At 39.5% G+C, this 72,089-nt stretch overlaps 1 protein-coding gene and 1 long non-coding RNA gene across 2 annotated transcripts; both read right to left on the reverse strand.

Moving 5' to 3' along the window:
* Positions 1–14,867: 14,867 nt before the first annotated feature.
* On the reverse strand, positions 14,868–19,198 carry LOC144457833 (uncharacterized). The gene is made up of 2 exons (XR_013487369.1): positions 19,110–19,198; positions 14,868–15,282 (listed from the first exon to the last, which is right to left on the reverse strand). It is a non-coding gene; the product is annotated as an uncharacterized LOC144457833 (long non-coding RNA).
* Positions 19,199–27,392: 8,194 nt separating this feature from the next.
* GORAB (golgin, RAB6 interacting) lies at positions 27,393–48,005 on the reverse strand. The gene is given in 6 exon segments (XM_020970482.2): positions 27,393–29,709; positions 37,258–37,398; positions 40,115–40,216; positions 43,903–44,177; positions 44,179–44,255; positions 47,855–48,005. Coding segments are annotated over 6 exon segments (1,107 nt in total). The 5' UTR covers positions 47,916–48,005; the 3' UTR covers positions 27,393–29,258.
* Positions 48,006–72,089: the final 24,084 nt, after the last annotated feature.

Genomic DNA, 72,089 nt, shown 5'->3' on the forward strand with positions numbered 1-72,089 from the left:
GGGAAGAGGAGCAGTTGAATCCGGCTGGGAGCCAGAGAGAAAAGGGAAGTTACAGACTGGGCACTGATCTGTCTGTGGGGACATAGGGGGTGGGGGAAGAAGGGAGAGAGGGAGGGAGAAAGAGAGAGAGAGAGAGAGAGAGAGAGAGAGAGAGAGAGAGAGAGAGAGAGAGAGAGAGAGAGAGAGAGAGAGAGAGAGAGAGAATAAAAAAGTTGTGGACAAAGCTGGGATAGGAGACAGATCCAAATGGAGGAATGTATGACCTCTAATCTGGCCACCAGAAAACATATGGAAAGAGAAAAGAGGAGATGAAATAAGGGTAGAGTGCCAGAGAAACAGAGTGGTGTACACTGCGGCAGAGAGCCAGAAGGAAAGCACAGAGAGAATTTACACACACACCGTCTTTTTTTCTTACCTGTCATGCCAAAGCTACCACTGGCACCCAACTCTGAAACATAAACAATTTCCTCCAGTCCTCAGGCAAGAAGTCCCTAAATCCCACTGTCACTGTTAAATTCAACCTAAATATCGTCATATCAGTATTAAGCTAAGATTGTAGGTGACCTCTGCCCTTATACACAGTAATTTCTTCAGTAATCAGAATACTCAACATGCTTTGAGATTGGCTCCTCTGAGCTAACGAGAGAAATAGTCTAGGGTGGGCCAGATAGATTGAACATCCATTGCAAATTTGGCTATCATTCTATAGTAAGGTGGTCTCTACTACTATATCAATGAGACCTATTCAAGACTGAACTTGACCCTGATAACATTGCCTAAGAGATCAGATGGAAATTTTCCACAAACCATCAAGGAACATGTGCTAAGGTCTGAGATAAGAGACTACAACTGATTTCCATCTTAGGTGAAGGAATCATTCCCATCAGCCTGCATGCCTGCCTGCTTGCCTGAGTTTACAGCTGAGCCATATTTAGCCTCTAAAGTTCAATGTTTTAGTGCCTGGCTCTTTTTAACTGGCATATGTTAAGAGCTTTGAATTAACAGGTGCATAAAAACTGTCAAAAAACACTTAAATCTCAAGACAGACTGTCAGTTGTATTAAAAAATATGGTGTTACATAACCACTCTCTCTCAACACTTCCAGCATGTTACAGCATGAGAAAATCCTCACTCCCTCCGTGCAATCCAGCAATTTTTAATCTATCCCATGAAACAAAAGGCCACGGTTCCTTTAACCTCTCTGATGGCTGGGGTGGGGGCTGGGGGAAGGGGACAAGAATGAGAGCCTGAGTCATGGCCGGGGAAGTTTGGTTTCCCACTGCCCCCCTTCTTTGGCTGAATTCCCTCACAGTTTCCAAGACCTTCATTTACGAACTTGGATGTTTGAGGTGAAAGCAGCTCTCCGAATCCTCACATGGACATACTTGAAATTGTTCCTTTTGTGGAACACAAACAAACTAACTATTCTGAAGCAGTTAGGTTGAAACCAAAATAATCAGTGCGAGGAGGAAGGAAATAAGGAAGGAAGAAAAGGAAGGGAGGGAGGAAGAGAGGAAATAAGGAAGAAAGGAAAGAGAGAGGGAGGGAGGGAGGGAGGGAAGGAAGAAGAAAAGGCAAGGAGGAAGGAAATAAGGAAGAAAAGGAAGGGAGGGAGGAAGAGAGGAAATAAGCAAAGAAGAAAGGAAGAAAAGGAAGGATAGGAGGAAGGAAAAAAGGAAGGAAGAAAAGGAAAGAAGAATCAGGGAATCTGGGACTGGAATCTGGGACTGAGCAGAGCAAAGTTGGGGAAGGCAAGAACCAAAGAGGAAAGCCAGCAGTGTCCTTATCCAGAGATAAGTTCCTGTGTTTAGCATTTAGAAGAAAAGGCAAGAAATGGAAGCAGGAAAAGGAAGGGAGGGAGGACAGGACAAACTGGTCCCTTCCTACATTCCTTTTCTTCCTTCCTTATTTCCTTCCTCCTTGCCTTTTCTTCTTCCTTCCCTTCCTCCCTCCCTCCCTTTCTCCTTCTTTTCTCCCTTATCTGAAGGATCCTGGGTAATAGAGTCACTAGAGCTTGATGAATACCTAACCCTAACTTGATCCACCCCTCACCCACCTGCTAGTGCCTTTCCTCTGAGATTACCTTCTATTTGCATTGTCTATATCTTATATGTACAGGATTTGCATGATGTTTTTCCCATCAGAATGTGAGGTTCCTGAGGGAAAGTATGTATTTATGCCTTTCTTTGTATCCCTGGAGCTTTGCACTGAATGAAAGCTTAATACATTCTTGTTAATTAAGTTACTGACTGCAGAAAATTTGATTTGAGCTGAGAAGTCTGCAAGCTAGAAGGCATAAGTAAGAATAGAGAGGTCTTCATTTAGTATGATGATATTGGTGGAAGATTTCCACAAATTCTGGGGCATGCAGGTTGTGGGCAGCTTCTCATCCATGTTGTTTTTTTGGGCCCAGGTATTGGATGCAAGGCTAATTACTCTAGGAGTTCAGAGGGCCAGTCACCATAAAATCTCTTGTGCTCAATGGACACAATTCTGGGGCCAAGGTAGACTCATTGCAATGGATACTAATGGATAATGGGATGGAGAAAGTTTGGCATTTTCAGTTGCTGTGCCATAGGACTCACTACCTGTGTATTTTGGAGTGCTTCTATTGTTCCATTGGCCAACTCCTTGGAAAATCTACATGCACAGGTTCTAGGAGGACAGCCAGGCCTGGTTCCTAACCTGAAGGGCCTTTCCACCCAGGCTGATGTTGATCAACATCTGGACAAGTCTTTAGTTGGCCACAGGATCTTTCCTGTCATCCTAGGCTGCCTCCAGATCCCCTAAGGTAGTCATAGAACTGGGACCAGGAGAGGGGAGGGGAGCCAGGGTGCAAATCTAAAATCTAAAATGAAATTTAAGAAGCTTAAATATAAAGCCCTGCACTTAGGATAATAACATCAACTATACAAGTTCAGGGAAACACGGCTTAATGATCACATGAAAAAAAACTCAGGGGCTTTAGTTGACCGCAGACTCAATATAAGCCAACAAAGTGATACGATATGACTGTCAAAAAAAGGAGATGATGCAATTGCAGGTTTTGTTAACAGAAGCAAAGCTGCCTTAACTACAGCCATTTCTTAATAACATCATTACTATTTACTCTACCCCTAGATATATCATTTCTACTTACTTTACTCATCCATCCCTTTTTTTCCCACTTTAACTCACAAAATTCCCTCAAGCTTTCACTGTTAGTCATATCATCAAAGACCAGACTAATTATTCTCAGTCTCTGCTCCACTCATCTGAGTCGTGGTATAGGTGGCCTTCTTTTCCTTTCCAGTGCCTACTACAGCTGTCTTCAAGAGGGACACTCATGGTTCTTTTTTGTTTTTTCACTCCCTGACTTAGCTCTGAGCTGTTCAGCCCTTTACCCATTCCAAAATCCCCAATTCTCTCTCTGTTTCTGTCTCTGTCTCTCTGTCTCTCCCCCTATTCCTCTACCTCTCCTCTCTTCTCTCTTTGCTTTTCTCTTCCTTCCTTCCTTTCTCTCTCTCTCTCTCTCTCTCTCTCTCTCTCTCTCTCTCTCTCTCTTTATTTATAATCTGTCCCTCCCATTACTCCCTCCATTGAACAAAAAATGAAACAAAAGAAGAAACAAAATTTTCATTGTAACATTAACAGCTCAGTAAAACAAATTCCCACATTGGTCATGCCCACATACGTGTTTCTCTCTTGACATTTTAGGCCCATCTCCTCTCTGGCAGGAGACAGATGGTATCTTTCATCTTCAGCCTTCTGGATTCATGGTTTATGACTTACATTGATCTGAATTCTAAAGTTTCTTAAAGTTGTTTTTCTCTACAATGTTGTTGTCATATAAATTGTTCCATTTCTGCTCACTTTGCTCAACATCAGGTCATAATGGTCCTCCCAATTGCCTTTGACACTGTTCACTCCATCATTTCTAATGTCACAATAATATTCCATTACATTCATATACCATAAATTTTTTAGCCAGTAAAACATAAAAGGACTAAAAAGGTAAGAAAGAGCCATGTTATAAGAGTTCTAAATGCCCAACAGAAAGTTTTATATTTGATCCTGAGGTAACAGGAAGCCACTGGAGTCTGCTGAAGAACAGGGTGACATGAGTGAACTTTTGCTTTGTTTTGGATTCATATCTATGGAAGCATGGCCAGGATGGTGAATGGGCTTTAAACCATGTCCTCTGGAGATTTTTGAAGAAACCAAGGGTGTTTAACTTAGAGAAGACTCAGTAGAGACAGGATTACTGTTCAGTATAAGCCCTAAAATATACACAATAGGCAATGTGTTGATTGAATCGTGGAGGTAAGGATGTAGTGCCAGTGTCAAAATTAAATGAAGTAAAATTGAAATGGTTTTGTTTGGGCAGGACTTCAGATCCTGGGTTTAGTAAGTACCCAATCTGTGTACATTGCTCCTCTCTGTATTGGGAGAGAGAAAACTTCCCTGCCTTCATGAGGCTCACAGTCTAGGAAGGAGCTAAGGTACAGACACATAAAGCAGCACATGATAATTCATGAGAAGCACATCAATTCCAAGGGGTTAGCTTGAGCACAAATGTTGTTAAACTGAAGAAAGGTTTTTCTTCAGATAATGAAGGCCTGAGCATGTTTATAGACAGAAGGTAAGAAGCCCAGGGAGAGGGAAAAGATGACTGATGGAGCAAAGAGAGGAATGCATCATTTTTTTAAAAGGAGGATGGGTGAAGAAACCAAAAGGTTTAATAGTGAGAACAAGGTGAGCCAAGGGAGCTCCCATGAGAAAACTTCCAGAAAATCATTTGCCTAAGCCCAAAGATCTAGAGGTGGAAGGGTCCCCACAGGCCATCAAATCAAACTGTGTCAATTTACAGATGAGGAAAATGAGGCTCATAAAGGTTAAGTGACTTGTCCAGGGTCACAGAACTGGTAAGGGCCAGAGGCAGGTTTCAAACTCAGATCCTTTCCCTATACCACACTGGTATGGCTACAGAGAATACATTCAAAAAATACCTGGGTAATACAGTGGATAGAAAACTCAGAGAAAGTCATAGACAACACGCAATACCAGATGCAAAATAAAGAACTTAGAAAGACAATATCTAAATGAGTAAATCAATATACAAAAAGTTAAGATAAGATGATAAAATAAGACGAGATAATTAGATCTTCTGCTTAAGTGAAACAGTGTCCAAAATAAGGAGCCAAATACAGAGCACTGTCTTTCGTTTTGGATGTCATGTTTTAGGAAAGTTATTGACAAGCTGACACATATATAAAGGAAGGCAATGAAGATGGTGAGAGAAGGGATGCAGATTTTAGCTCAGTATAATGGCATGCTTCCTCACAGTTAGAATTATCTCCAAATGGAATGGGCTACTTTGGGAGATAATGATCTGCATTTAATAATGCTTGCTGAATTGTGGATTATGGGCCGAACAGCGGGTTGAACAGTGAATAAAGGGACAGCACAGTATAGTAGATAAACAGTTAGCGTTGGCCTTAGCCTTGCCCAGAGCTGGGTTCAGGTCTTGCCTTGACATATACTAGCTGTGTGATACTCTAGAATTAACTTAACCTTTGGGTTCCCTGGACATCTCTCTAAAACTATAAGCTGTACAACAGGTGCTAACAATCAAATCACAGGGATGGTTCCCTAAACATTTTATTTCTTATCCTTGAAGATCTTTAAGCAGACATTGGATGATGACTTCTGGGGGATGCTGAGGGGATTTCTGCTCAAAATCAGGTTGGACTAGAAGATGTTTGAGGTCTCTTCCAACTGAGATTTGATGAAGCCAAATGTGTGAATGTCTGACACAGAAAACAGAGATTCAATGTATTCTGTGTAGCTCCAGAGGGAAGAATTAGGACCAATGAATGGAAATAATAGGACGATTTCAGCTCAGTACACAGTATCTAACAGTTCCCCAAACTATTTGGGAACATTCTTCCATATGAGGCAGTATTCCCATCACAGGAAGTGTTCACTGAGAAACTTGCTGACTCCATCATCAGGGATGCTTTAGAGGGGATACCTGCCTGGAGTTCAAGGTTGGATTAAACAATTATCTTCCACCAGGAAGATTCTATGATTCTCTAGCCATTAGTCCTTATTTCTTTCAATGTGAACATCACACCGGTCTCTGTACAGATCTTAGAGTAGACTGGCTCCTGCCACAGGGGAAAACATTCTAAATCAGCTCAGAGTGTCAGTGTTTCATCTGATACACATTTCCTCTCTGTTTGGTTATTTGGCCTTGTGGCCTGTTTTGAAATTCTGATGTGCACGTCAAATAACCACGACAGGTTTCCTTGCTTCGCCCTCTGTCTCCCTCCCTCTCAGCCACCCTCTTTGAACAGACAGGCTTTCTCTTGGCTGCTTCTCTGCTCAATGTCAGCCAGGCTGATGTAAATATCCCAGCAGGCCTGAGGACAAGATGGGATGTTGTAAAACCAAACCCTGTTGGTAAATATTTTGATTTAAGAAAAGCAGAAAAACAACTGTTAGTTCGGAAGTTGAAGGCCAAGTTCAGAGAGGAAATTCCTGAAAGGGAACCTGGGCTGGCATTCACAATCACTTCAGCTGGGAGGTATTTTTATCTTTGAATATGAAACAGGAAGATCATTTTCTCCAAACATTAAAATTAAACCAGGATCCTTGCCAGACCACGGTAAAGCTAGAATGGAAAAGGAGAAAATGTCTTACTTCTAACCACTGAGGATTTCAAACCAAAACAAATATGACAAACAGAAAAAACACAAACAAACAAAAACCCACCTTCATTCTTCCACTGGAGTGAAATGATCCCATCCCTTGGGGTCTACTGGCTTGGGGTGGGTGGGTGGGAGGGAGAATGTTATTTGCCTAAAAACATTTCTTCTGCCTCTATTTTGAAGATGTTTAAAAATGAGTTGATTTAACATACACACACACACACACACACATGCATGTTGTTGGTGTTATTTGTTCTTTGTTCTTGAAGAGGACATGACATCAGGGAGGTGATGCCATGACATGCAAGTGAATTGGATTTAAGTGAGGCAGGTCTGTGCAAAGTCACCAAGCCTCACTTTCTCCTCCAGAGCCATTTTGGTCCACTGGTGAGATATATGACCACTGGAGATGACCCATATATGTAGATAAGCCATCATAAAATCATAGATGTAGAGCTGAAAGGGACCTCAGGGGTCATCTCCTTCATTTTTTTAGATAAAGGAAACTGAATCCCATTGAAGCTAAGTGATTTGCCCAAGGTCACACTGGTAGCCACCTTAGTATTCAAATTCAGGTCCCCTGACTCCAAATATAGCATCATGAGCTCCATGCTCACCATTCTGGATCCTATCCAAGAGACCAAGAAGTGATTTCTACTCCTTGGCTCAAGTCCTCCTCCAATGCCTCCCCATTGTAGAGAGGTGCCATAGATTCTCCAAGGGTGTACCAACAGGTCAAAGCCTATGCCAGGTTCCCACTAAGAGGGTGGGAGAGGAGGGGCTTTGCATGCAGATCTAACAATGAACTTGTCTACCAGATGATGACCACTCTAGTAAAGTCCTAAGAGGTTCATCAAAAAAGGTTTGACCTTCAGGAGATTACATTTTTCTGCATGGCATTTCCCAAGGATCATCTACAAGGGACTGGGGAGTTGGGGATAGGAAGGAAGGGGGTGGCTTTCTGCTTAGAAAATGTACTTACCTTGATAGAACCACTGCTTCCTGAAATAGCCAACTATCTTTGTATTGCTTAGCATCTTCTAGAAGATGTTTAGAAGCTTTGCTTTTATCTTGTGCAAAGTCCTGTTACATGTTATTTAGTCAAAATTTTATTTAAAGTAATTGGGACCATAGAACTGGAAAGGATCGAGGAGATTGGCAGTCTGACCCCTTCCTTCTAAAGAGAAGGAAACAAAGGTTCAGAAAGAGGAAAAGAGCCTTCCAAAATCACACAGTATATACTTTCTTCCTCTCTGAGCCTCAATTTCTTTCTATCTTTCTTTCTTCTCTCTGTCTCTGTCTCTCTGTCTGCCTCTCTCTGTGTCTCTCTGTGTCTCTCTCTCTCTTTCTCCCTGTCTCTCTCTCCACACATGTGTAAAAGAAGCTCTTGGATTTGAAGCCAAGCACTCTGACCACAAATCTAAATGTGGGCTAGATAACAACTGTTGCCCCTAAGCCCATTTCCCTCCTCTAATCTCTTCTCCATTCCCCATCCTTGTCTCCTGGGGAGCAACTTCTTGGCTTTCCTTTAGTCACTATAGAAATAGACCTGAAAGGGAATTGGTCTTGAACCTGTTATTCATACATATTGCATCTCATTTTAGAATACTAATAAGTGGGTGAGAGGGTATAGGAAGGTGAGGGGGAGGAATGATGCCATCATGGGCTAAACTGTACATAGTAATTGGATTTTATGGGATATGGTTTGATTTGTTATATCCAAGACTATAATAATGGAACTCTACTGCAACTGGTTTTTTTTAGACTCCCAGTCTTCCAAGGCCTTAGATACTTATTTATAGAACAAATGAGTAGATATTACAAAAAAAAAAATCTCAATGTCAACCAGGTTCCAAAATTCTTAGCTAGTCTTATTATAGTCCACGTCCCCTTTTTTCTTGCCATGTCTCTTCCACTGTAGTTTCCATCCTTTCCTCCCAAGTACTAGCCCCAAATGGATCATGCCCATGTTCTAGATTGAGAAGAGTAGAGAGCTGATCAGTGGGCATATTATCTTCTGTTCTAGACTAGCAAATTCTTCACCTGAGGTCACCTGGCTAAGTTGAGAATATGTTAGCCAAGATTCACAGGAAGCTCAACTGTTCTCTATAAGGCTTAAGAATCTAGAGGAGGAAAGGTCTGTAGGAAATTAGGTGGGAAGGCACGATATACTTGGATCCATTAATTCAAGGAAGAATATGTGCACAGTGCCATAAGAGATCTTGAAGTTGCCCATTTGAACCAACAGTTCTTCAGTTTTCAAGAATTACTTGTGTGGGGCAGTTGGGTGGCACAGTGGATAGAGCGCCGGTACTGGAGTCAGGAGGACTTGAGTTCAAATCTGGCCTCAGACACTTGACACTTACTTGCTGTGTGACCCTGGGCAAGTCACTTAACCTCAATTGCCCTCACCAAAAAAAAAAAAGAGTTACATGTGTGTGCATGTGTGTGTGTGTGTGTGTTTGTGTGTGTGTGAAGATGGGGGAAAAAGGCAAAAGAGAAAGCATGTAGAATCAAAGTAAAGAAGATGATCCCTTTAAAGTATCTCTTTCTTCCCTCTCTCCAGAAGTAGAAACATGACTGAAATAAACCATATTTTAAATCATTAGGAGCCGTGAGGAAAAAGGGAAAGAATAGAAGGTGAGGTCTTTATTTTGTTCATTTTCTTGTTCATAAGGGTCAATTGACCCTTTCAAAGTTTGCACTTCTAGTGAAACTAAATTCTCCTGTAAGTTGGTCAGGCAGGGTCATTACCGTATAAAGCTAGATTCTTGGTTGTGAAGAGGAGAGATAAGTCCCAAGGTGTTGCTAGACCCTATAAGGATTCCCTATACCCAGCTCATTGCCCACTAGGGCAGCTCACCTTAGGATACTCTTGATGTGTGCCTCTTGTAATAAGGCAGAGGGAGAAACATAAAGAAGAGAAAGAAAGGGAGAAGGAGAGGGAGAGAGGAATAAGACAGTATAGGCGAAGGAAAAATGATACAATAGTTATAGAGATACTGAAAGCAGAACAGTTGACTCTTCTCTCCTTGATTATCAAAGATGGTGAGAATTATTTTCAATAAAACCCTTGAACCTCACAATCTCAAAGAAATTTGTGATAAATCTCTGTGTCCCCAGCTCATCATACAGTGCCTGGCACATAATAGGTGCTTAATAACTGTTTATTGGCTGATTCTTTAAAATGAATACATAGGGGCAGCTAGGTGGTAGAGTACCTGGAGTCAGGAGGACCTGAGTTCAAATCCAGTCTCAGACACTTAGTAGCTGTATGACCCTGGGCAAGTCACTTAATCCTGATTGTCCTGATTGTGTATGCATGTATACACACACACACACACACACATAAATGAATACACAAGATAGATAAGAAGATGACAAGATAGAAATGCCAACCAAGATAAAAGCACACTAAATCATATCAGAGAACCTAAGTCCTTAATGTTCCCATTCACCTTCTTTAACCAAAAACCATCCCACACATTGGGAAAAGCCAGCACAAGCCACCTCATAGGCTTATGTTTCAGTCTCTCTTGGGTGGTCTCTGCTTGATTCCCCTACCTCTGTGACTCAATCTGAACCCTGTCTGCCACCCCTAATCCCATAAGTAAAAGAAAAAATGGATTCTATACAATCATGTGAAGAAAAGAAACACAACTATGGGGCAGGGTAGAAGTTTTGACAGTGAACAGCTGGTTAGAAGAGGCTTCTATGCCCAACGGAAAGGGGACTGCTACCAAGCTGAGTTCAGTTCTTTCGTCACAGATGTACTCTGAATACGGACTGAGGCCCAGAGAATTCTCAGCTTGAAGCTGAGGACTCCCAACCTCATGAATCTGTGTTATGCTATAGCAGTGGAACAAAGACGGAGCCAAAGAATAAAGTGGAAAGTCAAAGACAAGATACCAGGAATATGAAAAAAAGGCTGAAAATCCAAAAAAAGAAAGGCTGAGTACCAGCTCATCTCACCAGCAGATAAACTAACACTGAGACTCATACAGAAGAAAAATGAGTGAAAGTTTAAAAAAACAATCATAATGCAATAGAGTATTATACCATGAAGAAAAATGAACCAAAACCAAGAATTCTGTTAAATTTCTAAGGCATTATGGAATAAGAGTAGGAAATTCCAGAATGGTTCCAAAGAGAAATAATCCATTTAAAGGAAGATATCAGAATGGCAATTGCATTGGAATTCAGAATTCTCAAAGCAGAAATAATGAAGATAAAAAAAAAAGAGTAAGCAACTTAGGATATACAATGGAGAATCTTTCTAACATAGTTGGGACTCATATTTGAAATCAAAAAATACATCAGGCCGGGGGGGGGGTAGCAGAAGATAAATAAGAGATAAAACAGGAAGATGGCAGAGTACTGGCTGGGACTCAGCTGAACTCTCCCAAAATTCCCCTCCAAATAACTTAAAAATAATGCCTCAAATGACATGTTAAAGCATCAGAGCCAGCAAAAAGTCAGTGAGACATTTTTCCAGCCTAAGATAACTCAGGAGATCAGCAGCAGAAGTTTGTGACACCAGGCTGTGTGAAGGCCTGCAGTGTATGAAGAAAAAAGAAAAAAAAAGAAAGTGATAAAATTACACTTCTATTTGCACATAGAGTTCATCAGTTTTTTCTCCAGAGGTGGGGAGCATTTTTTCATCATGAGTCCTTTGGAGTTGTCTTGGATCATGGTATTGATCAGAGTAGCCAGATCTTTCACAGTTTATCATCATAACAACATCACTATTACTATGCACAGTGATCCTCTAACTTCATTTTGTATCAGTTCATCTAGGTCTTGCCATGTTTTTTTCTGAAACAACTGCCCTCATCATTTCTTATACCATAACAGTATTCCATCACAATCATGCCACAACTTGTTCAGTCATTCCCCAACTGATGAGCATCCCCTTGATTTCCAATTCTTTGCCATCACAAAAAAAAAAGCTGCTATATTTTTGCATAAATAGTACAAAAGGTACAAAAAGTACTGTATTTTCCCCTTTTCTTTAATCTCTTTGGGATAAAGACTTAATAGTGGTATTGTTGGGTCAAAGGGTATGCACAGTTTTAGAGCCCTTTGGGGTATAGTTCCAAATTATTCTCCAGAATGTTTGGACTAGTTCCCAACTCCACCACTATTAGTGTCCCATTTTTTCCACATTCCCTCCAGCATTTGTCATTTTCCTTTTCCTTCATCTTAGCCAATTTGATGGGTATGAAGTGGTACATCAGAGTTAATTTGCATTTCTCTAATCAGTAGTGACTCAGAGTATTTTTTCATGTGACTGTTGACAACTTTGATTTTTGCTTCCGAACTGCCTGTTCATATCCTTTGACGATTTAGCTCTTATTTTTATAAAACTGGCTCAGTTCACTTTATATTTGAGAAATGAGGCCTTTATCATAGAAACCCACTGTAATTTTCCCCTCAGTTTCCTGTCTTCCTTCTAATTATGGTGCATTAGTTTTGGGGGGGGTTTGTGTGTGTGTGTGTGTGTGTGTGTGTGTGTGTGTGTGCTCAAAAGTTTTTTACTTTTATGTAATCAAAATTATTTATTTTACTTCCTGTGATATTCTCTATTTTCTGTTTGGCCATAAATTTTCCTTTATCCACAGATTGGACAGGTAAATTTTTCTATGCTTCCCTAATTTTCACTCCTTATGTCTAAATCATTTATCCATTTTGACCATCTTGGTATACAGTGTGAGATGTTGGTCTATGCCTAGTTTTTGCCAAATTCCTTTCCAATTTTTCCAGCAATTTTTGTCAAATGTTGCATTCTTACCCCAAAAGCTTGGATCTTTAGGTTTATCAAACACTAGATTACTATCATCACTACTGTGTATTGTGAATCTAATCTATTCTACTGATCTACCACTCTTTTTCTTAGCCAGTACCAGATTGTTTTGATGATTATTGCTTTGAAATATAGTTCGAAATCTGGAACTGCTAGGCCCCCTTCATTCACTTTTTTTTTTCATTGATTCCCTTCTTGACCTTTTGTTCTTTCAGATGAATTTTGTTACTATCTTTTTTTCTAGCTCCATAAAACAATTCTTTGGTAGCTTGATGGGTATGGCACTGAATAAGTAAACCAATATAGGTAGGACTATCATTTTTATTGCACTGGCTCAGTCTATTCATAAGCAATGAATATTTCACCAATTGTTTAAACCTGTCTTTATTTATGAATAAAGTACCTTGTAACTGTGTTCATATAATCCTTGGGTTTGTCTTCATAGGTAGTCTCCTGAGTATTTTATATTGTTTGTAGTCTTTTAAATGGAATCTATCTTTTTATCTCTTTCTGCTGAACTTTGTAGGTAATATATAGAAATGCCAATGATTTACGTGGGTTTATTTTATAAACCTGCAACTTTGCAGAAGCTGATAATTGTTTCATCTTGTTTTTGATTCTCTAGGGTTCTCTAAGTAGATCATCCTATCATTTGCAAAGAGTGATAGTTTTGTTTCCTCATTTCCTTTTTTATTCCTTCAATTACTATTTCTTGTCTTCTTATAGCTAGCATTTCTAGTACAATATTGAATAACAGTGGTGATAATGGACATCCTTCCTTCACTCTTAATCTTACTGAGAAGGATTCAAGTTTATCCCTTTTAGAGATGATGTTTGCTTTTGGTTTTAGATAGACTCATTATTTTGAGAAAGGCTCCATTGATCCCTATGCTTTCTAATAGGAATGGGTATTGTATTTTGTCTTTTTAATAGGAATGGGTATGTATTTTATCAAAGGCTTTTTCTGCACTTATTGATACAAAAAAAAGAAGAAAATGTGAAATATCTCATAGGAAAAAACAAATAACCTGGAAAATAGATCAAGGAGAGATAATTTAATAATTGTTGGATTATCTGAAAGCCACGATCAAATAAGGAGCCTAGGCATCATATTTTAAGAAATTGTCAAGGAAAACTGCCCAAATATCCTAGAACCAGAGAGTTAAATAGAAATGGGCTGGTTCAATATTAGGAATACTATCACCATAATTGACCATAGCAATAACAACAACAAAAATCCACCCATCACCTACTGAAAGAAATCCCAAAATGAAAACTCCCAGGAATGTTACAGCCAAATTCCAGAGCTCCCAGGTCAAAAAAAAAAAAAAACTTCAACCAGCCAGAAAGAAATCATTCAAATACTGTGAAACCACAGTCAAGATCAGACAAAATCTAGCAGCTTAAAGGGTGGAGAGCTTAGGATATGAATCTTGGGAGAGCTCAGCTGAGTGCTTTCTTTACACTCCACCATCTTGGCTCTACCCCCCAGAAGTCCTCTTATTAAACTTGGATGTCTCCCTGTATACTGGCTGCTTCCCAGATACCTACAAAAATGCCATTTCTCTTTCATCCTTAAAAAGACCCTCACTTGATCAAATCATCCCCACCAACTAGCATTCCATATTTCTTCACTCCGTGTTGACTAAGTTCCTTGAAGAAGACATGTATACTTGGTACCTCTACTTTCTGTCACTTCTTCTAAACCCTTTGCAATTTGGCTTTTGAGCTCATCATTCAACTTAAACTGTCCTTTGAAGAGCCACCAATGATCTCTTAGCTAATCTAGTGGCTTTTTTATTCTCCGTCCTTCTTGACCCTCTGCATCATTGGATACATTTGGTCATCTTCTCTTGGATACTTCCTCCTCTGAGTTTTTGTAATACTACTCTCTTCTTGTTCTCTTTCTGGATGTCTGACTGATCCTCTTCAGCCTTCTCTGCTATTTTTCTATCCATGTCACATTCACTAAATATTGGTGTCTACCATGGTCCTGAGCATTCTTCTCTTCTGCCTATCCAATTACCATCTCAAGCATATGATGATCTATCTATCTATCGATCGATCGATCTCAAGATCTATATATTCAGTCTTAGTCTCATTCCTGAGCTATAGTTGCATATTACCAATTTCCTTCTATATTACTGTATGTCCAATAGGCTCACAACCTTGGGGTCATATTCAGCTTCTCATTCTCACTCACCTCACATATTCACTCTGTTGCCAAATCTTATCTTTTTTTTTTTTACATTCAGAACATCTTTCACATATGTGTGTGTGTGTGCGCGTGTGTATGCTTTTTCATTGGTCAATAACCTTTGATCCCCAGTGTTTAGCATAACACCTGACACATAGTAAGTACTTAACAAATGTTTGTTGACTTGGGTTTCCTTTTCAACTTTTAATAAGATTATCTGGAATTTATTTAGCATTTCAGGTTTTACAAGGCACTCTGCATACGTGATCTCATTTAAGCCTGACAACAGTCCTGTGTGACAGATACTATAGGCATTATCATGCCCATTTTACAGATGAGAAAACTGAAGCTCAGAGAAGCTAAATTGACTTTGCCACAGTCATATGGCTGGTGAGTGTCAGAGGCGAAATTTGAACTCAGGTCTTCCTGTCTTCTGTTTCCGTATTCTTTGTACTACTTGATGCCTCTCAATGAATATTACACAAATTAGTTGAGATTTGATATAAACAGTGAGCATATTATATACTCATTGCCCATTTAGTCCTCTCTTCTCCCAGCAGCCAGTTGGAGATCTTAGAATTTGATGTACACTGGGAAAAAAAGAAAAACATGGAAAAACTAAATAATTGATGGTTTCACATAGTAATAGGTGGGAATGGGGTGTGCGCGCACGCGTGCATGTGTGTGCGTGTGTGTGTGTGTGTGTGTGTGTGTGTGTGTGTGTGTGTGTGTGTTGGAGTGTACTCTAAAACTAATGGGAATGGAATGAGGGTGGGAAGGTCATGAGGGACCCATTAAGCCTGCCTAATGCTCACAGGTGCCTCATTACCACTGATTTATATTTTGCTAACTTAGAAAATGTCTTTACCTATGCAACCCAATCCCTAATTCATAAGACTACAGAGCCTTTCACTCTCTATCTGATTTAAACTTGTAACATGATTTAAGCCCTGTTATGGATAGACTGCCCACGGCAAGGATTTGAAGCAAAAGTCTGGTTTGCCGACTTTTACAAAGCGTTCTTCCCTCTTCCCAAACTCCTTTACCCCTTGTCACTTCTCTGGTTACTAAATCTTTTCCAACCTGTCTGGAGAAGGGCAGGGCCAAGGCATAAATCAGGATATGCCTCCCTCATCTTCAAAAGAACACGTGCCCAGATAATTGGGCATGCTGGAAGCATAAAATGGGCTTGAGAGTGGGCAAATTGGGGAAGACGCTCAACCAAGCATGTGTTTTCTATTATGCCAAAAGAAAGTCAACCTTGCAAGAAATGATTTTGTGGGCACATGATATTATAGCTTTGGAAAAGCTGCTCAAAGAATCTGGAGACACTCCAGGTTTTGATGAGAAGGGATCAATCAGGATCCCTCAGATCTGATTTCTGATGCTGGTGTGTGCAGTGAAAAGTTGCTGGTGCAATGAGACACGAGTCCGAGCTTGGAAGATGCGCCAGTGAAGACCTGGTTAGATTTCTGGTACTCTGCACATCTTCTTCAATTTCTGAACTCCACTGCCTCCTCTTAGTCTTGAAGAGTGAACATGATCAGAGACAACACTGGAACAAACAAATAGAGCCTCAGCCTCAGAACAGAAGCAACAAAGCTGTCTTAGCGGTTGTGGGTTTTGTTTTATCTCCTAAGCTGATGTTAGTTTAAAATTTCTGCATGTTTGGCCACAGGATTGAAGTAGGAAATGGCTTGTGAATGATCACCAAGAGCAAAATGAGTACATTTACTTTCAAATTGATGTGATCATAAGGGCAATCAATTTAGAGCTGGAAAAAAAAAAAAGCCAAGCTCATTTAGTTTATCCCCTTCATTTCTGCAAATGAGGAAACTGTGTCCCAGAGAAGTAAAATGACTTGCCCCAAGATCAGAGAGGTGATAGGAGGGAGAGAGGGGATTTGAACACACGTACTCTTCCTCCAACTCTGGCACTCTTTTATGAACCAGGCTTCCTCGCTGATATTCAGAGGGCAGTTGAACATTTTGCAAAGGACTCTGTATGTATTGTCTCCTACTCTATATGGCAGGTGCTACAGGTACCATTCTATTTCTTTTTTCCCTTTTGCAGATGAAGAAGCCAAGGCTCAGAGAAGGTACATGTCCTGGTACACCCAGCTAATAGTGTAGAAGAGGTGATTGGAACCCAGGTCACCTGTCTCCAAAGCTCTTTCCATAATGCCTTGGGGCCTCTAGAATAAAAATCTGGATTTGGAATCAGAGGCCTTAGGTTCAGTACTGCCTCTGCTATGAATATGGTAGAATCTAAAGTCTTTGACTGTCTCCCTTTTGTATCTTTAGGACCAATACTTAGCACAGTACATGGTACATGCTGTTGTTCAATCATTCAGTCACTTTCGACTCTTCATCACCGCATGGACCATACTATCCATGGGGTTTTCTTGGCAAAGATACAGGAGTGGTTTGCCATTTCCTTCTCCAGTGGGTCAAGGCAAACTGGGGTTAAGTGACTTGCCGAGGGTCACATAGTTAGTAAGTATCTGAGGCTGGATTTAAACTCAGGTCTTCCTGACTTCAGGCCCTACGCCCTACCCACTGAGCCATCTTGCTCATAGTACATAGCAGCCCTTTAACAAATGTTAGCTGATTGATGGATTGGTTGTGTGACTTTGAGTGAGTCACTTTCCTGCTGTGTACCTCAGTTATCTTCTCCATAAAAGGAGAGGGTTTGGATGACATCTGGGCAATGAGTTCCTTCCCGATGCCACATTTTCTGGAGGACACTAATAAGCTGGACAGCATCCAGGATGATAAAGGCTAGAACAGGGGTGGGGAACCTGGGGCCTTGAGGCACATGTGGCCTTCTAGATCCTTGGGGGCAGCCTGTTGACTGAGTCCAAGTTTTATAGAACAAGTCCTTTTATTAAGGGGATTTGTTCTGGGAAGTTTGGATTCAGTCAAAGGGCCAAGCTTGAGGACCTAGAGGGCCACATGTGGCCTTGAAGCCAAAGATTTCCCCCCATCCCCAACCTGGGCTAGAGAATTAAGTGCTTAATCAGTCAAGGAAGGACAAGTACAGATCTCCACCATCTCTGATTTAATAGATAATCTTGGAGAGCTGTCTGAAGCTTAGGGGAAAGAAATAACTCATACATGGCCCCAGAGGTTGTATCAGAGACTTGACTCCAAGCTCAGCATCCTATTCACTGTGCCACACCACTTCTCAGAGATGGGATCATAGGTTTAACACTGAAAGGGACCTTCGCGGTCATCTAATCTATCCCTCTCATTTGACAAAAAAAGGAAACTGAGGCCTGAGTAAGTGAAGTGACTTGCCCAAGATTGCTCGGTGCTAAGTCCAGGACTCAAAATCCAGTTCTCCAACTCCAAATCCAGCACTCTACGCTCAGTGCATCACACTGCCTCCTATGGTGGAAGTCATATTTTGGAAGGCTTTGAATGCCACACTCAGCTTTGTGGAATTTATCTTGTTGTCAGTGGGCAGTCACTTGAACCGGTTGGGGCAATGTAGGCAAAGCAATGTAAAATACAGTTCTGTTGACAAATTACCAAATAACTTCATTTTTTTCAAATCTTTTAAGATCAGCATAGGCTCTGTGGGATTCTTTGGAGGTGAAAGGTGCCCATTCCGGCCTAACACCTTTTTATTTAACCAATTCACTGCCATGAATATTGTAAGCCTAGTGTCATGGAAAGAGTAATGACTTAGGTACCTGGGTTTGAGCTCCAGCTGTGTCCTTATACCTACTTAACTTTTCTGGGCCTCAGTTTCCAAATCTGTAAAATGAAGGAGTTGGACTAGTTGATCTCTGAGTTCTTCCAGTTCTTTCTGTGATTTTACAACCTCACTCCTCCAGTCCAATGTTCCTTCCATTGTGAGACACGGTGGGGTTCTATGGGGCTGAGTTTGCTGACCAACCCCCTCGGGCTTTTGCAAGTATGCCATCAACACTGAGATGTCGAGGCTGTGACTATGGTGCACATTTCTGTGGGGAATTTACGGTTTACAAAGTGCTGTCCTCACAGCAACTCAGTGAAATAGGGAGCACGAGTATCATTCGTCACCATTTTGCAGAAAAAGAAATTGAAGCATTGAGATATGACAAGACCAATTCAGGTTCAACAGTTGGTGAGTAACAGAGCTCAGGTCCCCTGACTTCAAGATCAGGGCTCTCCCATCTGCACATCAAAAGAGGGCTGAATTTGGAGGCGTCCCCCAAAAGGGACCCGAGTTCAAGGCTCTGCTATATATTACCTGTGTAACATTGGAAAATCTCTGGACCTCACTTTCCTAATCTGTAAAATGAAAAAGTGTCTCGACTATGATCTTATAACCACTATCCTTGTTTCCTTAAGAAGTAAGAAAAAGGGAGCCTTGAGGATGGCTGGTGGTCTTTCTTGAGCTTCATTCTTCTCTCCAGTTTGCCACTTACCTCACTCTCTGGCTGAGACCAGAGGGACTCCCCCAAGCCTCCACCCAGTTGAGTGTAGGACTTTTCATTCCATCCCCCTCTGGTTTAACTTTCACTTAAAAAAAGAAAGATTGGTAATTATAATGTAAACAAGTTAATTTACTCTCCATTCTAGCCCTTAGGCCAGGTCTACTTGCCATACTTTTTGAGTTGGGGAAACTACTTCCTTCTGCCTGAATTAGTTAGGTAATTGGCCTAGGTTTGGCTGTGCAGACCTGGCCCAAGGTGCATTCAAAGCAGGGTTAGAAGGGAATTCATTATATACTCCCTGAAGAAATAACAGTCAGCAAATAACAAGTGGGAAATCAGCCTTGATGGCTGACTTTGCCTAGGGTTTAATTTCTTTGGAGACCTAGGCTCCAACTTATACTTGTCTGGATAGCCCCAGGACATGCTGGAGCCTGCCCAAGGAGGTCCTGGGACCTGAATTTTCACACCATGAACCTGGTAACAGTTTTGACTTCAATGCTTTGAAAAGGAGGTGATTTCAATTGCCTCGTTTCCTTTCAGGGGAAAATGCTTTCTTTGCACCTAAACTCTCTTCCGGTGCTTTTGAGTGACAGGCATATTGTTATGATTATGACTGGACTTCGTGACTCCTGCAGGGCTATCATTTAAAACTGCCTGAGACTGGCACCAATCAAAATATTCATCAACTGAAACTATGTCAGCTAAAATGGAAAAGCCACAATTGTAGTGTTTTATATCATGTCAGGAATACAAGAACACGCAGTGCAAAACAAGTTAACCCTTTCTCTGCCTACAGGAGATGCAAGAAACAGTGTATTTGTGAATGTGACTAGATTTCACCAAAAGAAAAATCTTCTTTCAAACACACAACATGTATCGGCCTGGTTGTTATCATAGGTGGATGCCCATGAGGCAGAGAAGCTATTTGGCTCTCATTTAACTGAGGAGAGACGGAAGAAAGGAAGGAAAGAAGAGAGCAAAGAAGGAAGGAAGGAAAGGAAGAAAAGAAAGAAGGAAGGAAGGAAAGAAAGAAGGAAGGAAAGAAAGAAGGAAGGAAGGAAGAAAAGAAGGAAATATTTATTAAGCACTTTTACAAATGTCATGCCATTGAATCTTCACAACAACTCTGGGAGGTAGTGCAAAACAAGTTAACCCTGGGAAGTAGGTACTATCATTATCGTCATAATTTTGTAGTTGAGAAAATTGAGGCAGACAAGTTCAATGACTTGCCCAGGGTCACACAGATAGCATGTATATGAAGCTGGATTTGAATTTAGGTCTTCCCAATTCTAAGCTCAACACTCTATCCACTGTGCCACCTAGTTACTTTAGAATGAGATGAAAAGTCTTGTCCATGAGAGCCTACTCTGTGCTGAGCAAGGTGTTAGGTACTATTCGATGTTTTTGGAGTGAGTAGAAAGAGCATAGAAAAAATGGAAGAATTGGTCCCTGTCCTCTGAAAGCTGCCAAGATAACTGAGGCAGTAGGACATTGTCCCTGCCACTACCAGCAAAAAGAAAACTTTTCTAGACTTGTCAAACACATGCAAATTAATATAGTATAAACTCAGCACATTAAAGTTCTCCTGATAGGATGCTCCATAGAGAAATGAACGGTCAAACAAGTGAGAGCAAGCATGGACGTCTTCTGGGGGGAGCCAGTACTAGAAACTAGGTCTATGAAGCCAAGTGTCTAACGGATGGAGCCCCAAGCCTGGACTCTGGAAGACTTGGCTGAGTCCAAAGGTCAACCTTGAACACTTAGTAGCAGTGATCTGGGCTGATCCTGGTTGTATGGAGAGAAGACATAAAACCCCATAACTGGGAAGAGGGAAGGCAAAGACAGGGGAGGTCAAGGATGAAAAAGACAAGCCTTCTACATAATTTTGCTTAGGGTCTGTCCTGTACTGAGCTCTGCTTGTTAAGTGGGGAAAAGGGGGTTAAGGCTGGAAGTACAGCAGCCCCTCAACAAAGGCCAGACCCCAATACTGCTCAGCACGCAAGCACTGACCTGTTCTGTTTTCAACCTAAGCTGCTTCACTCGACTTCAGGCAGCGTGGTGGCCCTCTTCAACCCTCAGGAATCACTGTTTTGGTGATGCTAGACCTGCTTCAGCTCACAACTCTCAAACACAAGGGATCTAACAGCTGCGGCCTTCCTAACGACAAGGACTACGGATGTGTGCCACCAGTGTGCACAACCTAAAAAAAAATGTAAAAAGAAGATAAAGGCGGGGAAAGGACTATAAATAGCATAGCTCCTGTCCTCAAGGGAGCTAATGCTTTTAAACTATGAAAACAGCTAATACTTTTATAACATCTTGCAGCTTACAAAAATACTTCACAACAATCCTGTGAAGCAGGTAGTAAAATATAATTATCTCATCTTACAGATGAGTAAACTGAGTGTTACAGGATTTCTCTTTCTCCCTTTCTTCAAGTAGATGTAGATCTCTCCCACCCTGAACCTCTCAGGCCACCATGGCTGACTTCTCCTACGCATTCTCCTATTGTTTCCTAACCCCTGAAAGAATCAACCCTTTGAGGGGAGAGGTTGTATCTTTTGTATCTTTGCCCCTCTAGAACCTAGAGCAGTCCCTAGTGAGCACTTAATGAAAACTTACTGACTTGAAATCATTGTTACTTATATCATTTCTCATGACCCTACCAGAATGTAAACTCCTAGAGGGCAGGTACTGTTGTTATTTAAAAAAACCAAACCAAACCATTATGCATCTCCAGCACTTAGCATGATGTCTTCATAAATGCTGAAAGAAATAAATTAAATGACCTTCCCGGGATCCCTCACTAAGTGTCTGAGACATGAGTTACAACCCAGGACTTCTTGATTCTAAGGCCAGCTCTATCCACTGCACCATACTGCCTTCAAAGATAGCAAATATAAGAGAGAAACAGATGACACAGTGTTCAAAAGGGATGCTGGGGATGGTGCTCAAACTTCCTGTTAGAATCCCTGGGGCCTTGTCCTACAATTTGAAGGCAATACTAGTTCACCTGATCTGACAAGGGGAAAGATGCCTTGCAAGGGAAGGGGGATGTCAGCTAGGTGGCTCAGTGGACAGAGCTCTGGAGTCAGGAAGACCTGAGTTCAAATGTGGCCTCAGACACTTATTAGCTGTGTTACCTTGGGCGAGTCACTTAACTCCAATTTGTCTAAAAAAAAAAAAGATAGTGTGGGGTTCAGCTGGTAACAAACATGCGAACCTATCCTTATATCCTCCCTGCCCCCTCATCCCCAGTATGATGGTTGGGGGAGGACCTATTCTGAGCACTGAGGTCAGAGGGCCTGGGTTCAAATTCCTCCTTTGCACTAGATACTTACAAGTCCTTGGACAAGTCACCTAAACGCTCTGGGGCCTCAGTTTCCTCATCTGAAAAATGAAAGGCTTGGACAAGATGACCTGTAAGGTCCCTTCTAATTCAAAAATGGGTGATGCTGGAGCAAATTTAATACTAGGAGCATCAGTATGAACACCAAAGTCACTCATCCTTTCATTCTGAAAGACTGGCAAGATAAATAAGAAGAAAGATTAAAAATAAAGAAGTTGCAGTCTCGTTACCCAATTTCTTGAATTGTCTTTAGTTTTGAGTACTAGGTTCCAAGCAGCTTTGTGATTCTGCCAGATTGTAAGCGGCTGTGAATTTGTTATGGGTTTCAAGTCTTTCTACTGTTAGGTTTTTATCTGGTTCAAAAAAATGAGGAAAAAAAAATCCCCTGACACAAGGTTCAGATTGCACTAAAGACTCTGGGGCTAATACTGACGGACTGAGAAGACCGATCAGGGCTGATGGCCACTACCCTGGCCCTGGCAACGCTGCCCCTGGCTGTTTTGTTTTGTTCATGGGATGGCAGGGTACCTCCCCTTTGTTGATCGTTCTCTCTTCCAACAATGGTGAGATTATATATTGCAGGGTCGTTATTTCATTTTTCTTCTGAATTTTTGGCCTAGTGCTATTCCCTTGAGGTATGCTATAATCTCTGAAAAATGTGCTCCCTGTCACGAATTAGTGTTTAATTATGGCTCTCTTTGAGTTGAAGCTTTGGCTCCAACAATGAGACAGGCTCAAAGAGCCCTCTCTCATGGGATCCCTGCCCAGGCCTCCATGTTGAGTCCATTCTTGGCTTCACTGATATGTTTTAGGTATTCTTATTATCCTATTGACAGGAAGTAACAGTCAGGCAGTGAGGTGGCACAGGAAATAGAAGGTTGGATTCGGAGAAGGGAAGATAACTCTGGACAGGTCATTTAACTTCTGTGAGGCTCAGTTTCCTCATCTGTAAAATGGGGACAATATTAGCACCTACTTCACAGGGTGCTTGTGATGCTCAGATAGCTTATGTAAGTACTTTATAAATCTTAAAGTATTATATAGGTGCCAGCTATTTTTAATTACTATTTGCCATCCCTTAATTGATGCTGCTTCAGTAAGGCATGCCCTACGACATGATTTTTTTTTTAAATAGTGGTGACAGGTTTAACAGAATCTCAGAATTTGACGGGACCTCAGTGTTCACACAGTCCAACCTACAACTGAAAGAATTCCTTTAATAACATATTGGACAACCAGCCATCCAGCCTTTGCTGGATATATTAATGTGATAGCTGACATCTATATAATGATTTATATAAACACTTGCTAGCTGTGTGACCCTGGGCAAGTCACTTAACCCTGTTTGCCTCAGTTTCCTGATCTGTAAAATAAGCTGGAGAAGGAAATGGCAAACCACCCCAGTATCTTTGTCAAGAAAACCCCAAATGGGGTCACAAAGAGCTAGACATGAGTGAAAAACGCCTGAACAGTATGATTTAAGATTTACAGAGTATTTGCCCATATGTAGCCCTGGATTGCTGAGACCCAAGATCACAGAAACTTTGGCTGACCTCCTTAGGATCACAAAGACAGGATGACTGTCTTAGGATCAGAGACACTTTGGAGGACTTTTTTTTTTTTCCAGGACAATCCCAAGAGCCCTAGGTTGTTGGAAGGTTGAATTTATGTTTTAGTTCTGGTGTTTTCTGAGGAAGAGATTTTTGGAGTGACAGACAGAAAAGGAGGTGCATTGAGAGGAAGACCAGAGCAGATGAGCACCTGGACAAAAAGAGTGAGGGGAGAGAAGACAAGCTCATGGTGAGAGTGGACTTGAGCTGAGATCCATTGTGGTGATTGACAAGAGGAATTCAAGTTAGCAGCTCTTAGCTGTGAGCCCCCGGGCAGCCTTCTCTATGTTATTTAAATGTCTGTCACAATATATCATTAATAATGCTAATAAATTACATGGCCATTAAGAATAATTATCTAAGACTATAAATTCTGATTCTGAGATTGAGTGGGGGGGGGTGCTAGCCTAGGGAAGAAGAGATTTCCTAGGTTTACTCAGAAATGGAGCCTCAGTCCATAAGAAAGTGTTTTGGTAATTTTAGTAATACCCGATTTTATTCCAGAGCATACCCACTAGACTACTTTTGAACCCTGAGAGATAAAGAATTAATGAGATAAGTAGTGCTGAGTATAGTTAGTGTTATTGTATACACACAGAGGCTTAAACATACATTATCAACTCAGCACAATTCTATATGGAAGGTATTAGAATACCAGTCTCAATTTTCCAGATGAAATTGATCCAGTCACTTTCTTACATTTTGACCAGTGATGGCCCTGATCTTTGCACTTTTCTCATCTCCCATAATCCATAAAAAAAAGTTACATCCCACCTCGTATTTTCCTGCAGTTGCTTTATGTTTTCTTTGTCCCAGAGAGACTTTTAAAAAAGTTTATTTTATTCTGAATTTAAGAAATAAAACAAGCATTTCCATAACATAAAATAGAATAGAAAAAAGATGATTGCACATGAAATTGCAAATTTATTATGTACAATTTGCTATTCCTTTTAAATATATAATAAAGTTATTATGTAACTAGACTTTTTTTTTTTAAAGACAGGGACCACATCATATACTTTATAATAATGGATACAGTGCTGGATGTGGACTTAGCAAGGCCCCTTTGATCTTGGATGAGTCAACTTATTTTATTTTTTTTAAATTTTATTTTTAGGCAATTGGAGTTAAGTGACTTGCCAAGGGTCACACAGCTAGTAAGTGTTACGAGTCAACTTATTTCAAGCCTCGGTTTCTGCATGTATAAAATGGGAACAATAACTATGGTACCTACTTCACAGGCCTGTGGAAAATCAAATGAGAATGCTTGTAAAGTGCACTGAAAATCATAAAGTACTATGTTGGCTATTATTATCACTAACAGTGTCCAGCATAGTTCTGGACACACAGCAGATGTTGGGTAAATTCCTGTTGAACTTGTAAGACTGTTAGTTGGCATTATAAGCTGGTTTGCCAACAGGAAGGTAAAGGCAGACTTGGTCTGCATGAAATACCTGGATTGAACAAAGGCGTAAGTCTAGTCCAGGGTAGTTCTATAGTGTTGAAAACAGGCATAATTGACTCTAGTCTAAACTCACAACTCAATCCATCTTCTCCGGCATGGGATACCAGGTCATATCTAGCAGAGACTTTTTTTTTATCTTTTTAACATATCAATTTGCCCAGAAATACAGACTGCGAGCTCTATTTATGAAGGTCACAAGGAATGAGTTTAGGTTGCAACTCGAATCTGACTTGTGCCAACGAAATGGAATAGGAAATCCCTGAACCTGAGAATACTGTTTTGCAAAATTTAAAAAGAAAATGAGGTGGGTTACTATAGCTGTAGTTGAATGTGTTTGTCCTATAGTCCAAACGTAACCAAGCAGTGAAATGTGCCCTAAGGGATTTATACTTTAACATCTGAACCTAGAAACTAAAGCATTTAAGCAGCTGTATCTTTATCAGTGAGTGCTGCTGTAATTAATGCCTTTAATTCCTATAATTAAGATTTATAAAAAGTACCTTAAGAAACATGCATCTTACTTATTCTTAAGATAACACAATCTTGCTTTAAAATGTTCAGATTCTTCTAAAACTCAGATATGAAAACGGGTCTAAGAACAACACAGATAGACTGTAACAGAAATTGAGAGTTCCTGAGGACCTGACCTTAACAGCAAATCTGTGAGAGAAGTGAGTACAGGTACCATGTCCAAAAACCTTCTAAGAGACAATTCTGATTTAACTCTTAGCACCTACCTTGAGAATTACCTTTAAAAAATGGACAAACCAGGGCAGGCACAGAATGGATAAATACAAGGGCAAACTGCATTACTGGTAGAACTGGAAATCAAATTTAAGCACCATGATGAGATTAAGTTTTAACCATTAAATTAGCATGAATAAAGGGGTAAGAGTCTTAGCATTGAAAATTCCTTATCCAGACCTATTTCTCTCTACTCCTGTTCTCTGAGGGATCAGATCCATAATAGCACACTTTGCAGAAATCTGATGCAGTGGGGATTTGACTCCATGTATTATCAGCGATATACTAAGGTAGAAAGGCTGCTAACCTAAAAGTCATAAGTCTTAGGTTCAAACCCTGGTTCTGCCTTTTGCTTATGTGACTTTGGGCCAGTCATTCCACTCCTTCGTACGTTTCCTCTTCTCAAAGATCAAAGTACTGAACTACATGACCTCTCAAGTCCCTTCTAGCCCCTATAATCATCAGATCTCAGACCTAAGCTATAACATGCCCTGTAGAGAAAATCAGGAAAGGACTATTTCAAAAATACAAGCTCCAGTGCAATATAATTTGTCCTTTACAGTCGTATTTGAAAGCAGTTCACAAGAAACTGCCGACTTAGTCACCACACTGTTAAAATCAACTTTAAGGAAGGTAGTGAATTTAACTGCCTGAACTTTTGGCCACATCACATCAAGAGCAGTGTTCAGCACTTCAGATTTAAAGCCAGACAGCCTGTTAAAGTTATCAACGACAACTGAAGTAGGCAGCATTAGCATCATTATCCCCATCCGACAGGTGAGGAAAGAGAAGTACTGTGGAAAAATGACTTGCCCTGTGGTTACAGAGCCCGCATCAAGGCTCTTTTCACCACACAGCACGGGCTAGGGGGAACCATTCCCCCATCCTTATTGGATAAGGACTTAAATTAAGATTTAGTGAGCACGTAACTGTTAAGCCAACATTGTAATCGCAGTAAAACTAGGTCTCTTTCCCAGCAGTAAGTAAAGCAAGAGCAAACGACTGCACGCATCACACATCAAGGGAGGAGAATATGGCAGCATGCTCCTTACAAGTTACTGACATAACACATGTTTGCAAAGAAGCTTTCCAACGTAGACAAGAAATAATAGAATAAATTCATATGATTCATTTATTTTTTAGAAAAATAAGATGAACTTGGACACTGAAGGTTTCAATGTTATATATACAATTCATAAATTTAAATGTAATTTTTTTACCTATGTTTGTGATTTTGAAGATGACAGTAACAATATTCAGTTATATTCCAATCATACTGCATAATATACAAATATATAGCTATATACACAGGAGTAGAAAATGACAGTGAAGCTATAGTCCAATCCATAAGTCCATACATTAAATAAGATGTTCCAAAGTTTTTCTGAGCAGTTATTAGTATTGCACATTTCCTTTCCCTACCTGAAATGACTTTAGTTTAGAAATCGTTACATTTCTTAGGGTATGTGACATACACATCATACTTAATACAAAATTCCTCCACATATTTTCTGATGAGATTATAGCACTTAATTTACACAAAAGTTTATAGAGTAAACCACATTGCCCAAGCAAATGGCCGTAAGCAATGGAAAAGCTATTAGAGTAATGGCAAGTTGATATTAGCTATGGTATTTAAAATTTTATTTTGTCATTTAGGTTCATATACTCCCAACACACAAAACAAATTGAGGGAAAAAAACAGCAAAACTTTTTTGACCATAAACAGCAATAATTTACTGAATTATTGCCTGGCACATCTTATTATATGACATTTTCACTCTTAAGACAGCTAAGTCTTCTTCTGAATTTAGACAACCAGCAGCACTGAAGCAATGTTAACATTAATAGCAGAAACCCGCTGCTTTGTATACAGAACTTGTCCCAAGAGTCTTCAAACAGTTTGATGGGGCAACACCCCAATGCCCTAGACTCATGTAATCTATCCATTGTGATTTATAAAATGAGTGCAAGTCAACGGTATAATAGCTCAAATATGCATCTCTTGAGGAGTGTTTAACAAATCTGCTATAGTCCAGATGAGGCATTCAACAATGAACCTATTTAGAAGAGGGAAGCCATCACCATCTTACACAACAGTAAAAAAGAGAAACAGATGCTTCCCTAACGTATCGCTCCCTCCCAAACAAATAAAAAACCCTACATCAGTGAAGAACTACCAAATTTTCCCAGCAAAATTCAATACAGTTCAGGTAAGGTACTACATTGAAAGTCATTTCTAGTTGTTGTTGTTGTTGTTGTTTTAAATGAGTATCAGAAAAAAGATTTTTAAAAAAGGAAAGTTAAAATTCTAGCAACAGCTCTTCTTGCATTCTTCAAATAAACCTTCTGAAATGAGATGGTGAAGGAAGTGAATGATGAATGAATGAAAAGCACTTACAGTACTGCCAAACATTCCGGTGAAAGGCGCAAAGAGTTTCTATTTTAATGTGAGAAACAACACATACTGGGGAGTGGCGGCCTAGGAAAGCTGTTCTGTTCAGTGAAGTCACGAGGAGAGTCAGTGGAACAACAGAGCAGCTCAGTAATATACCTCAGGTATACCAATGGTAGTGTTTTGATTATAGTTCTCTGACAAAGAGGTGAAAATCAGAGTAGGGTGGGGGAGGGTGAGCATCTGCAGAAAATGGCCTAGATGAAGGTGAGAAAACATGGTCCCCGGAAGATCTGAGCCCAGCAGCGAAGCTGCTCCACTGCGTGGCCTCTGGTGGTCAGGGGCTGAGGGCAGAAGAGCAGCAGTAGCATAAAGTAGATTGATGTTGACTAAACTCAGGGCCGAGCACAAAGCCCAGACTCGTGCTTAACAATAAAAATGCAATTGTTATTTGGCACTTCACAAATAGGGATTGCAAATTAATATAATGATGGCTTTCAATGGGGTCTTAAACCGACGGCAGAAAGCATGGCAGCCCATCACAGCCTCTCCTCTGGACAGCACAAACACCGGCCCTTCAGGTGGCCTGATCGGTGGACAGCGTGTCTGCAGCACCTTTTCCCCCCTGCTGCTCGGACCTGCCAGGATCGGGACATGCCCCGGTCTCCGCCTTGGCAGCCTGCGGCCCAACAGCCGCTTCTGGACCCCCGCTCCCCTCGGCCGCCATTTCTAGAGTGACGCCGTTGGCAGATGGCTGTGGCGCCTCCTCCGGAAGGGCTGTTTGTCTCCTTCCTTCTTCTTCCTGCTGCTGCAGCAGCTTCTCCACCTCAATCTCCAGCTCCAGACCCTCCTCGTCAGCTTCCACTTCCAGCTGCTGCATTAGCGCCTCCAGCTTGCGGGCCTTGCGCAGCTCGTTCTGCTGGATGATGGTGCACAGGTGCTCCGTGAGGTGCTCCTTGATCTCTGTCTTCCGCTGCAGGTCCAGCTTGGCAGCCACGTATTCGCTCTCTGCCTTGTCAAACCGCTTCCTGCGAGCACACGGACAAAGATGAGCTGATGTGTTGTCTGAAATGACGCCACAATCAACTCAAAATGGGATGAGAATGAACAGCTGCACAGATTAGGGCTACTGCGCCTAGGAGTGAGTGGGGAAAAAACCAAACGGTAGACCAATGTGTCTATGAGCTGCTGAAAGCACCAGGATTAATATATATTAATACCGGACTCTTTCTGTACCTCCACCTTTTGTTGGTGTTGTGACAGCATTTCTCTGTTCTCACTGCCCTTTGTGAAGACGTTTTCAGGGTTCCTGAATGTAGCTGCAGGGGGTTGTTCGTGAAGGGCAAACAAAAGGGATGAAAAGAGCAGCAGATGTCTGTATCTAGATTAGAACGGGTTTTAATAAGGGCCAGAGGTCACAGAGAATAGGGAGAGGTTCAAGTGAGGAGACAGGAGAGATAGAAAGATATGGGGAAAGAAGAAGTAGATTGAAGACCAGCATAGGAAAATTTCAGAGGCCAACATATTTTTTTAAAACAATCTAAAATGTCCAAAAAATTAATATGCAGGGCTAATATACTTTCATACTATTTATTACCTTGTCTTTCACCTCAAAAGAGATAAAACATAGAAACAAATCTTATCTCACTTCTTCTAATAACTTTCCCATGACTTAAGTATAAGATGCCCTACTGTATCCATTTTTTTTAATAGTTGAGGAAATTAAGACACAGGCACATTATACTCAGAGGTACAGGCCATGTTAGTGGTTAGAACTGGGACTCAAACCTAGGCAGATTTTCTGACTCCAATGTCATTTCTAGTAGATGATGATACATGGAGCCATCATATCAAATTTATAAATCCTGCATGTAGAACGTACTAAATGAAATGATCACTAAAACTAAAAACCACAAAACCCTCCTAGCTCTAGGGACACCAAAATCATGCTGCAGGTTCTAGAATTAATTTTTAAAAGTAATTAATGCTCTTCAATGGTTTCATAGCCCACTTTTGAAAATAATAAACTAATTCAACAATTATATCTTCAGTTCAATTTTATTCACTACGTTTTATATACTGTTTGTATTCCTCTTCTCTGGAGTAAACCATTACACTGCTTTGGTATTACTTAGCTGACCTCAAGATTAGCAAAATAATATTGTGACGTTAATTGATCTTTTGATACAGAAATTGATGATGTTATTGAAAAAGAGATAACTCTCTGTATAAGAACATAACGTGTCTGACTTTAAAATAAATTAAATGCAAACACTTCGGTGATTCACCTACAGAGTAAGAGCTATTTGGGAACATAGAAGCACAGCTAGCAAAGCTCTACACATCGCCTTTAGCTGAGGGATGCTACAGACTTGCAGGGAAGAGGGGTAGAAGATGCTTGGGGGCTACACAGTCCTACAGGGAATGCCCCCAAAATTCTTGTGCTTGGTGAAGAGAACATTCATAATCAGGGTAAACATATAATCAAGTATCCAGAGAGCTCCTTTAGAAAAATAACTAACATATAAGAAAGAAAAACAGCTACTTCTCCTGATCTCCTCTTTTACCAGGTAATGATCTGAGCTGAAATATAATAAATGAATGCACTGTAAATCATTTTAGGTAAAAAAGATACTAAAAATGAGTTGAGATTATTTCCTTATTTGTACTTGTATTACCAGTACTTGGCTTAATAAATACTTGTGAACGGACTGATTTACATTAAAATCTTAATTTTTAGGGATGTATTAATTTTTATATGCAGATTCTGGTCCATACTTGACATTACGCTTTTCTGTATTATAAAGGCTAAGCTAAGAGCCTCCTCACTGAAAGGAAGAACTAGAAGATGATATATCAGTAAAAGGCCCTTCTCTTTTTTTATATCTGCCTGATGAACCAAACAATAACCACGCAGCCCACCAAGGAAGTACTGAGGGTGCCGTCCCATAGAGGTCATTTATAAGTGGTAGGGACTGCCTTTTTCAGAAGCTTCCGATTGTTCTGGGAAGATCAGATGCAGACAAAGCCACACTAGAAGCTGTTCACGCTGTCACCCTAGCGGCGTGCAGAGCCCAGAAGAGAGAGATCATTTCTGGCTGTGGTGATGAGACAAGGTTTCACAAAGAAGGTGAGAAAGACCTAAGCTGGGCCTTGAAGGAACGGTAGGACTCTGAAGAAGAAAGCATGTGATGTCAACTGAATAATGTGATAAAAGCAATGTATTATTGCTCACTAATCATAGATCCAGATTTCCAGAATATGGTCTTCAGGCCATTCTTTAACAAGGTCTAGCATTCTAGGTTATGTTCATAATTTTGTCTCGACTTCATACACAGTCAAAGCCAGATCTGACTCGGCGACTCCACGGACCACAGGACACCAGTGCTGTTCATGGGGTTTTCCTGACAAAGATACTGAAGTGACTTGCTACTTCCTTCTCCAGTGGATAAAGGCTAACAGAGGTTAAGTGACTTGCTCAGGGTCACACAGCAAATAAGTGTCTCAGGCCGGATCTGAATTCAGGTCTTCCTAACTCTAGGCCTAGTGCTCTATCCACTAAGCCATCTAGCTGCCCCAAATAAAAGTTTACTACCAGTAAATTCAGTCACTGAGGCTTAAGATCGCCTTATCTTGGAATTCTTCCCTTTCACTTCGTGTCTCCAAACCTTAACAGTCACCAAATAATACTGGTTCTATTGTCTTAATATCTCTTGCATCCATCCCCACCTTTTCATTCCACTGCCAATATCCTATTTCAAACCCTTACTACCTTTCTTGCCTAGTCTATTACAATACCTTTTATATTCAAATATTCAAACTTGGGCTTCCCTGAAATGTAAGCAGAAGAAATGAAGGACAGTTCTGAAGTTCCTTATTAACATAGGTGAAGGAGGGACTCCGTCTAGGTCGGGTACACGCACACTAATACCCAGGGGTTAAATTCAGTCCACTTTCTGCCTTGTAAGGCCCTAAATCTAAGAATGGTTGTTACATTTTAACATAAAAATGTATTTAAAATGTGAAGAATGTTCTTGGCTGGTAAGTAGTAAAAAAAAAAAAAACAGGCTAGTAGCTATAATCTACTGACTCTCTGTTCCAAGCAGAGCACCTACTTCAGCCAAAGCACTCTGCAGTGTGTCATATTACAAAGTTCGCTGACTCCTTGCCCACATCTGCCCGAGGAAAGGGCTCACAAAGGTATTTCATTCCATCGTTCTCTCCACCAGGATCATTACTTGTAGGCATTGTGCAGAAAAGGTACACAAGCGGATACGAACTTCAGTCCCAAGAGTTACGGTATGTGAATGTGATGGAATATTACTGAGCTTTAGGAAATGATCAAGGGGATGGTTTTGAAGAAACCTGAGAAAACTTGCAGGAACTGAGGAAAAGTGAGGTGAGCAGAACCAGGTGAATAATTTACACAAAGACAATACTTTAAAGCCAAACAACTTTGAAAACCTTAGGAACTTGTATCAGCACAATGAACAAGTATAATGTGGAGGATTAGCCCTACAACATGCCGCCCATAACCTGAGGAAGAGGTGACTCAGTGTAAAATGAAACATAGGTGGGGTAAGGGAGGCAGAGGGGAAATGGCCAATGTGGATATTTGTTTTGCTTGAGTATACACGCTTATGACAGGGATTTTTCCCACCTCAACTGGGGGTGAGGTGAAGAGAGAGGGTGGAAGGAAAGTAGATTTTTCCTGAATGAAAAAAAAATTTAACCAAAAGAAAACCTAAATCTTGCCTCCAACATTTGCTAGCTGTGTGATCATGGTCAAGCCAATTAGTTTCTCTTTAAGCCTCAGTTTTCTTATCTGTAAAATGGAGATAACAATACCTTACAGGAAAGTTGTGAAGCTCAAATGAGATGATCTGTGCAAAGTATTTCATAAACTTTAAAGCCTGTATGTTTACTGGATGGCCCCCAGGTCCGGAATTCTGTCCCCTCTTACAGTCTAATGGATCCTTCAAAGACCTGTTCAAATACTGCCTCCTGGGAAGAAGAGGTCTCTCCTCTCCTCTGAATTTTCAGTGTATTTATATTTCTCTTGCATACTTATCACAAATATGAATAAAATAACACAAAGTAAAATGAACATCCCCTTCCATCCTCTCACACATCTTCCCTACCTCCACCTCTCAACTATTTAGCACAGAGATACAGCACTAGTCCTGGAGTCAGAAAGACCCAAGTTCACACACTTTATTGGACGAGTCACTTAACTTACTTGCCTCAATTTCTTAAACTATAAAATGGGGATAATAACAGTATCTACCTCCTAGGACTGTTGCATCAAATGAGATAATATTTGTAAAAAGCACTTTACACAACGCCTGGCACACAGTAGGCACTATATACATGTCTACCACCCCCACCACCCTCAATGTCTTGCAAGTAGCGGGCACTTAAACAAGAAGTGCTCTTTTGTGTCTTCAGCATTTTATTCCATGCAAAATTAACTACATCTTTAACTCATTAAGTAAAACTAGTAATACAGAAACTAGTAATATTTTTCAAAGAATACTTATGGGGATACCATCCCCTTTCTCTACTAGCCCCTCTTTCACTGTGGTTTGCCCAAAGGCTAGAACTATGCTATTTCTTACATTGTTAATGTTAAGCATGCATGACACTCTTTTCTTATGTAGTTTTCACAAGAAAGGCTTAAAGCACAATTTAGACTGTTTTTCTGGTAATACAGCAACTAATTACATCTAAAAATATATCAATATTTTAAAAGGCAGCATAGCACAGAGTATAAAGAGCTGGCCCCAGAGTCAAGAAGCCCTGGATTCAATTCCCACTTCTGAGACGTACAGACTGTGTGAACTTGGGCAAGTCATTTAACTTTTTAATGACCCCAGACAACTGTCCAGGACTATTAGGCTGCAGGACGGCTACACTGGGAATTTCCTCTGTCAATGAAATCACAGGTCCAGCTCAAATGAATAAATAAACTGAAATATCCATATAAAGGCTATAATTCATACAAAAAATTAGCAAACTTATTAGCTTCAAAGTACAAAATGATAAGGTTTGATTACTCTATGAATAAATATTGGCCTCCTTCTCTGTGATCTTTCAAGAAAGATTTGTCACAGCCAACACGTCTACGCGTGACCTATACCCATCATCTCCCTCTCCTCTTTATATGCTTGCTCTAACATCCACTTTCTCTAATTTTCAATATCTTCCAATCTACTGGCTCCTTCCCTTCTGCCTACAAATACACATAAAGTTCCTCCACACTTTAAAAAAAACAAAAACAACCTTCACTGACACTACTACCCCTTAAAGCTGTCATTCTATTTTTCTCTTCTCCTTTTCACAGCCAAACTCCTAGAAAAAAGCTATCAGCACACACTGAACCAACTTCAGCCCTCCTCACTTCTCAACTCCTTGAAATGTGGGTTCTGCCTCATAGCCCTGCTGAAGTCACTTCCTCTGAGATTACCAGTGATCTCGTCACTGCCCAATATTCTTCTCAGTCCTCATTCTTCTCAGTTAAAGCACCTGCCCTTTCCTCCTCCTTGATAATGAAATTTATGATTCATGTTTATAAGGCATGGTGAGGTTTGCGAAGTGCATCACACACACACACACACACACACACACACACACACACACACCCCTCTCTTATTTCCCTGGGTTTTTGTGACATTGCTCATTTTATGGTTCTCTGCCTCCCCGGCTGTCTGGCTGTCTCTTCTGGCCTCATTTGCCCATCCTTTATCATCAAATGCCTACTGGATTTTTCAAACCAGATGGCTTGTAGGCATCTAAAAATCAACATCTCTAAAGCAGAACTCGTTATCTTTTTTCCCCAAATCCTTTCCTCTTCTTAGCTTCCCTATTTTTGCTGAAGGCATGACCACCTTTCCAGTGATCACTTTGCAAGCAGAGATATTTGGACTCACCTCTCCCCTGTTTCTTAAGCAGTGGCCCCTTCACATCTGCTCAGTTCTACCACTCCAACATCTCTTGCACCTATGCGCTCTCCTCCACTCACAGAGCCCCGGTTCAGGCCCCCATCACCTCACCTAGACACCTGGAATTGCCTCCTACCTGGTCTTCTTGCCTTCAGATTCTCCTCTCTTCAGTCCATTCCCTATACAGTTGCTAAATTAATATTCCTAAAGCTCCGTCTGATCACATCACTCCTGTGCCTCCAAAGTTTTAATGGCTTCCTCTTGCCTCAAGGATAAAATATACGTTTCTGTTTGGAGCTTAAAGTCCTTCACAAATTGGTTCCAACTTACCTTTCCAAGCTTACTGTATATTCTTCTTCTCACATGCTCTACATTCTAGCCAAACTGGCCTCTTTGCAGCTCCTCACACATAATATTACCCCTCCCCTCTCTAAGCCTTTGAACAGGCTGTCTCCCACCCTCACGTATGTACCACTCCATGTACTCCTTCTTCGTCTCCTCCTGGCAGAGTACATACAGCCTTTACGAGTTAGCTCAAGAGCCAATTCCTACGTGGGGCTTAATCTGATCTCCTCCACTCAAAGAAATTTCTTTATAATTTACTTATCTGTTCCTGTTGTTTTTCCCCTTTATAACTGTAAGCCCCTTGTCTCTGTATTCAGTGCCTAGCACATAGTAGGTGCTTAATAAATGCTTGCTGAACTGAATCTTAAACCTCCAGTTATTATCTTGCTGACATTCATTTGGTAAGTTAATTAACAAAGTCAACTCATGACATCTGATGGCATGTAGTAAGCAAACAAAGAAGTCACAGGGAGAACCACAAGGCTCTTTCTTAAGCACTGAACAGTGAACTGAAAACCACAACCAAGTATTTCCGCTTTATTAAATTGTTCTATAAACATTCTGATGCTGTGGTTTACCCTGGACTAATGAGGCATTCTGATTGATTTCTAGTGTTACAGAGAATGATGCACAACCGAATCATTTACACAGGACTCCCTTGTGAAAAGAGACAAGCTGGAATGATTAAAGCAATGCTGAAAGGAATGGAAGACCCTCAAAATTGAATTTAATTTTATACTCTTTTATCTGTTTGCAAAGTCCGTGTAATTCTTTACATGTGTTATGTTCATTTTATAGTTATGCCACAATATTTTCTTTCTTTAAAAGACAAAACAAAACAAAACAAAAAAACCAACAGCTGAAACCAGGGAACATGATGATATCAAAACAATTCGTGCAGTGTAGATTGGGAAGAAAGGAATAAAACTGTTCTGGGAGGAAATGTTTCAGTTTCAAGTTTCCAAGGTAGGAATACAAATATTTTAAGGAAAAATGCATATTAAAAAAAAGAGTACCCTTCTATTCTTAATCCTCCCCCCTCAAAAAAGGGGTGGAGGTGGGGCAACTAGGAGGTGCAATACACAGACAACCAGCCCTGGAGTCAAGAAGACTTGAGTTCAAAACCAGCCTCAAACATTTACTAGCCGGGTGACTCTGGGCAAGTCACTTAACCCTAACTACGTCAAAAAAAAAATCACACAGGGATCAGTCCCATTAATTAAAATATCTGTTTTCCAATGCTTTTTTTTTCTTTCCCAGAATACAATTTTCCCTATACTTAGTGCTTACCGAGCATAGGAATAGTCCAAGCTTGCCTGATCAATTCGATTCCGTAAGATTCCAATGTCAGCTGATACCATGTCATCTAAAGCCTGTAACTCCTTCTGGATCCGCTGCAGTTTCATGGTTTCTGCCTGCGTCCTTTTAGATCTAGAAAATGGGAAACAAAAAGCTAATTTTGGGTAACATACTCACAATAACATAGCAAAACACATTTGTACTTGCTTTCAGAGTGAGGAGGCAGGGAGAGCAAGCCCTATGACCTCCGATTCACAGAAGCAGAAGAAGTAGCGACCTGAGTTAGGTCGGACAGTTCATAAGTGCAAGAAGTGGAATGAGAGCCAGCATTTGGACAAAGCATTCCAGGCTATAAATACATCAGGGGCTTCTCCACCGCACTGCAGGTTCCCTTTTTTCCTGTCATCACATTATCACAGGCTCAGAGCAAACTGTATAGCATGCCCATGCAAGTGCATTCCTTTTTCATAAAGCCTTCATGAGAAACTCCTGATTTCCTCAAGGTAATATAAAGGATCAATTTCACATTTCCATTCTTACAGTCAAGATTATCTTAATTCCCAACCTAAATTCTCCTTCCTGTTTATAAATCCATTATATTATCTCTTGTCCTAACTTACTAATTACTGAAACTCATATTCTCTATTTATATAATTCAGCACTAGTTTAAAATACACACTCACACACATAATGATTTCCATCTCATTTCACTTTTTACATAGACATTTTTCTTGGAAGAGAACTTCATGTTTTATAAAAAGATAAAGATTTTCCACTGGCAGAACAGAAATCAGTTTTGAGCCTTCATGTGGAAGATCAGACTTCCTCTAACCTCAAGCTCACACAGCCCGAATTCTAAAGTAAAAAACATTCTGAATTCTGTAATGCTCACTCACATCTTAATTCAAATATAGATCTTAATAAGCTTAGTTAGCTGGTCACCTAGCTCACAGATTAGAAGCAGCAAAACAGAAAGAGTGGTAAGGATGAAAGAGGCACCTGTATCAGCTGCAGCAAGGCACACAGATGCTGATGGAAAACAGAAAAACTTAAGAAGTGGACTGCCTTTTGCACATACGCTAATAATGGGCATCATCAGGATGATCCCAGGTCATCATGAAAAATTTAAATTATAATTAGTATCCTTGGAATTATATAATGCTTTTTATAGTTAAAAAGATTTATCATGAACTAAATAATGAACATCAAAGCAATACAACAAACTTGCTTTTAACTATTCATATTTAAGTTAAATTGATTTCCACAAAAATATGCTTTTTGTCCCTTCTAGGTCATCATCAGGACTCTGCTTGTCCACCCTCATTCATGTTCCTTCTCTGCTATCAGAGTTAAAGGGCATTCTTTTTTTCTGGTTCTATTTTTTCACCTGCATTGTTTTACAAAGGTCTTTGCAGATTTCTTTATACTCCTCATTCTTGGTCTTAATTGCATTATAGTAGGTCATTACATTGATGAATCATAATTCACTTAACCATTCCCCTTCTATGGAACATCTACGTTGCTTCCATTTTTTCAGATTTACAAAAATGTTGCCATGTTCATCTTTAAGTAGCTAGCTCTTTTTTGGTTGTTTTCCCATGATTCTTTTAGGATATGTTTCCACTCCACCCCACCCCCACCCCAAAGAAACTAGTGTGTCAAAGTATAGGATTCATTAACTTTTAGTGCATCCAGACAGATTACTCTCCAAAGATACCATAAATACGCAATCCCACCGAAATAAACGATGTTTCTCTACAACCAAGCAGCAGTGTTTTATTGCTTCTTAATTATATTTTCCAATTTTATGGAAACCTAAAAGTTGTTTTAATTTGCATCTCTCTGATCACATAATACATTTTAGAAATATTTCTAACAACTGATACAATAAAGTTTTAATTCTGTGAACTAAAATGATAACCACACCAGGTCTGTTTGTAATGCCCATCTAAGTTGTTCACTTCTGAGTTTTACAACAGGAAACGTTTCATGCAAATGAATATAAAAGTGAATAAACCCATTACTCTTAGTTCTAATCTTCCTTGGTTCTGGTCATCACAGGTCTGGCTTCATCTATGCCTGACAAGCTCTCAAGGCAAGAATCTGGTAGTAGTGGTGGTTTGGGCTCAGACCTGACGTGCTATTAGTGTAGGGAACCCCTTGTGTAGAACCTTCTCCACCAATGCAAACTGGCTACTTAATAAAACTCATTTGTTATTGTTCAGTCGTTCAGTCACATCTGTCTCTTCAGAACCCCCGAGGACCACAGCATCCCAGGCCATCTACCCTCCACTCTATCCAAAGTCTGTCCAAGCTCCTGTTCAATGCTTCCATGACACTTACGATTCACTTCATCCTCTGCTGCTCCCTTTTCCTTTTGCCTTCAATCTTTCCCAACATCATAGTCTTTTCCAATGAGTCTCCACCTTCTCATTATGTGGCCAAAGCACTTAAGCTTCAGCTTCAGTATGTATTCTTCCAATGAAAAGTCTGAAATAATTTTTTTTAAAATGATAACCGAAATAAAGCCTTAATATAGCACTTTAAGGTTTGCAAAGTTAATGTCATCTCACTAGATGAAGTCTCACAACTAAATCGTAGGGAGCTGCCTGGAGAATAGAGGTTAAATGATTTGCTCATTGTTATAGTTAGCAAGTGAGAATGCAACAGAGATAGACCTCTATCCAGGATGCGGAGATTTTGGTTACCATCATAAAATAGAAATATTAATAACATTGCTGGCCCCTAAAGTGACAGTTGTTAAGAAAATACAGTAAGTAAAACAGGCAAGAAATCCATTGAAAGGATCTATATGGTTACAAACATCACTCCTTAGTACATTTCTTACCTTTCTGCAATAGCTTTGGCCAGCAATGCTTTTTTCCGTTTATTTTTCTCTTCCATTAGTCGTTGCTCTTCCTGGAGGACTTCCCAATGAGATTTTTCCTGCCTGGTCAGTAACCAAGAATAAACATAAGTTTAAATAAAAGAGTCCCATCTCCCAAATTCCTTTCCCTCCTCCAAAAGCAATGAATTGGTCATGTAAATGTCCCTTTAAGAGTTCCCATTAAGAGTTTTTAAGAACACGTCTGTAGCTAGTTATCTTATTCTGACAGCAAAGAGGCTAATCAGAAGATTTAAATAAATTGGGCCATTAAACCCCTTATATCTGTGTAATCTATGAACAGGCAACTGATGCTAGGGTATGGTGGCTCATTTACACACTAAATATGGGGCACTAATATATGGCATTAAATTACTGGTGCAAAAGGAATCCAATAAAATGACTTGAAGATGATGCTTCTCACTATGCTTTTTCAACTATTATATATGGCCCTGATCATAGAGGATTCTGGTTACCTTAATATTCATTAAGCAGTGATCGGTCAGTGATCATTAGAACAAGAAATGTGATCCTAAAGAGCCAGTGTGGCTACATCTAGACTTGGTGCTGCCAGACCAGCCTCTTCTCCTTCCTGACAGGTTTGCTAAACTGGTACAGAAGGAGAATGTTATATACGTTACCTATATCTTAGCAAAACTTCTGACTGAGTGGTCTTTTATTATCCTGGAGAAGAACGGTTAGTGAGTTAGCATGAAGGTGGCCAGGGGTCTCTAGTGGAATACCTCAGTGATCAGTCCTTTGCAGATTAACATTTTTATTAATCATCTGAATAAAGATATAGGTGATAAATTCATCAAATCTGCAGATAACACAAAACTGGAAGGGCTAGTAAATACACTAAATCCAAAAAGATCTTGACAGTTTAGAGCACTGACTGAATCTAATAAGATGAAGTTGAAGAGATTAACATAAAGTCTTTCACTTGAGTACAAAAATTAACCTCTTGAGTTACAAGACTAGGGTGGTATGGTTACATAGCAATCTGAAAAAGACCTAGGAGTCATAGCGGACTGGAAACTCAATGAGTCAGCAATGAGATGTGGCAACCCAAAAAGCTAAAGTCATCTTGGGCTGCAGTGAAAGGCATAACTTCCAAGAATAAAGGTTCCACTTATACCATTTTACATTCAAGTCTGGGCATTACCACTGAAGGATGTTGATGTGCTAGAGAGTAGGCAGAAGAGGGTAACCAGGATGGTGAAGGAACCATGCTACATGAAGCCTGACTGAAACAGATAGCTAGCCTGTAGAACGGTATACTTAGGGAGGACCCAGTTATCTCTTTAAGTGTTTAAAGGTCTGTCATGTTGTACAGGGAGTACACTTGTCTCATTTATTCAAGTCTAGAAGGAGGAGCTACTGGGAGATGCTGCAAAAAAAAGGCAAATCTGGGTATGGCAAAAGCTTCCTAAAAATTACAGGTATCCAAAAATAGAACGGGTTGCCTCAAGGACAGAAGTTCCCCCTCTTTAGACATCTTCAAAACAGAGCCTGCATGACCATGTCAGATATGTTATAGTGGGATTCCTAACAAATATGGGGCAAACTAGATAGCTGCGGAAATCCCTTCCAACTCCTAAATTCTGTTATTCTTCAAATTCGTCCACTTGCTAATATATTTCTACAGAACAAAATTCATCCAGCTAAGTACCAAAGGCTGGATGAAAGAAAAAAGAAAGAACCTATAGCAAAGACATGAGCTATTCCACCCAAAACTCTCTTGTGCCCAGTTTGGTCATTAAAATGTACACCATCACGTAAACTTCCTAGGAAAGAAACCCAGAAATGGTTTTCACCTCCCAAGTGTTTAGTTTCCCAGACCTAGTACATCTGAACAACTTTCAAAGTCATGCTTTCCTCTCCAAAACTACAACAATGATGTGGTTAGGTCTAGATGAAGATAATTTCTCACTTAGAGCCAGACTCCTAGCTTCCATCCCAAGTCCCAGCTTTCCACAAGTAGATTTCAACACTGATACCATGGTTTCCTCCTCTACTTATTATTACTCTGAACATACCATATCTATTCTCAGAGCCCTTGCTGGAGGATAATTAAATTTATATTCACTAAGCATTTAATATGTACAAAATATTAGGGACACAAAGATAAAAAATGAAGTATGCTCTCAAAGAGCTTATCTTCTATTCAAGAGACAGAACATGTAAACAGGTAAGTCAAGGCAAGGTCAACAGAGGAAGAGGAGAGCATTACAAAAGATAGGATTGGGGAGAGATGACATCAGGAAAGCTTCAAAGGAAGGTGATACCTGAGCTAAGCCTTGAAGCAACATCAAGATTCTTAGTAAAAATGAAGAAATCACGCATTCAGGAAAGGATGGCCACTAAAACAAATCTGCGGAGGCAGGAGACAGAATTTCAAATTCAGGGAACAACCAGCAGTCTAGTTTGGCTGGGAAAGAGTTACTGTGTAAAGGGGAGTAATATGAGAGAAGGCCAGAAAGGCTTGTATCCAGGTGCTGAGGCCTGGAGGTGAGACAAAAATCCTGAACGTTTTCAAGCAGGGAAGTGACATACATGGTCAGACCTGTGCCTTAGGAAGGTTGTTTCAGCACCTATAGGGAAGTCCAATTGGAGAAAACATAGACTAAAAAAAAAAAAACAAACCAAAAAACAGACAGACCAATCAGGAGGCAATTCTAATTGTCCAGGGGATGGGAACAAAGCCCAAACTTAGGGTGGTGGTCATGTTACATACTTTGGCAGGCATAATCACCATTTGGTTATTTTTACTTACGTACGTTCATGACAAAGAATGGTCCTATTCTGGGGTGGATAATTATGCCCACAATGACTGACACAAAACAAAAAGACATCAACAAAATTTATTTTTAAACTAACGATTAAAAATGGATTGGGCTACCTTGGAAGGCAGCAAATTGCCTGTGCTGGCCATCTGTATGGGGAGGCTCCTGGATGAGCACCTGCTGAGGATATTACAGGGTAGAGTCACGCTTTACCTAGCAGTTGGATGAGATGAGCTCTAAGGTTCCCTCAAATTCTGAAGTGCATAATAATCACCTCTTAGAAGACAAGAAACATTTAACTCACTTAGTTTCATATTCAGTACAACCTGCAAAGAGGCACTTAGTATAGAATTTTTACATAACAGGAACAAGTCTCAGGAAGAGATCAGATAAAAACAATAATCTGGAAAGAGACCCAGAGAGAATGAGACCCAAAATTGGATGGCATCCCATCTCCCCAGGGAGTCATAAATTAAAGAGATAAGAAACAAAAGTAGTGAATGTGCAATAAGGTACAGAGTCCAGATGATCAGAAGCCTTACTTAAGTCAAAGAATAGCAAATTCTACAGGTCTTAGGCATTTATGCTAAATTAGCTGCTTTAGTTCCAGAGACTGTATTTCAAGTACACTTGAAATGTATCATCAGTGTCTGTCCACCTCTTCCCTGTGCTTTTTGCTTTCCTATGCCTTTTCTATTGCCCACAGCTTCCTTCCCATACAGACAGGCCCATTCTGAAAGCTGAAGATTGAGCGGTTTTACATAGGTCAGGAAGCTGACATCCATATTTCTTAGTGATAGGGCGCTGCATGTTCTAAAGAATAACTTCTCCTTCCCACTATATTTCTAGGTCAGAATACATTATAATATAGAAGACATTAAGCTTCAACTTCTCTAACATCCAATGATAAAGGAAGAACAGAGAGAACAAATGGAATCATTTTCATGGTTATATAGATTTACTAACACTTCCACTTTCTTTTTTTCCAATTTACAGTTTGGTTTCGGAGTAACAGTCTCATCTTTTTTATCGGCATTATTATGGGAATTCTCAAGTCCTGCTTTTTTCTGTTGATTTCCAATGTTCTGATGCTTTTCATTATCACCAGATGAGATGAGAAGAGTCGGAGATGGGTGATGCGGCTGAGAGTCAGCTCTCTGTTTAGGGGCAGAAAGCAACTGCTCTCGAGGTACTGATGTTGTACCATGCTGAAGTCCAAGCTTTTGGCTTTGTTGCTGAAGGGGCCTTTTCACGCTGCACCTGTTGTCGACTTTTGTTCGGAGGGTGACGCTTTTGCCGATCAGTGGGATCAAACGGGTCTACGTATAATACAAAGAAAAAAAAATATTTGAGAGCAGCAGATTGTAAATCACTTTCTACTAAAAAAAGGCGACACATTAACACTTCAGTAGAAACCAAATTTTAGATCTCTATTTTTTAATCTTTTATATTGCACACACAGTGGTAAAAACAATTTTCTGGTTCTGTGTTAAACAATATTCATGCCCCACTTTTGGTGCTCAATAAAAATTCCCCATATAGCCAATTCTGAAATTTAACCACATGCAGATTACGTGTAAACCATACTTTATTTCATCTCTGTGAGCAATCACCCCACTAAAGACAACAACAAACACCCTGGGCTTTAGTAGATGTTTCAAGGGACCCTGTAGTCAAAAGCCAACCTCACTTAATGACCAGGCAAGCCCTAATAATATCTTCCTAGCGGTATCTGATTGGGATGTCTTGATCCTTGCATTGACTGAAAAAGAGAAATTCTATAGAGATTGTTGACAAGATCATTCAAACAAAATCAACAGACACTTTGATATTTGACATTAAGTGTGACAGCAGAAATGGGGAAAACAGTAAATTCAATATTTAGAAAAAGTACGCTAGTAAATATGGGAAATGAAGTTCTGAAAGAGGCCAAGGCTTGTAGGCTTCTCAGAAGAACCATTCTCAGAAGAAGATTATACCAGTATAATCATCTCCCCCCCTTTCCTTAAAGAGAGTTAGAGGATACTAGTATAAAAATAGAAGCCCAAAAATAGTATCATTAAAAATGAATTTACATACATTTACACAGAACACACATAATACTAATAGCTAACATTTTACACAATGCTTTAAGGTCTGCAAATGGCTTTATATATTATTTCAACACAACACACAAGTTCCTCGAAACAGGCAAAATTTTAACTAGTTCATATATTCCATATTCATACTACCTCATCTAATTAATGTGACTACCACTCCCTTCTACTTTCCATCTCTCTAAACTAAAATCAGAGGCATTTACCTCATACAGTTCCCCCACAAACTCTATTAAAGGCAAAAATTAAAGATATGTCTAGTTCCTCTCTTTCCTCCCCACTTTGGGACCTAAAACTATGAAACACATAGACCTGTGACAGATATATGCTGTTACTGACAATCATCCCCAAATCTTCTCCTCTCCTTAACTTCCCTATTTCCATTGAGGGTACCCGTATCCTTTCAGTCACTCTAGGTTTATAACCCTGGGTTATAGACCAACATGTTTTGTTGACTATACTGCTATAACTTCTCCACCATCTTTTCTCCATTCACAAAGCCATTATTCAAACTCAACACCACATCATCTCTCCTCTAGTGTGACTAATAATAATGGTGCCCTGACTGATCTCCTTGCTTCTTACCTTCTCCCTCACCATCTTGTATACAATGGTCTATGCGATATTCCTAAAGCAGAGGTCTGACCATGTCACTGCTCTACTCAACTAGGCCTAATAACTCTCAATGACTTCTAAGACAAAATACAAACACCTGCTTGGCAAGCATTTTTTATGATGTAATTTTGTACTTGTATACTGTGCATGTCAATTCAGAAAGACAAGGAAATTTCATACCGGCATGCTGCTGCTGAGTTATCTATGCCATCATCTCTTTTGTTTCTTGATTCCAAACCACACTTTTGAGTGTACTTTTTTTTAATGGAATGCCCTTCACAGTCTGAATCCAGACTACCTTTACATGATCATTACATCATGTAACCATGTTAGTCCTCTACTCAATACACTCCAGTGGCTCCCTACAACCTATGGGATCATACATAAAATCCTGTTTGATACTGAAAGCCCTTCATAACCTAGTCCCTTCCACGTTTCCATTATTACCACATACTCTTCAATCCTGCCACACTGGCCTCTTTGTTACTCCACTAACAAGGTACTGACTGTTACCTCTCTGCTCCAGGCATTTCTCTGGCTGTCCCCCATGCCTGGAATGCTCTTCCTCCTCATCTGGCTTCTGGCTTCCCTTGAACTTCCAACTAAAATCCCACCTCCTACAGAAGGCTTTTCCCAATGGATCACAATTCCAGCACCTTTCTTCTATTAACTATTTCCTCTTTGCCCCTTGTCTAGCTTATCTGTATATATTTGCTTGCTTGTTGTCTCCTCCATTAGAGCATGATTTCCTCCAGAACAAGGATTGTCTTCTGCCTTTCACCACAGGGCACACCCGCCTAGCAAATGGTACACTTACTGCTGACTGACAGACTGGCGTTGATTTGCTTCACAAACTCTCCCATTCCACTTAAACCTATCTACTTGTTCCTCATCCACAACACTCCAATCCGGTGCCTTTGAGCACCCCCATCCCGCATTCCCCAGAGAGAGAATGCATTCTCTCTTTACCTCCAAATATCTCTTCATTCCAGTCCACACAAACTGATCTTAGGAAGATGTGGGTCTGACCATGACATCCTCTTATTCAATAAATTCCAGTGGCTCCCTAGGACCTTCAGGATCAAATATAAAATTCTCTGGAATTAAAATCCCTTTATAATCTGTTCCCCCCATCCCACTCACCCACACACATTTTCTAGTCTTTTTAAAATTCAATTCTATAAACCTTTCTACCTTCCTTCCTTCCACATAGTTACTCCAGCCTCCATGCTGTTCTTCATACAGGTCACTCCACCTCCCCACTTACGCCACTGTCACTGGCTAGCCCCCTGGCCTGGAATGCTCTCTCCTTGGCTTCCTTTAAGTCCCAGTTAAAATCCCACTTTTTACCGGAAGCCTTTCCTGATCCCTTGAATTCTAGTTACTGTCCTCTAAGATTATTTCCAATTTATCCATTTATAATATTTCATTTACACTCAGTTGTTTTGTTCGCACATCCCCCGTTAGACTGTGAGCACCTTGAGAGCAGGGACTACATTTTTCCATTCCTTCCACCTCTAGCACTTGGCACAGTGCCTGGATGGTAGGCACTTAATATAGTCTTACTGACCAACTAACCCTAATTAACGTCACTAGGAATTTCTGATACACCCTCCTCTCCATTTGCATTTATTTCAAATATACTTTTTATTTACACGTGCACATATTTTCGTTTGACAGTAAGTTTCTTGGGGGCAGGGAATGCTTAGCTGTTGCCTTTGTATGCTCAGTGCTTCCAGGAAGTGCTTAATAAAAGCTGTCTACCTATCACCCACCACAGTCTGGCATACAGTAAGAGCTCATTGACCCACTGACCCTCACTTCCTTCAAAGCTCAGCTGAAACATCACGAGGAATTTCTGTTAAGCACCCCTCCCCCATTATTTGTGTTTATTTCACAAATACTTTACTTATACTTGTACAAATTGTCATTTGACAATAAGCTGCCTGAGGGCAGGAAGGTTTAGCTTTTGCCAGGTATGCTCAGCGCCTCCAGCAAGTGTTTAATAGAAGCTCTATCTATCCACCTGGTGTACCTCTCGCTGTGCCTGGCACACAGTAGGAGCTTAATATATGTCTGCAAGAAGGACTCGGCCCGGGCTGGGTCTCCACCAAAGAGTCACTCACTCTCCTCCCCAGGACCCATTCCCAAGCTCGCCCCCTACCCCGGCAGGACCGAAAGGACTGAGACAGCTCCCAGCTCGTTACCTTTGTTCTGCCGCAACCTCCGCAGCTCCTCCTCGGAGAAGCCGGCCCATCCTTGCGCCATCCGCCCGCGCCTCTGCGAGGCTGCCCGCAGCTGCCAGAGCCTTCGAGGATCCCCGGCTGCCAACGCGACCACCCCAGCACGTCCGGCCCTTCGCCGGCTGGGACCATCCGCTTAGCCAATCAACGCGCCGCATTCAGAAACAAGCCCCACCCCATCCCCGGCTCTTTCCTGTTCCCTCAGAGGCGGGGAGCTTTGGATGGCTAAAGCAATGCCTGATTGGATACCTCCAGAGATCTGCGCAGCATACGTTCCCCACAACACCCTATACATCTTCACGTTCCTCCCGCGTCTCATCCTCGCAGTAGTTATCAGTCACAAGAGGAAAGCCTTGTGGAGCTTCGGAATAAAATTGAGCTTGTTAGCAGGCATTTTACTGGGTGACCTGGAGGGGCGGGCCAGAGAAACAGGAAGGGGCGGGGCTATACGCTTGCCCTGTGGTATTTGTGGGGCCCTCGGACTTCTTCTTCTCAGTCCTTGTTTAGCGCACTGTGTTGCCTGGGGTGGTGTTCGGGTTCCTAGGTTCCTTGTTTCAAAACAGCTAGACTTTAACTTCTACGTCTTTGCCGGGAGGCTGCAAAACCTCGTTTAGACTTAGGCCTTAAAAGAAAAAAAAAACCAAAAACCTTCAAACTCTGGGGCTTTCTTTCCGTCTACCCACGGTTCTGCTTGGGCTCTTGCCTCCTTATCTCCCGCTCTCGCTTACTTACTCTCCTCTGCTTTTTTGCTTATTTTGTCTTCAAAATGTTGGACTTTAAGTCATTTGTGGGGAAAGCAGCAGGCATTTCAAAGAGTCACTTCTGCAAGTGTTATGTAATAAAAGTATGTAAAGCGCTTTGTATGTCTTCAAGCGCTATATTAAGTGTCAGTTATTATTAATATTGTTATTGAGTGCAGACTGCCAACCCAAGGCCCTGAGCCGGGATAAAAAGATGGAGAAAGGGCGTAGCCCTTGCCCTTAAAGAGCTAATGGGATAAGCAACAAGAAGGGGCAGACGAACATATAAATAAGCTATACACGGGAGGAATAGGAAATTGTGAACAGAGGGAGTAGCATGAGTGGAACATATTAAGGTCAAATCCAGGGTAGCATGGTTGTTGGAAAGAACTTGGGTTCAACACTATACTGTGCTCACCACCACCTGGATGAGCCATTACCTCTTTGAGCTATTTCCTCGTCTGTGAAACAAGGGGGCACAAATACATGATTTTTGAACTACTAGCTCCAGTCTACGATGCTATAATTGTGATGGGGAAAAGGGGAGGACCAGGAAAAAAATGCCATGAAAACTTTGAGGAGCAGGAAAGAATGTTTCGGATTGGGTGAATGAGGGTATGGGCAGCAGCTGACTCATGAAGAGAGGGACTTCGTAGGAGATGGAAGCCGTAGAAGTTCAGGGCTAATTGAGCCAGAAGAATGTCTGGAAAAAGTTTTAGGGTCAACTGAATTGCTTTTATTTTATTTTTTATTGGAGGGAAAATGAGATGTTAAAATTCTCAAAGTATTTTATTGGTCTATCTTAATAGGCTTTCATTAGGGCTAATAAGAAAATTTATGTCATCTTTGATACCTAGCTATACAGTGATATGTCCCCATGTTTTTCAAGTCAGTCTGGTTTTAAGGAAATAAGTTCATTCAAAAACACTGATTAAGGACCTAGTAAGTTCAAGACACAGCTGTACAGAGATTCTTGTTCTCTAGTAGTCTTTAGTTTATGGGAGGTGAGATGTAGGCATTAGATAATTTCTTCAAGAGAGTGAGACTTGAAAGGGAGAAGACCCAAGATCACTATAAGAAATAAAGGAGGGAGAGATCTGAGGCTTTGCCAAATATGTGGTGTTTGTCAGAATACCTTGTCTCAGTTTTTAGTTCAGAGAACATACCATCTAAATGACAGGATGAATAACACTATTAACTCTAAGGAATTACATTTTTCATTACAGTCACTTCAGCTTTTTTCAAGTATTATTTACAGAGGATTTCACTGAGAACTGAAATGCAAGAAACTAAAACGAAGGAACAACATATAAATGATATTTTTTTCCCATAACCTCTATGAACCCAAAAGAATTGCTGTTCTAGGCCACATCTGATGAATGAGGGTAAAGCACTGGCTGAAAGTTTTTCTGCATTTGTTTCATTTTTTTTTCAAATCAATAATTTTTTCTGAAGAGTAAGATCCTTGTCTAAGCAAAAGCTTCCAGCATTAGTATATAATAATTCAACTTTTAAAATAAAAAAATAACTATTAAGCACCTAGCATGTATATGGCCCTAGACGTGGCATTTGGAAATTTTCTGATGGGAGAGTACATTAATTGAAGAGAATTGGAAAGACTTGGAGGAGGAAGTAGCAGCTGAAGTAGTCCTTGAAACTACCCCTTCCCTAAGGAGGAGATGTGAGGAGAGAGTGAATTCTGGGAGAGCCTGAACTGCTCCTTGTTTTTTTAAACATGACATTATTTGGCAAATTAACAAGTTTTTAAGGCATGAAGCTATCAAGGCACTGATTTGTGTTTATTAAAAATGTCCCATAACTTAAATATAGATCCTTTTGGAAACAACATCTGAGAACCTGGGTTCTAACAGATCACACTAGGTCTAATGGGAGGCATTGGGAAAGATATGGAAATCTACTTGCTTACTGTGTAGCTTGTGTGGTACTCTGAAGGGAATATCATGAGTAAAAAAGTGTGATGGACTTGGAGTCAGGAAGACCTACATTCACATCCTCAATGCTTCCCTCGTGTAACCTTTGTAACATCATTTAACTTCCCTTAGCTTCATTTTCCTTGTCTGTAAAATAGGGATGATCCTTGCAGTATCTGCCTTACTGGGTGGTGACAAGGAAAGTGTTTTGCAAATCTTAGAGCTATAGAAATGTATTATTTCTCCAGGCATATTATACCTTGCATTAAATTTCTTTCTCAGAAAGTAACATGCTTGGCTGTATCAACTCAATCCCATATAGCAATGGTTTTACTGAGTTTGGCCTTTTGAATGAGTCAGTATGAGAATTCTGTTCACTCTCATGAAATACTAGTTAAGGGTATTGTCCATTCATAGTTCTTGTGGGAACCATCATGGAACCAACTGCATTATTCAGCACTAGGAAAAGTTTTTGAGAAAACTGCTGTATTGTCAGAAAAAGAAGTTTCACTTTTTGTCTTATGTTCTGGAAAACTTAGCCAAATCTGGTAATTAGCACAACCCAGGTAATTGATGACCTCTGCAGCTGTTTATTTTGGATGGTCTTCTGTTTTATTTGTAGATATTTTTGTGTTGTGTTAATTTGGAAACTATCTTGAGCCCTCTTGGAAGTAAGTTGGCAATATATTTTAAATAGCAAACTATTAACAATTTAATTAAACAATTATTTATTAAGTATCTAGTATGAGTCAGGCACTTCTAGGCTCTCCATATAGAGACAAAAATGAAGTTCCCCATCCTCAAAGAATTTACATTCCATAGACCTGTCAAAAAGGACTTTTGTTAGCAGATGTGTTTCACATCTTGATAAAACTGGACACGTGGAAAGCCAAACTTCAAAAAAGCAAATGGGAACATTATAGAAGATTTTTTTTCCCCCCTTAACAGATTACTTAATATCTATTTCCTTTAAATAGTGAATCAGTGCTTTAGAATAGGATTCACATTATAAAATTTTTATCCAGACTTCAGTAGCAAAATGTCATATAAAGTGAATGCACACTTTTTTTTTAAGTGAAATGAATGATTAAGCTAACTTTTTCTTTTGCCTCTTACCTCAAACACTAAATAGCAAGGGAAGAGCTTTAGCCAAAAACTTACCCCTTATTCTTAGTTTTTTTTTCTTAGTGTGAATACTGGGAATAGGTAAGCTTTCAAAAAATTGTTTTCTGTAACATCTTAATACTCAGAAATGAAGGATGTAGAAAATACAAGATTCCACAATGTCTGTTGATTGCCTAGAATTAAAAACAAGATGTAGAGAAAAAAAATAGCCCAGTAGTACTCTCCTCCAACAAGACATTTCCTATGTATGTGTTAAAATTAATACATAAATTTCTTATGAGATCTAAGGCAAACATAAATTTCTTATACTGTTTCTTGCCCAAGTATCAATTGAATTACATAATAGATACCAAAGGTGTTAAATAGTACATCTTCTATCATGCCATCACAATCCAAGTGGAAGGAAGATTTATTTTTCTTTTTTTTTCTTTTTTTCCCAATTTTATTAATTTATTGATTTATCAACAATCACTTCCATATGCTTTTGAGTTGAAAATTTTTCTTCCTCTTCCTCCCCCCCCAAGACAGCACACAATCTGATATAGACTTTACATTTACATTCCTATTAAACATATTTTCACATTAGTGAAGTTGTAAGTAAAAATTAAAACCAATACGAGGAACCATCAGAAAGATGAAACAAAAGGTAAAAATAAGTGAGAGCCATTCGACTTCCATAGTCTTTGTTTGGATGTGGCCAGCATTTTCCATCCCGAGGCCTCTGCAGATGTCTTAGATCCTTGTAGTGTTAAGAAGGGTTCAGTTTAACAATATTAGTCATATAATGTGGCTGTTATTATGTACAAAGTCCTCTTGGCTCTGCTCACTTCACTCAGCATCAGACCATATAAGTCTTCCCAGGTTTTTCTGAAGTCAGCCTGTTCATCATTTCTCATAGCACAATAGTATTCCATTACATCCATATACCACAACTTGCTCAGCCATTCCCCAATTGATGGGCATCCTCTCAATTTCCAATTCTTTGCCACCACAAAAAGAGCTGCTATGAATATTTTTGTACATGTGGGTCCTTTTCCCATTTGTTTGATCTCTTTGGGATATAGCCCTAGAAGTGCTATTGCTGGATCAAAGGGTATGCACATTTTTGTAGCCCTTTGGGCATACTTCCAAATTGTTCTCCAAAATGGTTGGATCATTTCACAACTCCACCAACAATGTATTAGCGTTCCAATTTTCCCACATCCTCTCCAACATTTATCATTTTCCTGTTTTGTCATGTTGGCCAGTCTGGTAGGTGTGATGTGGTACCTCAGAGTTGTTTTGATTTGCATTTCTCTAATCAATAATGATTTAGAGCATTTTTTCATATGACTATAGATGGCTTTAATTTCTTCATCTGAGAACTGTCTGTTCATATCCTTTGACCATTTATCAATTGGGGAATGGCTTGTGTTCTTATGTTTGTCTTAATTCTCTATATATTTTAGAAATGAGGCCTTTATCAGAAAGACCGGTTGCAAAAATTCTTTCCCAATTTTCTACCTTCCTTCTAATCTTAGTTGCATTGGCTTTGTTTGTGCAAAAACTTTTCAATTTAATGTAATCAAAATTATCCATTTTGCTTTTCATAATGTTCTCTGTCTCCTGTTTGGTCATGAATTCTTCTGTTCTCCATAGATCTGATAGGTAAACTATTCCTTGTTCTTCCAGTTTACTTATGGTATCAGCCTTTATATCTAAGTCATGAACCCATTTTGACTTTATTTTGGGTATATGGTGTGAGATTTGGGTCTATGCCTAGTTTCTGCCATACTTTTTTCCAGTTTTCCCAGCAGTTTTTTCTTTTTCTTTTTTTTTCTTTTTTTTGGGGGGGAGTAATTTTCACTTTTATTATGAATTTTACAAACGTGATCATTTCAATGTACAAAGAAGAGAAAAAGAGGATTGATACTATGAACATTGGATACAAATAATTAATTTTTGTTTTGGTTTTTCAAAAGTGATTATTAAATTTTTTTAAATATTTCTCCAATTATTTATTTTTTTATATGCCCACAAAATATATTTTTTTAAATTTTTTTTTCCATATGCTTTTGAGTTGAAAATTTTTTCTCCCTTTTTCTCCCCCCCATCCTCCCCAAGACAGCGCACAATCTGACATAGGCTTTACATTTACATACCCATTAAACATATTTTCACATTAGTGAAGTTGTAAGTAAAAATTAAAACCAATAGGAGGAACTATCAGAAAGATGAAACAAAACTCAACTGAAGGTAAAAATAAGTGAGAGCAATTCAACTTCCATAGTTCTTTCTTTGGATGTGGACAGCATTTTCCATCCTGAGGCCTCTGGAGATGTCTTAGATCCTCGTAATGCTGAGAAGGGTTCAGTTTAACATTCTTAGTCATTGCATAACGTGGCTGCTATTGTATACAAAGTCCTCTTGGTTCTGCTCACTTCACTCAGCATCAGACCATATAAGTCTTCCCAGGTTTTTCTGAAGTCAGCCTGTTCATCATTTCTCATAGCACAATAGTATTCCATTACATCCATATACCACAACTTGCTCAGCCATTCCCCAATTGATGGGCATCCTCTCAATTTCCAATTCTTTGCCACCACAAAAAGAGCTGCTATGAATATTTTTGTACATGTGGGTCCTTTTCCCATTTGTTTGATCTCTTTGGGATATAGCCCTAGAAGTGCTATTGCTGGATCAAAGGGTATGCACATTTTTGTAGCCCTTTGGGCATACTTCCAAATTGTTCTCCAAAATGGTTGGATCATTTCACAATTCCACCAACAATGTATTAGCGTTCCAATTTTCCCACATCCTCTCCAACATTTATCATTTTCCTGTTTTGTCATGTTGGCCAGTCTGGTAGGTGTGATGTGGTACCTCAGAGTTGTTTTGATTTGCATTTCTCTAATCAATAATGATTTAGAGCATTTTTTCATATGACTATAGATGGCTTTAATTTCTTCATCTGAGAACTGTCTGTTCATATCCTTTGACCATTTATCAGTTGGGGAATGGCCCAGCAGTTTTTTTCAAAGAGTAGGTTCTTATCCCAGAAGCTAGGGTCTTTGGGTTTATCAAATAATAGATTACTATAGTCATTGACTACTGTCTTGCATATTTAACATATTCCACTGATCTACCTCCCTATTTCTTAGCCAGTACCAAGCAGTTTTGATGATTGCTGCTTTATAATACAATTTAAGATCTGGAATTGCTAGGCCACCTTCCCCTGCATTTCTTTTCATTAGTTTCTTTGATATTCTGGACCTTTTGTTTTTCCAAATGAATCTTGTTATTTTTTTTTTCTAACTCTATAAAATAATTTTTTGGTAGTTTGATTGGTATGGCACTGAATAAGTAAATTAGCTTAGGTAGGATTGTCATTTTTATTATATTAGCTCGGCCTACCCATGAGCAACTGATGTTTTTCCAATTATTTAGATCTGATTTTATTTGTGTGAAAAGTGTTTTGTAATTGTGTTCATAGAGTTCCTGGGTTTGTTTCAGGAGGTAGACTCCTAAATATTTTATAATGTCTACAGTAAGTTTAAATGAGATTTCTCTTTCTATCTCTTGCTGTTGGGCTTTGTTGGTAATATATAGAAATGCTGATGATTTATGTGGGTTTATTTTATAGCCTGCAACTTTGCTAAAGTTGTTTATTATTTCAAGTAGTTTTTTACTTGATTCTCTAGGATTCTCTAAGTATATCATCATGTCATCTGCAAAGAGTGATAGCTTTGTTTCTTCTTTGCCTATTCTAATGCCTTCAATTTCTTTTTCTTCTCTTATTGCTAAAGCTAAGTTTCCAGTACAATATTGAATAACAGTGGTGATAATGGACATCCTTGTTTCACCCCCGATCTTATTGGAAATGCTTCTAGCCTGTCCCCATTACATATAATGCTTGCTGAAGGTTTTAGATATATGCTATTTATTATTTTAAGGAAGACTCCATTTATACCTATGCTTTCTAGTGTTTTTAATAGGAATGGGTGTTGTATTTTTCAAAAGCTTTTTCTGCATCTATTGAGATGATCATGTGGTTTCTGTTGGTTTTGTGTTGATATGCTCAATGCTGATAGTTTTCCTAATATTGAACCAACCCTGCATTCCTGGTATAAATCCTACCTGGTCATAGTGTATTATTCTTGTGATAAGTTGCTGCAATCTATTTGCTAGTATTTTGTTTAAAATTTTTGCATCTATATTCATTAGAGAAATTGGTCTATAATTTTCTTTCTCTATTTTGACTCTTCCTGGTTTAGGTATCAACACCATATTTGTATCATAAAAAGAATTTGGTAAGACTCCTTCTTCACCTATTTTCCCAAATAGTCTATATAGTATTGGAATTAATTGTTCTTTAAATGTTTGATAGAATTCATGTAAATCCATCTGGCCCTGGAGATTTTTTCCTAGGGAGTTCATCAATGGCTTGTTCAATTTCTTTTTCTGAGATGGGGTTATTTAAGTATTTTACTTCCTCTTCGTTAATCTGGGCAATTTATATTTTTGTAAATATGTATCCATTTCACTAAGATTGTCAAATTTGTTGGCATATAGTTGGGCAAAATAATTCCTAATTATTGTTTTAATTTCCTCTTCCTTGGTGGTAGCTTCCCTTTTCATTCTTGATACTAGTAATTTGGTTTTCTTCTTTCTTTTTTTAATTAAATTAACCAAAGGTTTATCTATTTTATTGGTTTTTTCATAAAACCAGCTCTTAGTTTTATTTATTAGTTCAATAGTTTTCTTAATTTCAATTTTATTAATTTTTCCTTTGGTTTTCAATATTTCTAATTTGGTGTTTAGTTGAGGATTTTTAATTTGTTCTTTTTCTAGTTTTTTTAGTTGTATGCCCAATTCATTAATCTCCTCTTTTTCTATTTTATTTATGTAAGCATTTAGAGATATAAAACTTCCCCTAAGAACTGCTTTCGCTGCATCCCATAGTTTTGGTATGTTGTCTCATTATTGTCATTCTCTTGAATGAAATTATTGATTGTTTCTATGATTTGTTGTTTGACCCAATCATTTTTTAGGATTAGATTATTTAGTTTCCAATTATTTTTTAGTCTATCTTTCCATGGCCCTTTATTACATATAATTTTTATTGCATCATGATCTGAAAAGGATGCATTTAATATTTCTGCCTTTCTGCATTGGATTGTGAGGTTTTTATGCCCTAGTACATGGTCAATTTTTGTGTATGTGCCATGTACTGAGAAAAAAGTATATTCCTTTCTATCCCCATTCAGTTTTCTCCAGAGGTCTATCATACCTAACTTTTCTAATGTTCTATTCACCTCCTTAACTTCTTTCTTGTTTATTTTGTGGTTAGATTTATCTAGTGCAGAGAGGGGAGGTTCAGGTCCCCCACTAGTATAGTTTTGCTGTCTATTTCTTCCTGTAACTCCCTGAACTTCTCTGTAAGAATTTGGATGCTATACCATTTGGTGCATATATGTTTAGTAATGATATTACTTCATTGTCTATGGTGCCTTTTAGCAGGATGTAGTTTCCTTCCTTATCTCTTTTGATTAGATCTATTTTTGCTTTTGCTTTGTCTGAGATCAGGATTGCTACCCCTGCTTTTTTTCTTCAGCTGAAGCATAATATATTCTGCTCCAGCCTTTTACCTTTACCCTGTATGTGTCACTCTTTTTCAAATGTGTTTCCTGTAAACAACATATTGTAGGATTATGGTTTTTAATCCATTCTGCAATCTTTTCCATTTTATGGGAGAGTTCATCCCATTCACATTCACAGTTATGATTACTATCTGTGTCTTTTTCTCCATCCTTTCCCCCATTTATGCTTTTCTTTCTCCTTTTTCCTTTCCCCCTTCACTAGTGTTTTGCTTTTGACCACCGCCTCCTTCAGTCCCTCCTCCCTTTTATTATCCCTTTCCCTTTTCTTCCCCTTTACTCTTACTGCTTCTTCCCTCCCTTCTTTCCCCCTCCCTTTTTTCCCCCTCCCTTTTCTTTCCCCTTTTCCCTCCTACTGCCTATAGGGCAAGTTAGATTTCTATACCTAACTGATTATGTTATGCCCTTCTTGAGCCAAATCTGATGAGAGTAAGGTTCAAACAATGCTCTCCCCTCCCCTTTCCCTCTGCTGTAATAGGATTTTGTGTCTTTTCCTGTAATGTAATTTACCCTTGTCTGCCTCCTCCTTTCTCAGTACATTTTCTAAGATCAGATTGATCCACTTATTTGGATCCATTTAACCCACTTGATTAGATTTTTTTTATCATTACATCAAAGTCAACTAATATCCACCCTCTTTATGTATACTCCTTTAACATGGTGTAATAACAATACAGTTCTCAAGGGTTGCAAGTGTCATATTCCCTTGTAGGGGTTTAAACAGCCCCCCCTTATTAACAACATATTGTATCTTTCTGTCCCATTTACCTTTTTAAGTCCTTCTTGAGTCCTGTACTTGAAGATCAAATTTTTTGTTGAGCTCTGGTCTTTTTATCAGGAAAGTTTGGAAGTCTCCTATTTTGTTGAATATCCACCTCCTCCCTTGAAAAATGATGCTCATTTTTGCTGGGTAATTGATCCTTGGCTGCATTCCAAGCTCCTTTGCCTTATGGAATATCATGTTCCATGCCCTGCGGTCTTTTAATGTAGAAGCTGCAAGGTCCTGTGTAATCCTGACTGTGGTTCCATGATATTTAAATTGTTTCTTTCTGGCTGCTTGCAGCACCTTCTCTTTCATCTGGTAATTTTGGAATTTTGCTATTATATTCCTTGGTGTTGTCAATTTGGGATCTCTTTCAGGTGGTGATCGGTGGATTCTTTCTATGGTTATTTTCCCTTCTGACTTCAGGGCAGTTTTCCTTTATGATTTCCTGAAAGCTACTGTGCAGGCTCTTTTTTTCATCATGATTTTCAGGTAGTCCAATAATTTTTAAATTGTCTCTCCTAAGTCGATTTTCCAGCTCGTTGTTTTACTGATGAGGTATTTTACATTTTCATCTATTTTTTCATTTTTTTGTTTCTGTTTGACTGATTCTTGCTCTCTCATAGAGACATTAGTTTCCATTTGTCCAATTCTAGTTTTTAACAGATTGTTTTCTTCTGTTAGTTTTTGTCCTTCCTTCTTCAATTGGCCAATTGTGTTTTTTAGGGACTTGTTTTCTTCAGTGTATTTTTTTTCCAATTGGCCAATTGTATTTTTGAAGGACTCTTCTACCTCTCTCATTTGGCTATTAAAATCCTTCTTGAGCTCTTCTAAGAAGGCTTTTTGGGCTTCAGACCAGTTCATATTCCCTTTTGTTGTTGCAGATGTGGGTTTGTTGATAATGTTGTCCTCTTCAGAATTTCTGTCTTGATCTTCACTCTTCTCATAATATGAATCTATGGTACGTTTCTTTTTACTCATGGTGTTTCTTTATTCCCTGGCCTTTAAAGAGATTGAGCTCTCCTGCTGGGGAACAGAGGGCACTGACCCAAGCTTCTTGTGTTGGGAGCCTAGGTCTTGGTCACTGGCTTTGTGTGCTGGGGCCTCTTATGTTGGCAATTGGAGGCTGTAGGTTTCTGGCAGCTTACCTGTGTTGGGCTGGAATCAGCAAGGCTGGAACTTTCAGGCAATTCTAGGTTGCCTGCTTTTCCTTTCCTTTAGCTTTCTTCAGCTCCTTTTAGATGGGTGCTGCAGGGTGTTTATCTGCCTGGGGCCCCTGCAGTGTTGTCTCCCTTTCTGCTAATGCACTGGGAGATTCCTTTGTGGTGAGTGCCAGGCACCTGGTGGTTTTCTGAGCTGGTTTCCACTGGTTCCCCCCCCTCACTGAGGCACTCGAGGTCCAGGTGTTGGTGTTTGCCTGTCTACCACCTGGGCTTCAGGATTTCTTCACAATTGGAGGCTGCAGGGCTCTGACAGCTCACCTGGTGTTGGGTGGAACAGCAAGGCGGGCTTTAGGAAGCCTTTAGGTTGCTTTCTTCACCTCCTTTCAGAATTCCAGGGTACTTATCAGCCTGGGGCCCCTTGTAGTTCTGCCTCCCTTATTTTTGCTGAGGCACTGGGCTACCCGTTTGCTGGGCTGCTGCACTGCTGTTCCCCATCTTTCTTCTAGTTCAGCTGTTCCATGGTTTTTTTCTGAGGCGATTTTTCGGGTTTTCAGAGGTTGATAGGGGAGAGTGAGAGTGGCTACCTTTTCACTCTGCCATCTTGGCTCCCAGAAGCGGAAGGGGAAGGAAGATTTCCTCTAAGTGGAGACATGCTGGTTTCATCAAGACCAGAAATATTAAAGGGTTTCTTTAGTGGGATATGTGATCACTGAAAAGAGTTTGACATAGGAAAAATAAGTGAATGAATTAAGCATGCTATGTAGATTATGACTAGAATGATAGCTCATTAATAAGTATATAGATATTGGGACAGTAACTATAGAAAATCCTGTATCAAGACCAAGCTCAAATGCCTCTTTTGTAAAACCTTTTGTAATTTGGCCCCATCACCTTTCAAAAATGATGTCTTTGTCATCTGAACTCCTTGATTATACTACTTTTATGGTGCGTCATGTTTCCTTGTATTTGTGTATGTCTTTATTAAAGTATAAGCAAGCATCTTTTAATTTCAGGCACTAGATCTTCAGGTACAAACAAAGTTAGAAGGAATAACTAACACATTAAATGATGGGGTCAGGATCCAAAAATATGTGATGTGCTACAGTAATAGACCTATGTTGTTTACAGAGCAAAGGAGTCAATAGTACTACTGAACATGGTCCTGATCAGGCCATGATGTCTGGGAGACTGTTTATTTCTTGGCCCCTGTATATTGGAGAGGACATTAACAAACCAGAATGTCCTGCAGATAGAATTATGAAAGACCTAAAAACCATGGCATTCAAGATCATGGAGATGTTTAGCCTGGAAAAGACCTTGGGTGAGGAGAAGGGTTGCTGGAAGGGAATCAATTGCTATCTACAAGCATATGAAAGACTGTTTCCTTCACTCCAGAAAGCAGAACTTGGGCCAGCAAATAAAAGCTTAAAGAAGCCCAGCTTAAAGTAAATATAAGGTAAAACTTCATATCAGAGCTGTCCCAAAGTGAAGTAAGTTTCCTTAGAAGATAAAGACTCAGTCACAGAAAGTTTGCAGGCAGCACTTAGACTAGTGGTGTCAAACTCAAATACCTAATTTATACATAAGGATCCCTGCAGGCCACATATTGACTTAGTTTTAAAATGTAGTATTATCTATGCTTTATTGCATTTTTATTTTGTTAAATATTTCCCAATTTCATTTTAATGTTTCATCCCGCTGAAAAGGGTTGGCTGATTGGGGATGTTACGTAAGAGATTCCTGCTACAGGTATAGGTTGGCAGTATCAATGATTTTTCCAAGTCTGAAATATAACAAATACAAAACTCAGTGGAAGGAAGAAAATCATGGAGCTATGATTGGGAATTCATCCCGTTTCTGCAGCTTTTTCTCCATAGTGGTATAAGCATAGAGATGGGATCTTAGGCTCTATGGGTTGTATAGAAAGGAATCCTAGAATGGCAGAAAGTTTGGTTGGCTAGATGATCTCCTGTGGATACCTTCCAGGAAAGATCATGTGAATCTGGTAAGGGCCTTATAAATCCTTAATATATCCATATTATAGGAAATGGATGTGTTCTATGAGGTGGGAATGGTGATATAAATTAAATCCAAACAGTATATAGCCTGAAGTGTAATTGCTTTATCTGTAAAGATGATTCTGAATACCTTAGGAGAAAGAGGAAAAGGGAGGTGTTTTGTCAAGTGTAAGGGTATTATTAAAGCAGATAAATATCTTGAATGTTTTTAAATACTTAATAATACTTTCTCTTTAATTGCCTTTCATAGGTGGAGGTGATCTGCTCATAAATTTGTCACTATAAATAAGCTGGTCATTTTAAGCAAGTGTTGCTCTAGGCTGTCATACCTTATCAAGATTTTATTCAGGCCCCTTGATATTTTTCAAATGAGGAATTTGGTTACCTGCTTGCCCAAGGTCACACAGGTAGTGAGCTGTGAGCCAGGGTCAAGTATACATGGATAAGATAAGATCCCCGAGGGGAAAGGATGGAGAAAGGCAGAGCCAAGGTGGAACATTAAGTGGAATGTTTATATTTAAGGAACAAGAAAAGCCTCAGGGAAATGCAATGTATAAATGAAAAAGTATTAAGCAGTTAGCATTTGTCAGAAACTGTGCTAAGCACTGGAACCAGAAATACAAAAATTAAAACATTCTGTCCCCTCAAAAAATTTATGTTCTAGAAGAGAAAAATAGTGCATATGAGTAGAGGTGGACATGGAAAGGTGATTTGGTCAGAAGTTTCAGGGGTAGTGAGTGAAGTTGATAGGGTGTTTAACAGTGCTTTCCAGGTATGGTAGGGTTGATTTGATTTTTGTTTCCAGAGCTAGAGCTTATATGGGGATATTGGGTTGATGTGGTAGTCTAGAGCATAGTTTCCTTAGATTTTAGCAAAATATTTTATTGAAGTTTTTCATGCTGTTGTGGAAAAGATGAAGAGATGTGGAATAAATAGTAAAATTTAGTTAGTCGAATGATTGGACTGTATGTAAAATTGGGAAAGAGGTACCGGTGGAATGTCTCACCTGGATCTGTATATTTAGTACAATAATTTGGATAAAAGTATAGATAGCATCCTTATCAGATTTACAAATGATAGAGGTGAGAGGGATGGCTAACACCCTAAATGATCAGGATCCTGACTAGAAAGTTGAATATAATAAGATGAAAGCTAATAGAGATAAATGTAAAGTCTTACATTTGTGTTCAGAATGTTGACATCACAATTACAAGACACAGAAGGCATAATTAGCAGTTTGTCTGGGCAAAAAATGCTGGGATATTGGTAGACTTCAAGCTCTATAAAAATCAGGAGCAGTATGGCATCTAAGAGAGCCAACATAACCCTGGACTGTGTTGAGGCATAGCTTCCAGGATTAAGGAGGTGTGGTACACTCGATATATTTTTTTTCTTGGTCAGACCACACCTAGAATGCCGAATTCAGTCTTGGATACCACATTTTAAAGGCAAGGGATAATAAGCTTGAGAGCATCCACATTAAAATGTTGAATTGAGTCCATGCCATATGAGGATTTTGTAAAATAACTGGGGATATTTAACCTGGAGAAAGAAGGCTAGTGGTGGTTGTGGCAGTGGGAAGAATAGCTGTCTTAAAGTACTTGGAAGTCTTTGAGATGGAACAGGGATTAGACATGTTCTTTTGACCCCACAAAGCAAAACTAGGAGCAAGAAGATAAAGTTGCCAAGAGGCAGATTTTCATCTCAATGTAAGGAAAAACTTCCTACAATTGAAGCTCTCCTAAACTTGGATGGAGTGCTTTTTTTTGCAGGGGGGGAAGTAGTGAGTCTTTAAGCATAGGGTGGATGACCATGTATGTCATAGTGGGTTTGTTTTATTTTGGGGGGGGCGTTGGTTTAGATTTTGGTTTGGATTAGACCTCCACCAAGATCCCTTCCAATTCTGAGATTGAGAAGAAAAAAGAGCTAGAGGAGATAGAAAAGGAATGGTCAAAGACCTCAGTGGAACAAAACAAGGATTGTTGTCTCATGGGAAGTTGATTTCAAGGAGCTTGAGAGTGGTCAGTCATGTCAAAACAGGACAGAGATGAGGACTGAGGAAAAGACCATGACTAAGACATTAATGACCTTTGAGAAATTAGGGTCCAGAATGCAAACAGAAGAAGCCAGGCTGCATAGAATTAGAGTAAAGGGAGGCTGAGGAATTCAAGGCAGTAGGTGGGACATATTTTTGTCAGTACAAAGATGAGGGATTTGATAGTTTTTCAGAGTGGAGAGGTTTGTTTTATAAGAAGCCAGATTAAGTTGTAGAAAGAAGGTATACTAATGGAGACAAAGTAATTGAATCTGCCTGAGAGACTAGAAGATCAAAACCCTGAAGGGGAGACATCAAGAACATATTTTGGGGGATTGGGTGAGAGCTAAACTTGGAAAGAAGGAGCAACTCTAAGACAGAAGGGAAGATGGAATAGGTGAAATAGAGGAAAAATAAGTGAGGGTTAGCTGAAAGCTTATGCCAGACACCTAGAGCTTGATTAAATTAGGTAATGAGGTTATTTGAGAGTGAGGGAGGTAGGATTAGGACCAGACTTCTGGACTGGGCATGAGTCTGAAAACCCAAGTTCATTTGATTTCTCTGACAGTTACTAGCAATCTATAAGGTTGTTGACCACATCTTTACATAAATCCTCCATAGAGATACTCACCCCCCCCCCAATAGTGGAAGCCTGGCCTCGATGTTAGGATTTTTTTGTTTTAATATTTCATTGAGGACTGTATAATGTTTAAGGTATCCAGGTGTTTTCCTTTCCTTTTAATACATGATCATCCGCTTCCCCCCACCTTTTTCTGATCTACTCTTTTATGCCACTTAATACACATAAGTAATGGTATTAAGTAAGCTACAGCATATCTATTTGAACTACCATACATCTTTCTGTTGCCATTTGTGCCATTTCTACCATTTTAGGATAAGATCCTTGTTATATGTAAATACAAAAAACTTTGTTCAATAATCCTGAGTGTACTTATCAAGTAAGGCATGAAACAGACATACTCTGCAGAGACAAAATCCACATGTCCGATGTAGTGGGGATAAACATGGTGGGGTGCTCTAGATGTTCATCTTGGGTAATATTGTGCTGACTCGAGTTTTTGAGTTCAATAGTTTCCCAAATAAGATCTATGATAATAATAATAATAGCTGACATTTATATATTTTAAGGTTCTCAAAGTGCTTTAAATAGCTTCTCATTTGATCCTCAATCCTTTAAAAGGTGCTATTATCTCATTTTGCAGATGAAGAAATTAAGGCTCAGCTCAGAGGTTAAGTGATTTGCCTAGGGTTACACAGCTACTGAGTTTCTGAATCAAAATCTGATTCTGACCTTTCTGACTACAAATCCATTGCATATAAGCATGCTGCCTTTTATAGCTCTTCCTAATCCCTAGTAAAAAACCCCAAGTGGATAAAAATGTGCATTGCCCTGAATATAGCATGCAATTGGATGGATGGCATATTGGACTGATTCATAGTACGTAGGCATTGCAGATGGACACTGACTGGTATCTAAAATTGAGGAGTTTTCATTAAGTGGTAAAAGGTGGGAGAGAGGAGAAAGGGAGTTTTTTTCCTTTTCCCCTGGACTCAGGAGCTTTGAAATGACAATTTCTTCTCTTTTAAAGTTTAATTTTTTTATCTTTCGTTTTTATATCACTTTCATTCATCATTCATCTTGATCATCAGTTATCATTCATCATGATAATGCTTTCCCTCCCCTATCCAGCAAACTATCCCTTGTAACAAAGGAAAGGGGGGGGGGGAAGCAGTTGAGCAAAACTGAGCACATTGACCAAATCTAATGGTAAATTGAAAGTACCATACCCCTAGTCCACCACCTCAACAAAGAAGAGAGTGAAGTAAATTTCATCTCTTTGGAGCCAGTCTTTGTCGTTATAATTACACGGCATTCTTTTTCATTTTTGTTATTCTTTCTATTTACTTATTTTTTCTTTTAGCCATCATGTGTATATTTTCCTTCATCTCCTTCATCCTGCATTCAATCAACATGTATTTTTTTAAAAATTGCTTACTATGTGCCAGGTACTGTGCTAAGCTCTTGGAACACAAATATAAGCATCAGTACATGTAAGTCTTCCCATGGCTTTTTGCATTTCATACTCCTCTTATTTATGGCTTTATCATACTCCATTACACTCATATACTACCAGTTTATTTAGCCATTCCTCAACCAATGAGCATCAATTTTATTTTTAGTTCTGTACTACCGCAAAAGGGCCATTATTTATATATTTGGTCTAATGTGAGTCCTTTTCTATACTTGACCTCTCTGGTGTATTAGCCTAGCAGCTTGACCTCTAGATCAAAAGGTACGGATGGGCCTTTTCATCACGTGCTTAATATAATCTCAAATTACTTTCCAGAATGGTTGGACCAATTCACAGCTCCACCAGCAGTGTAAAAGTGTGCCAGTCTTTCTGTAACTCTTTCAACAGTGACTCTTTTTATCTTTTTTTAATCTTTGCCAATTTTCTAGGCGGGAGGTGAAACTTCAGTTAGTTTATGCACGTTTCTTTTGTCAGTTATTTTAAGCGGTTATTTGTATGGTTTTTAATAGCTTGCATTTCTTCTTTTGAAATTTGGAGTTAGAACCTCAGCTTGTCTAGTCCAATGGATGTGCAAGAAGGAATATCTCTACAATTCTAGCTTGTATGTGAAGAGCTTTAGTGATTTGGAACTCGTTGCCTTCTTTTGTCATTCCGCTTTCGGGCAGCTCTAATTGGAAGGTTGGTTTTTCTCATTTGTTGGGTTGAAATCTTAGCAATTTCTATTTATTGTTCCTAGTTCTTCCCACTGGGCAAGTCTCCTGTTTCTCTGAGCCTGTTTTTTTTTTTAATGATTTGTTTTGCATTCATCCTATCTCTCTTTTCTTTCTTTCTTTCTTTTTCTTTCTTTCTTTCTTTCTTTCTTTCTTTCTTTCTTTCTTTCTTTCTTTCTTTCATTAGGCAGTGGAGTTAAGTGACTTGCTCAGGGTCACACAGCTAGTAAGTGTTGTGTCTGAGGACAGATTTGAACACAAGTCCTCCCAAATCCAGGGCCGGTACTCTATCTACTGCGCCGCCTAGCTGCCCCTATCTCCCTTTTCTGCAAACCTTTCTCTACCCATCTAGTGCTTGCTTATTGCTTGATAGTCCTACTGCTGGCATTTAAGGACTATCTTGGCTTCTGTTTACCTGTATGGCTTTATTTTACACCCTCCCTCCTTCTAAAGTCTTTATTATAGTCATGGTGTCTCATGCTTCTGGGCATTTATGCAAACTAACATTCATGCCTGAAATGTATTCCCTCTTTATCTCCACTCTGTCTTTCAGAATGCTTTCCTTCTTTCAAAGCTCAGTTCAGTTACTTCCCCTTGTGTATATAGTCTTTTGTGTTCTCTTCCTGGGTGTTCCCATTACTACCTCAAAATTTATTGTCTTCTTCAGATCTTCCTAAGGTTACTTTGGCCTTCTCCTCTGTTCCCATTGATCCCAGCTATGTATTATACTTGCTTTGGTTATGTCTTATCCCCCACACCTTCCAGTAAGATATAAGCTCCTTGAGGGCAGGGATTGTAATTTTTCTATTGCTGTACTCAATACCTAGTGCATAGTATCTTGGGCCCCACAGGGGCTTGTTTTTTGTTATTGAATCCAGGTGATCTCATATAAGGGGTTAGTAGGAAAATGATCAGATTGAAAAAAGAGAGAGAATCTGAGGCATTTGGCAATGAAGGAAGAAAAGAAATGGTGCGGAACAACTTGCCTGAGCTGATCTGGGAGGCAAAAAAGCCCTGTCTAGGGTACCATCTAACTCAAAAAATGTGTTCCGGAAACTGTCAGAATATTTTTGACATTACCTTGCTAATGCTGCCTGAAATTCCACCAATAATTGGTTCATTTGGATTAACAAGCATAGTCTTTAAAAAATTTTAAAACCTCTGGGAGGCTTAAGAGGCTATTATACAGTAAGACTAAATTCAGAGTGGGGCCTTCTGGCAGCTATGGGAGGGGAGAGCAAGGGTTGTCAGTGGGTGCTTTTGTAAGGAGGCAACTGCTTGAGTTTGCCTTTGAAATGAATCATGATCTTTGGAGTAGTCTTTGCTGGTTTGTTGTATTTGAACAAGTTTGTCGTTCTCCTTGGTGTGAACTGATCAGACTGCTTGGAGATCTTGCTGGGTGGCCAGTGGGGGAAAGGCTGATGCGGGAATAAAAATGCCACAGATAATCTACATAGTGGTGAAATGTCACATAAATAGTAGAGTTGAATGTACAATATTTTGGCTTTGGGAATGTTTTTCTACTTATATTTGAAGAGGGGTGTGCCTAATCTGGGAAATCATGAGAGCTTCAAATATTGAAGCTACCCTAGCTTAGGGAGGACAAGCAAAAAGAGTCTGTTAGGTTTCTCTTCTGTTTAAATCATTCTTTTGCCCTGTTCTACTTCCTGAACTTCTAAATATGCCCTACCCTTTAAAAGTACATTTTTATTGTAATAGGCATGAAATTTATATTTTTATGGAAAAGCATGAAGATAAAATTAACTAGAACACAAGCCTGGGCAAAATAACCCTCCTTTTAAAAATGGTTTCTATTAGTTTAATGGCATTTACCATTGAGTAACCATTTAATTATGACTTTTATTCTGCCAGTGCACTCAGAAATAGTTGACTGTATGAAGTCATTTCACGGGATCCTAACAAATACTAGATGAGTGAAGGGGAGGCTGTCAATTCCCTTTTGGCTTGTAAATGGCTGAGGCTAACCTGGTGGGGCAGCCCTGCTATTTGGAGCCTTGCACATTTGCTCGTAGTCACTAGTTCAGGAAGATGTGAGAAGGAAGAGATGAAAAAAATATTCATTTCAAGGTCTTTGAGCCTAGTTTGGGGTTTACTTATGGTTATTATATAGGAAACTAGAGTAAAGAATCAATGTTGACCTCAGGTCCAAGTGCATGGGCAGTAAGTGGGCATATGTAATGGAAAATACTGATGGACTGTGAGTCAACAGACCTGGGCTCTAGTAACATGTCATATGACTTTGGACAAGGCTTTCACCTTCCCTTCACAGTCCAATCTCTTTATTTGTAAAATGAAGACTACCTCAGTAGACTTGCTAAGAATTGTTAAAAATGGCTTTAGCATCCTCTATCTCACTTAGCACGTCATAATTCAGAAAGTGTTATCACATATATGTTTTAAAATGTATGACCAGCTTATGGTATTATTGAGCCCAAAGGATAAAGCATCCGTACAAAGGTGTAGTAGGGTTTCGGGGTATATATGGATTACACGCAACTGAATCAACTGTGTGATTTATTTCTTCCCTTTTTGGAATGAAAGGGAGGGGTGGGCATGGATATCTAGGGAGAGAGAAAAGGCTGCCTAAAAGCTACCTCTTATTTGGAAGCTTGCAATAAGCTTCTAGGAATGTAAGCCAATGAGTTATTTTTATCTTACTGGCAGATAATTTTAATGGATAGGTTAGAAAGCTAGCCAACATCAATTAAATTCAAGCATTTATTAGTACTTATTCTGTGCCAAGTATTGTGCTTTCTACCAAGGAGGTAAACAAAAATGAAACTGTACTTGCCTCAAAGAGTTTATGATCTACTAGACATAATAATGTTTATTGGTGGGGAAGGAGTTCAGGAGGGATAACTTTTGATGCATGTTGGAGTGAGAACAGATTTGGGGAGGGAAGTTTGAACTAATGGCTGCCAGTGTCTACGAGTGATACCTGGAGAAAGCAAGGGAGGAAGAAGAGGTGATGAATTGGAGGGGAAAGTCTGCCTATTCTCCCCTCTCACTTAGGGCTCTAGTGCTGACTGAGAAATTCTCAGGGGGCACGGGAAAACTAGTCACTACATTAAAGAATGGCTTGGAAAGCTGTAGATATTAGTCTAGTTTTTGTCTCAGTGCCTATGCCTTCCTGTTTTGGTCCCTGTCCTACTTGGAAGAAATGGGAAAGCAAAGAATGAAGAGAGCAAAGAATGAAGGGGTAAGAGGAAGGGGAAATATGGTCAGTTTCCTATTCTCTCTTGTTCCCCAATAAAGCCTCCCTTCCCTATCCATCTTTAATAATAATCATAGCTAGCATTTATATAGCACTTACTGTTTGCTAGGCATTGTGCTAAGCACTTTATAATTATTATCTTAATCCTCACAACAAGGATTTCCTCTAGAACACGTTTTCTACAAATGCCAAGGAACCACTAAAAGGCAATATGTAAGTATTTGTGTGCCAGTATAATGTCTTTGTTCAAACCAAAGTCAGAATCACATCTTAACTTCCCTGATACCTTTAGTACAGTGATGAACTAAAATTTCCAGAGAATCATGTTAAAGATATAAATATCAACACTTATTCTGATAGTTAGGAAAACAAAATACTTGGCTATTTGCCTTGTTAAAAAAAAAAAGTCTTGGTGGCAAGGTCCTAAAATTCCAGGGGATGGGCTCTACCCCAAAGAGGATCTTTTGGGTCAGTAAATGGAAGTGTCACAATCTATCCCTTTAGAGAAGAAGTTAACTACTAGCATTCCAGAGGGTGCATTTCATTCCTCCAAGTCATTGGGGAAAATGTTAAAGACATCAATGGTATGTTTATCAAGGTAATCAGCTGAAAGGGATAGCTAACATAGTGTGAAGACCATGGGAAGATCTGAAAGGATTTCAATAGAAGATATCTTGTGGAATCCTTGAAGGCTTGTTTTGCTTTATTGGATCAAATGCAGAATCTTGTATTTTGTAACTTTCAGTCATTTGGCATAAAACTGAATGACATCTGCTGCAGAAATTTCTGTGAAAGTATTCTTGTTCCCTTATTTTATTCAGAGAGATCATTAAGTGTGCATAGATCATTTCCTGAAATGATTTTTATTTTTATTTTTTAAGGTAAATTTATTTATTTTTAGTTTTCAACATTCACTTCCACAAGTTTCTGAGTTCCAAATTTTCACCCCATCTCACCCCTCCCCTCACCCCAAGATGGCATGCATTCTGAATATCCCTTCCCCTAGTCTGTCCTCTCTTCTATCTCTCCCCCCCACTTCTCTTATCCCCTTCCCCTTCTATTTTCCTGTAGGGCAGGATAGACTTCTGTACCCCATTTCCTGTATTTCTTACTTCCCAGTAGCATGTGAAACCATTTTTTTAAAACATATGTTTTTAAAACTTTAGGTTTCAGATTTTCTTTCTTCCTCCCTCCCCACCCACCCTCATTGAAAAGGCAAGCAACTCAATATAGGTTGTACATGTGCAGTTATGCAAAACACTTCCATAGTAGACATGTGATGAAAAACTAACTCTATTTCCCTTAATCCTATCCTGCCCTCCCATTTATTCTATTCTTTCTTTTGACTCTGTCCCTCTTCAGAAGTATTTACTTCTGATTACACCCTTTCCCAATCTGCCCTCCTCTCTATCATCCCCCTGTTCTCTTGTCCCCTTCTCCTCCTATTTTCCTGTAGGGTAAGACAGATTTCCATACCCAATTGAATGTGTATGTTATTCCCTCCTTAAGCCAAATCCTATGACAATAAGATTCACTCATTCCCTCTCACCTTCCCCGTTTCCCCTCCACTGTAAGAGCTTTTCTTTTCTGTTTTTTTTTTGTGAGATAATTTACCCCATTCTACCTCTCCCTTTCTTCTTCTGAGTATAATCCTCCCTCATCCCTTAATTTTATTCTCCAGATAAGACCCCTTAATCTTCAACTCACCCTGTGCTTTCTATCTACCTATCTATATATACATATATATATAATTTTTTTCCCTCCAACTACCCTAACACTGACAAAGGTCTCATGAGTTATAAATATCATCTTTCCATGCAGGAAGTAACAGTTCAATCTAATAAGTCTTTTATGATTTCTCTTTCCTGTTTACCTCTTCATGTTCCACTTGAGTCCTGTATTTGAAAGTCAAATTTTCTATTCAGCTCTGGTCTTTTCATCAGGAATGCTTGAAAGTCCTCTATTTCACTGAATGACCATTTTTTCCCCTGAAGGATTATACTCAGTTTTGCTGGGTAGGTGATTCTTGGTTGTAATCCTATCTCCTTTGCCCTCCGAATATTATATTCCATGCCCTGCGGTCCTTTAATGTAGAAGCTGCTAAATCTTGTGTTATCCTGATTGTGTTTCCACAGTACTTGAATTGTTTCTTCTGGCAGCTTGTAATATTTTCTCCTTGACCTGGGAACTCTGGAATTTGGCTACAATATTCCTAGGAGTTTTCCTTTGGGGATCTCTTTCAGGAGGAGATCTGTGGATTCTTTCAATTTCTATTTTGCCCTCTGGTTCTACTATATCAGGGCAGTTTTCCTTGATAATTTCTTGAAAGATGATGTCTAGGCTCTTTTTTTGATCATGGCTTTCAGATAGTCCAATAATTTTTAAATTCTCTCTCCTGGATCTATTTTCCAGGTCAGTTGTTTTTCCAATGAGATATTTCACATTGTTTTCTAATTTTTCATTCTTTTGGATTTGTTTTAGTGTCTTGATTTCTCATAAAGTCACTCTTGCTCTATCTAATTGCTCTATTTAATTTTGGAAGTATTTTCTTCAGTAATCTTTTGGACTTCCTTTTCCATTTGGCCAATTTTTTTTTTAGGGCATTTTCTCCTCATTGGCTTTTTGGACCTCTTTTGCCATTTGGGTTAGGCTATTTTTTAAGGTGTTATTTTCTTCAGTATTTTTTTGGGTCTCCTTTAGCAAGCTGTTGACTTGTTTTTCATGATTTTCTTGCATCACTCTCATTTCTCTTCCCAGTTTTTCCTCTACTTCCCTTACTTGCTTCTCAA

Source organism: Phascolarctos cinereus, unplaced genomic scaffold (assembly GCF_003287225.1).
Source record: "Phascolarctos cinereus isolate Bilbo 61053 unplaced genomic scaffold, phaCin_HiC Scaffold_5;HRSCAF=322, whole genome shotgun sequence".
Taxonomy (NCBI): domain Eukaryota; kingdom Metazoa; phylum Chordata; class Mammalia; order Diprotodontia; family Phascolarctidae; genus Phascolarctos; species Phascolarctos cinereus.